Source organism: Tympanuchus pallidicinctus, unplaced genomic scaffold, assembly GCF_026119805.1.
Source record: "Tympanuchus pallidicinctus isolate F22 unplaced genomic scaffold, pur_lepc_1.0 scaffold1, whole genome shotgun sequence".
NCBI classification, from domain to species: Eukaryota; Metazoa; Chordata; class Aves; order Galliformes; family Phasianidae; genus Tympanuchus; species Tympanuchus pallidicinctus.
Window position 1 is genome coordinate 25,891,390 of NW_026294618.1, and position 72,089 is coordinate 25,963,478.

Genomic DNA, 72,089 nt, shown 5'->3' on the forward strand with positions numbered 1-72,089 from the left:
TGTATTTGAAGAGATGGAATCCATCTAACTAAGCAGGGCAAAGGCATCATCAGTAAGATAGCTGATTTAACAAGGAGAGTTTTATACTAGAAGCAAAAGAGGGGGAACAAAGTTACCAGATAGTCTGTGAGGGAGTTATGGACAGGGCCTGGAGTGATAAGAACACAAAATCATCGAGCAGAGCTTAAGCGGGATCACCTCTGGTGTTTTGTCTTGTAAGCAAGGAAGTGCCAACAAAGCAACCCTATGAAAAATAAAACAAACTCTAGTGTCATTATGGGAAATCAATATGCAGGGGTGCCTCTCTGAAGTGCCTGTACACTAATGCACACTGCACAATATGTAACACGAGGAATTTGAGAGCTTGAGAATCAAAATCATAGCTGCAGGGCTATGATTTTGCTGTTCTGACAGAAACTTGGTGGGACTGGAGCTATCAGGGCTGGAGTTCTTCTAAAGTGTTATACAGAAATATAAGGAAGAGAGAAGTTTGGGATATTTTCTATATAGAAAGCACAGAGAATTGTCAGGGGAGTTGATGCAGAGAACTAAGAGTTTTTAGTTAAGGACTGAAGAGCAGAACAGTATGGGTGACACTGTAATTGACTTACTGACCATGCTTCTTTAGATGCAGACCGGAATACTGTTGGCTTTCTGGGCTATGAAGGCACACTGCTTGCTCGTGTCCAACTTTCCATCCACCAATACCCCAAGTTCTAGATGGCAGGGCTGTGCTCAATCCTTTCATCCCCCTGTTTGTACTGACAGCAGGAGTTGTCACAATCCAGATGCAAGAACTTGCACCTGGGTTTGTTGAACCTCATAAGCTTCACCTGGGCTCACTTCATCCCATCCCTCAGACATGTCAAACACATCACACAGCTTGGTGTCATTTGAAAACTTGCTGAGGGTGCACTACATCCCACTGTCAATATCATTAATGAAAATGTTAAAGACCACCACACCTGGTATTGACTCTGGGATACCACTCATCTCCATCTGGACATTGAACCATTATTCACAAACAAGGATGGACTTGGTGAAAATGTGAAGGTAAAAATGCAGCTTTGGCTGCAGCATACCCATGCAATGATGGAGTTCAGAAGCCAAAGAGGAGAGACATCAAAAAAAGAATGGATTTCAGGAGCACAGATTTGGCCTATTCAACTATCTGTTTGGAAGAGTCCATTGAGATACAGCCCTGGAGGGAAGAGGGATCAGGGAAGACTGGTGAATATTAAAACATCCTCTCCTTCAAGCTCAAGAGTGGTCCGTTCTAATGACCAGGAAGTCAGGCAGAAATGCTAGATGTCCTGCATAGATTGACAATTTGCTCCTGACCAAGCTCAAGCACAGAAATGAAACATAAAAAAAAAATGGAAGCAGAGACAGATAACCTGGGAGAATTATGGAGATACTGCCCAAACATACAAGGACTCAATCAGGAAAACCCAAGTCCAGCTAGAATTGAATCTGTCCAAGGGTGTCAAACTCAATAAGGACTTCTATAAGTGCATCTGTAAGAAAATGAAGACCAGGCAAAGTATAGGCACACTGATTAATAAGTCCGAGACTTGGTGACACAAGATGCTTATGTACTGAAGGACTTTTACAAACAGTCCTAGGCTCTGGAGAGCAGGATATAAGGGGAATAGCTCAGGGAATGCTTAAACAAACTGGGCATAGACTAAGGGTCTGATGGGATGCACCCATGAGCTCTAGAAGCTGGCAAATATAATTGTGAAGGCATTCTTGGTAATCTTGATCACGTTGGAGATAGCCAAAAGTTGTCTGGATCTGGTCCTAAACAACTAGCTCTAGCTGTCTCTGCTTAAGCACGACCCATATGAACCAGATAACCTTGAGAGGTCCTTTCCATCGTTCTGCGATTCAGTGATTCATTTTAAAATTTTTCAGGTTGCATGTTTCACAAGTCAACTTGTCAGTTTCACTGAACATTCACAGTACAAAATTACAGAAGTCTGTCAAACTCTAGAAAAAAAAAAAAAATCACTGTATTCTCACACTGTTTTGCAAGATTACAGAAATAAAACTGTTATTAATCCCCTGTTCGCTTCTTTGTGCTCTGCTTTCACAACTCCACTTCCCTTGCAAGAAGATAAGCATAACTTCCCCGAACATACTACAATTTCTTATTTAATTACTGAACTGAACACTGAAGGTGTGAATACTTCTGTATATCAGTTGAAAATACCTTGAGTAAAACATCACAGGACTGTAGTTGGTTTGTTTTGTTTTGTTTTTTTTTTCTTCATAATGGTACTGTACTGCTTGCTCTGCATGGATTGGATTGCTTTGGGATTTGCCAAATACCTACATCTTTCTCTCCATCTAGTCATGAGCTTGCATTTCAACAGATTTTTTTTTAGTTTTACTCCTTAAGAGTATAATATTTAATGCTTCTCTTACTCCAGTTTTGAAGGTCACTCAAATCTTGTAAAACTTTTCTAATTCTCCTTTATATTGACAGAGCATTCTAACTGGAGTCCTTAGCAAATTTCATTACCGCATCTTTACTTCTGCACTCAAGTCATTAGTGGGTTGATATTAAGTTATTGCTGCTCCTGTCTCATGCATATTTGCAGAGCCCACATCCTCAAGAATAATTTCCAAATGTAGTTATGTTTTAGACAGTTGTGTGATGTATATTTGCAAACCACAGTTCTTTTGAACATCTATAGATGAATATGTTCTTTGATTGATATAGATATTTCCATCAGATATTTAAAATATTTAGCAAGGTGGCAATTGTTCATTTTCCTATGAGGAGCTGCAGTAATTACTGTGGATATAAAATGGTTCATCATAGTAACACTCATTTTTCTGAATAGGTAAGTGGACACATACTATGATTTCCATCATCATGTATATTTTAATTGTTACTAAGGATTTCCTTTCACTAAAACTCTTTTTGGTAAATCACTTTTGGTTGGTATGTGCTGCATACAATACAACAATTCATCAGTAATATGCTTACTATACAAGTCATTTACGTATACATAATTTCACTGCAAATTTATCCAGTAAATAAGCACAGGTGTATGGCACCTGAGCTGCAGTCTTGGCTCCTGCAGCATCTTGTTGAGAGACTTTTGAGCTTTAGCAATGAATGTTATTTCAATATTATTATTTCCTGCAGCGTTTGTCCTCTTCCTCAGATTACTATTATTTTTAGTATTACTTTAGTCACAATTTGCCAGCTTTTTGCATGCTTCCTATACTTAAGTTTACATCCCTTTGTGTATTTTTTTGCTTCAGCAAGTGTAATTTATAACTCTGAAAATGATGTGGCAGCACAGGTAGAACAACAAAACAAAACAAAACAAAAGAACATTGTATTCACTGTTTTGATCTTTGGAAAGAAGCAGAAATGCTTCTGCTGTTTTGTCTTGCTTCATATATTCTTCTTTTAATGAAGATTATTTAAGCATCATGCTTTGTAGCTGTAAGAGAAGCAGCATATATCTTTCCTTTAAAAATGTATTCTACAGAAGTGGCTACTTCATAAAAACATATTGATGACATTTCATTCATCTGAATGAACTAAAATTAATTAATGTTCAGAATTATTCTCTTTACCCCTCAACTCCACTTTAACATTGTTTTAATCATGTCCTTGTTCTCCATAACACTGTACAGAATATAGACCAGACTAGATTCGTTCAGTTGGAAGAGACCTACATAAATCATGAAGTTCAAATCCCTGACCAGTTCAGGGCTACGTAGAAGTTAAAGCACATAAATGAGAGTATTATCCAAATGCCTTTCAATCTATGAGAGGTATAGGTCATCAACCACTTTGCTTGGAAACTTGTTAAATTGCATGAACCCATGTATGGTAAATGCACCTAGAAGACAGCATAGAGATTGGGACATTTGGAATCGCAGAATCATAGACTCACCAAGGTTGGAAAAGACCTCCAAGATCATCTAGCCCACCCATTCACCTACCACCAATATTTCCCTACCAAGACCTGTCCCTCAGTATAACATCTAAACATTTCTTGAACACTTCCAGGAACAGTGACTCAGCCTCCTCTCTGGGCAGCCCATTCTGGTGCTTGACCACTCTTCTGGAGAGGAAACCTTTAAAACAGGCGAAGCTAAGGAAGATATGACTGAAGAGAGGCAGAACCATCTTCAGGTACATCAAGACAGTTGCAGACAGGAAAGACTTCTCCGTTTGCTAGGCTTAGATCATAGCATGAAACATAACTTTACAAAAAAAAGATTTAAATTACCTGTTTGAAAAACTGTTAATGAAATTGGTGATAGAAAATAAAGGCTTGGGAGATTATGAAGCTTCTGTCTTTGGAAATCTTTAAGAACACATGAAAAAAATATTGGAGTGGTTTAACCTTGCCTAATGGCCAAATGCTCATCTAGATGCTTGCTCAATCCCCCCTTCTCAACAGGAAAGAAGCAGAAATAGGAATAAGTAAACTCATGAATTGAGATAAAGACCAGCAGGTTGCTTGCCACTAGTATTATACACAAACTAGATTCAATATAGGGAAAATTAATTTAGTTTATTGGCAGCTAAAACTGAGTTTGGTAAGGAGAACCTAAGATAAACAATAAAACATCTCTCCTCTTCGTTTTTGCAGGCCCATCTTCACTTCATCCATTCACACTTCTCTAGTGCTTGTCCAAGCAATGAAGCACTGCATCATCTGCTAGTTTTAAAAACTTTTATAAATATTCATTTAATGTTTTCTACAATACTCTGATACTTGTCGCCTTTGTTTTGGCGACCCTGATTGAAGTCTCCTTGTGAAAGTGTTCCAACAGCCCAGGTCAGTTTCGCAGGCTTCTCATGACACCAATGTGGTGAGAGGCAAAATGGCGTTAATTGCAAAGAGCACACCCTTCTTAAAACTTTCCCCATGCCTTAGGGCTACTACAGTTATCTCTGACCAATGGACATGTGGTATGTCTTGTTTCCTCCTTATTTGGTCTAACCTGTTCTTCTCTCTTATCTTCAAGACATTTGTTACCATGGTTTCCCAGGGGCCAAGGGGCCCCTGAGGACCCTGGAGACTGCCACAGCCCATTCAGTTAACTACAGACACTGACCAGATTAGGAACAATATGGCAATAATAACACAAGATAATGATTTATGCCTGACATTGTCAGTCAATTATGTTTGTATTGTTTACACACTACTACTTATTTTAGCACTTCACAGATGCTGTTATTTTGAAAAGTCTAAATTTAATACATAAACACTATGTATAATTTCTTCAAGTAGATCTGTTTTTCAGAAGACTGTTTTGATAAGTGTTAATTACATGGTCGTCAATGGTATTAGAGTATTAAACATTTCTTGCTTTTAAAAACATATGGCAATATATTACATAGCATGGGCATTATCTACTTCTGCCTCTCAAATCACATTGACAAAACTATTTGCAATTGGTTGTTGAAAAGTAGAATTTAAGTATGTTGTTCAGCCAAAAGTACATCATCAACATCAAAAGAAAACCTCTTTCAGCACAGGTAATTTACCATCTAAGTTGAAAAAAAAACAAAACAAAACAAACCCAACCTACACTACCTGGATGCAAAAGAAGACACGCAGAAAAATGGCATGAGATTTTTAGGTGATTTAAAGCACAAAGCAGTAAACGTACCTGACTGTATTAGGCATATTAAATCTATTTTATCCCTTTTGAGAAAGTCATTTTTTTGCTCTCTAATGCACTTGATACAGAGTAATTTGCCAGTGAAATACAGAGATAGGAAATTAACTAATCAGATATATATAATGCTCAAAACCATAATGAAACTAAAATACTGAGATCATCAGCAGTTGTTATAAGTCACATGTCTGACTGAGACAGTGGATTTTTCAGGAACACAGGAGTAAAGAGGATTGCAAAAAGGAACCTCATTATAAAAATCTTGAGATATTACAGCACGACCAAGTGAACAATGAAGCGGTGAACAATGAAGTGTTCTAATGAGCTGATGGATATGTCAGCTTGTAGTCAGCTTTAATGTCAGTGAAACCTCTGAAAAACTGTCTAATTTTTTCCTGCCTGCCTGCTTCATTTCTATTTCTTTCCTTTCTCCTTCACTCCATTCTCTTGCTTCCTCATTCAATTTCTTTCCCTCCCTCCTTTCTTTGCCTCTTTTCCTTCATTTGATAACATCCAAGAAATATGCACTACATTTTATCTCACAGATGTCTGCCTATAAAACAAAATAACAGTCTTCCTACATCACATATGTATACATGCCAGCAGCTTTTATAACTTCTGTATTACATATCATTAGTGACTTAAATGTAGGTCACTAATAAGTGATTGTAACAAGTAAGGTCCATTCCTGAGTCATGAGTTTCAATTAAAACGATGCATTTTTTCTGTTGTTGTTTGCTTGTTTAGAGTTGGAGCTAATTATTAACCATAAAATTAGGTTCCTTCATCTTGTCTCTTGACGATAGCAGATGCTTGTCTAGTCCAGTCATGATTATGGCTTCCTGAAATATGAATTCGTTGCTGCATTGCAAGGGTTTATCATTTTTTATCATTTCATTGTTTCATGATTCATTAGTGCAGTTTAAGTATTAGGATCAGTAGGACAGTGACTGTATCATTACTAAAACGCTCTTTAGGACTTATTTCAATCTTTATCATTTATAAGTTAACTGTCAAATGTTTTTGGTATCAATAGTGCCTCACGTTACTTAAGTCATTAGTATTTTCAGCCCATTATTCAATCAAGTACAGATGAGAGCAGTTTGGCTGAAATATCCAGGTTCTTACATACTGCTTGCATCTTTATTCTCTCGTGGATTTTGTAAACTGTAGGTAAACTCCAACAGTGCCTCAGAGCATCTTCTATTATCCCTACTGTCACAATATTATGTGTTTATTGCTGAAATAAAAACTACTGTAGACACTAGTTTCTACAATATTGGGTTCGTTTTTCTATCTATTCAGAGCAATTATATCAAGAACTAGAGGAGAATACAAACAAGAGCTCTACTTTGAGCCCACACACCCCTGTTCTCCCTTGGTCTCCAAGCTTCTCTGAATAGAAATATGTGTTCTAAGATTGATATTTAGAGAAAACGTATGATTATATGCTAGGAATTACAATTAGATAAACATTTTTTGCATTTCCTACCATAGCTGTTTTAAATAGAAAGTTAACTGCAATTGCATTCAGATTCAAATGAACAGAGATTTGTAAAAAGAAAATTGCTATGAACAGCCCTGTTTGGTATCTGAAGAGAACAATGGGACTGAGAAAGTAAAAGAAAAAAATGCATTGCTATGCATTAGTAAGCATACTACCTTGGGTGGAAGTACAGAAATGCCGGAACACTGAAGCTATATTCCACCACTTTAAAAATCCTAAATTAAAATGAGATAAAAGTTTATCACATACTTTAAGTGATTTATAACTAAAAATTAAGTTTTAATTTTTCTCCAAAATTTTCACTTTTTCTGCTGAATTTGCCTTTACTTCATTCAAAGTAACACAGATCTCTCTACAGGAACTTCGAATAAACCACTATGGTTAAGATGAGAACAGGATGCCCATGTAGGCTATGGATGCCTCGTCCCTGAATGCATTCAAGGCAAGGCTGGAGATGTGTCTCTGGGCAGCCTGGTCTGGCTGGAGCCTTCATTGGCGACCCTCCCTGTGAGGGAGGCTGAAATTAAATGATCTTCGAGGTCCTTTTCAACCAAGGCCTTTCTATGAGATTATAAAAATTCACATTTATACAAATTCTCTAAAGGCTTAAGATCTGGCCCTACCAAACAACAGTTAACCAAAAATAGTTTATCTCATATACAATGTCCTGTATTTGTTCAATGATTATGTAACCAAAGCTGGGTTTTGAGTATTTGGTTTTTTTTTTTCCTTTATAATGCATTTATAAAATACTATATCTGTGAAGCCACAAACTTTATTTTTTATAGCACATGGAAAGTATAGTTTTGAAAGAGACTCTTTCTCTTTATATATTTGTCTTTACATGTTTCTTTTTGTCTAAAATAAAATTAATACCAACTTAATATACATTAACCTAAATTATATGATGAGTGAAATTAAGCTTGGTGTAAAATATGTTTAACTAAACAGCAATGAGAAAATATATATTTTTCCCCTAGTTTCCTTTATTTCACTATCCATATATAAAAATGCAACTTCCGAATTTATTTTGGATCTTTTACTATCAGCACATAGAGAAAACACATACGTTTCTTCACTGTAACTTATGGATGTTTAGATCTTAGTGGTTAGATATTTAGATCATAATGTTTAAGTCTTACAAGACTTTATTAAAATATTCAGCATAGTATAGAAAAGAAAAAAAAGTAATTCTACAATAATATTTGACATCTCAGTAAACTGCAGCATTTGGACTACTGCTATTTTTGTTGTTGTTTGGTTAGTTTTTAATTAGAGTTATTTCATAAGAAACCTCAGTTTTCAACTTTTTTCAAATGTATCAGTTTAGAACAAGCTAGTAATATAATCTGCTGACTGAAACTGATGGCAAAAATCACTTTAGGCCACACAGTAATGCATTCAATTACTCTTTTTTTTTTTTTTTTTTTAAATCTCAAAGTTATTATTTTTTTTTTGTCTTTTTTTCTTTTTGATAACAATCTTACTCTCCCAACTGTAACATCAGCCATAAAATTTTAAGGAAGTGTGAAATAGCTTATGGCCCTGATCCAGCAAATCACTTAGGAGAGAATGCAACTGGGTCTTGTCATACAATTGCATATGCACTTATATCACCTGTATAAAGCTCTGTTCTTTTCTTGAAGTATTCATATGGAACTTCCCATGTCCCAGTTTGTGCCTGTTGCCACTTGTTCTGTTGCTAGGCACTGCTGGGAACAGCCTGACTCAACCACTTGATTTCTACCCTTCAAATATTTATAAGTGCTGATGAGATTCCCTCTCAGTCTTCTCAGGTCTCTCAGCCTTTTCTCATAGGGGAGATGCTTCAGGCATCTTTGTAGTCCTCTGCTAGACCACTTCTAGAAATTCCTATTTTTCCTGAACTGAACAGCTCAGAACTGGACACACTACTTCAGATGTGGCCTCACCGAGACAAAGCAGAGGAAGAGGATTCACCTCCCCCCACCTGGCCGCCACATTCTTCTTAATACATCCCAAGATACCATTGGCTTACTTGGCCACTAGGGCACTCTACTGGCTCACAGACAATCTGGTGTCCACAAGACACCTAGGTCTTTCACTGCTCCTTTCCAGTAGGTCATCCCCTATCCTGTACTCATGCATGAGGTTATTTCACTCCAGCTGTTGGACTCCACAATTGCCCTTGTTGAACCTTATGATGTACCTCTTCATTCAGCTCTTTAGCCACTTCAGGACTTGCTGAATTGCAGCACACACTTCTATTGTGCCAGACAATCTCTTTCCCAGCTTCATATTATCAGGGTTATCAAGGGGTTTCAAATCACATAATAAACAATAATAAAAAAATAAATATTTTTAAACCAAATTTTAACCAAATTTTTAATGTGATACTGCCTGTACTATCACTAAACAGCGTGCTTTCACAAAGCTGAATAGGACTGATGAGGAAAAATACATTTTCTGAGTTCAGTCGTTCCTAATATTGTACTCTACATTTTCATGGGCCAAACTGTTCACCTCATCACAGCTGAAGTACACATCTCCAATGAATTTTATAATCAGTATACTTAAAATCTGTACACAATCCAAGTGTTAGCATACTGTCATCTATTTTAGGTTTTTTTTGGTGCTGACAGTGTCGCTTTCTTTTTTATAATAGATGAAGTTCTCTAACTATAGAAATACACATTTTTATTCATCTCATTTTCAGTAATCATTCCTTTTTTTAAATATATATATATGTATAGCTATAATTCACTTCTTTAAATGCTTGCTAGTTGACAGTTTGGATTAGAGTGTCAATGAAATGTACAATTTACTCTCCAAGGTCTTGACTTACATTTAAGCTTTGGAAAGATCAATAGAATTTGCCCTGACATAAATTTTAATAATAAGGAAACTTGAGTGCAAGTTGACTAATACCTATGAAGTGAGCAAAGATCACTGACCTCCTCAGTGTTTGAAGCTATTCTAGTAGCTAACAGTAAACTACAGGAAGAATATGTATTCAATGTTATCCTAGTATAATTATATTTGTCTATCATAAAGCACTATCAGATATTGAATATATACTCAAAACATGAATATAATTAATGATGCATTTCTATTAATAAAAGGAAAAGCATGGTAATGTGCAGAAGGGTTTATCAAAACTCATAAGAAATTTTGAAAATTAGATTATTAGAAGTGTTCAGCAGAATCATGCATGAAGAGAACATTTAAGAAAAATTCTGCTAAATCAGATAAATTAACTCATTGTTTGGAGTCACTAAATCAGATAAATTAACTCACTGTTTGGAGTCGCTCCAATAAGGCTTTGTTAAGTATTTTTATTATTAGGTAAGGCTGATTATCTGTACCACGTTTAGACACAAGTTTAGGCAATTCAATTTCATGTCTGAGTCACATGTGACTGACATATAACATCTCTGGCAAGCAATAGGAACGTCATCTGGAAAATAGTTGAGTCTCAACCATCAGATCAGAGAAGACAGGAACTGTTTTAGGAACATGTTGAATGTGTAGTGGAGCAAAATGTCTACTTTGTAGCTGTATTTAAAGCACAAACTGTATTTTAAATAGAATTATATTTTAATAATTATATTAAATATAGCAAAGAATGCTGAGAAAGTGTTAATCTCTAAACTTTGAAATTTCTAGTTTAAATTTTGCAAAAAAAAAAAAAAAAGGATTAAAGTTGTAAATGAAACTGTAAAAGGGGCAAAGAAAACAAATCAATTTGAGTTACTGTATAGAAAGCATTTTATTATAAGGAATAAGTGTTTATGAGACTTGAGATAGGTGAGAATTTCAAATTCTTAGTCTGGACGTGCTGTTACAGATCTCATGGTACTGCATGTATTTCATATACATGAAATTATGTGATTAAAAAAATCATAACTTCATGTAAAAAAAAAAAAACAAAAACAAAACAAACAAACAAAAAAAACCAACAACAATAAACCACAGCATTCATTTTCTTCCACAGCACTATTAAACCTATGGCCATTTTGGTGTCATCCATAAAAATGGCCAGAAGCCTTGGCTGTACTTTCTCCACTACAGTGACACCAAGTAGTTATAAGGTTTTTACTTAGGTTATAGGCTAGAAGGTTATAAAATATTTATATAAGTTCTAGTATATAAAAAATAATATTTTTTTGAGATTATTTTAGTATCAAGGATCATCATCCTCATAATCTAAGCCTGAAAAGACTCGATCTCCAATTGCCCACTTCCCTTCACTTTCCTGCATCCCTGTTGTTGTCATCTCTATTCACTGAAAACACTTTAAACCAAATTCTGTACAGCAAGTATCTCGTCAGGCTGGCTCCACCCCATCCCAGTGCCTTACAAACAAATCATTTGTGTTTGAGGTGCTGAAGTGCCGCAAGGCTCCATCTGAAAATATGAAAGTATGTAAAAGAAGCCTGAGATGGTCTCTTGACTAATGGGAGAGAATCTTCCACCATGGACATTATACTTCTCCCTACAAGTTCTCAGAATGCTGATGACTTACCAGAATGCTGGGAGTCTTACCCCCATGAGGAAGATTCATGTATTGATCTTGGGATGAAGTGGAACAGTAGAACCACAGAATGGCCAGGGTTGGAAGGGACCTCAAGGATCATGAATCTCCAACTCCCCTGCCACATACAGGGCCACAAACTCCACGTTTAATGCTAAACCAGGCTGCCCAGGGCCCCATCCAACCTGGCCTTGAACACCTCCAAGGATGGGGCATCCACAACCTCTCTGGGCAGCCTGTTCCAGTACCTCACCTCTCCGAGTAAAGAATTTCCCGAGAAAAAAAAAAGAAAGCTGTGCATAGTGAAAAACAGGTACTTGGAAGAATAGCTTCATGTTTTTTCTCTTGTATAATGTATATGGAATATTATTAATAAGGTTTTGGGTATTAATTTGGACAATATCTGCTGTTTGACAGGTGAGGAGGGAACTAGTCATAGACTGTAAAGAGGCTAACAGGGTCTCTGGGGAAGAGAGGAAATGAGGATTTATATTATAGAAATATGTGAAAAAACGCAACAATCTCATATTCAATAGAGAACTGTATTTTAATCACTTCTCATGATAAAGTCTCCCCTTTTCCCACCTAAAGAGTAAAAAGTTTCCTGGATTTAACAAAATATATTCAAGTGGAAAAATACTGCTCTCAATCCACCACTGTTCACAGTAAACATCCTAAGCGTTACCATTACAAATAGCTAAGATACTGGTATTTCCTTCAGCTTGTGAATTAGACACATTAATTTTCAGTGCATCTTCAGATAAGGATCACAAAATCTGTCAGAATGCTAGTATCCCATGAAAGCTGCTACTTTCCCATTTGCACGTTCAACCAGTGGCAAAGATGAACAGGTATACCAGTGATGGATGCACATGTACACAGAAGACATTAATTTGGCCAGCTACCAAGATGGTCCAAACAGAAGGCACTGATTTTAACAACATCCACACGAAAAACTACCAAAAGTGATATAAAACAAGCACAGAACAACAAAACACTGTCCTCCTTTCTGATCAATCTACGATTGAATCTCACTTTCAAGAACACGTACATTTACGTACTTCAATTTTCACTGACAAGAAATTTTGCATTTTCTTTCAGATCATGCCGTTACTGCCAGTAGTATTTTGCTTGTTAAGGTTTATAAGATCTTAAGCATCATTTTATGTTCATGTTTTCTGTGCATGAGTTCAATCACTAAAACAGATGAAAGGTTTTAATCTACTACTTAGAAGAGCATTCTCAATAAACAATTCGTAATTAAACAACACATCTTGACTGAGAAAACAATACAGTTACAGTGGAATAACAACAGAAAAATGTCTTTTTACATCTTTATAATTCTTCAGATAACCATTCTTGAAATTGCCCTAACACACGCTAGCACAGAAAGAAATGTAAACTTAAAACAAGCATATTTTGTCAGAAAATAATTGCAATACTATGTTTTATATTTGTGGATCAGTTCTGCTGTAAGGTATTCCAATGTATTGCATACTTCCAATAGTTAAAACTGAAGTAATTCATATTACAACAGGAAAAAATGAGGTAATTTCACAGAATAGAATCATCTAAGTTGGAAAAGATCTCCAAGATCATCAAATACAACCACCAAGCTGACCTACTGGAGTCCCATCACTAAAACATGACACTTAGTGCTACTTCCATGCATCTTTTACATGCTTATTTGGCTAGCGACTGCACTACTTCCCTGAGCATCCTGTTCTAATGTTTGACTACCATGTCCATGAAGAAATTCTTCCCTATATCCAGCCTAAACCTTCTCAGGCACAACTCATTTTCTTGTTCTGTTACTTGCTAGAGAATAAAGAGAATCACAACTTCCTCAATTCCTGAAGGCCTGCCTTCTCCTCCCATGGTACTTATTTTGCTTAGAAGGAAGAAAAAAATACTCAATTTCATTTAAACTTGATAGAGAACAGATAGATAGAGACAGATAATTCAAAAATCACAATTTCTTTTCTTCCCTTTCTTCTCAATTCTTACCAGAAACCTAGAAGACTGTAGTTGCATGCCACCCTCTCAAGAGTAGAGTGCTCTAAACTATTTTCATGTCACTGTGGGTTCAGGTTTCTATATTTAAGAATTTTCCTTGCCACCTCAACTCAACCTCAGTAGATGAAAACTGTAGAGATTCAAAGATTTCAAAAGAAATGCTTTGGGAGTGAAAAGGACAAAAGTGGGTATTTTATATAGATATAGATCATGCATGGGAAAAAACTTCACTGAAAGATTTTTCTTCTTTCAAAAAAAGGACTTTCAGTTTTCGCAGAATGAGTCTGACTGTGATGCCCTATATAGTGAAGGAAGGATGACACTAAGTTGGCAGGAAGCATTGATCTGCCTGGGGAAGGAAGGACTCACAAAGGAATGTGGGCAGGCTGGATAGATGGACTGAGGACAGTGGGCGTGAAGTTGATGAAATTCAACAAAATCAAGTGCCAGGTCCTGCACTTTGGTCACAGCAACCCCAGGCAATGCAACAGGCTTGCAGCAGAGTGACTGCAAGACTGTGCAGTGGAACCAGACCTTGGGGTATTGGTTGACGCTCTACTGAACATGAGACAGCAATGTGCCCAGGTGGCCAAGAAGGCCAGTGGCATCCTTACGTACCAGAAGCAATGATGCCAGCAGAAGCAGGGAAGTAATCATCCCCCTGTTCTTAGTACTGATGATGCCGCTTTTCAAGTACTGCGTTCAGTTTTGGTCCCCTCATACAAGAAAAACATTGAGGCCCTGGAGCATGTCCAGAGAAGGGAAATAAAGCTGGGAAAGGGTCTGGAGCACAAGTCTTATGAGGAGAATTATTTTTCTAGCACATCTATTAAAAGGATACTGAATTTATGAATATAGGTGTTGTGAATATCCTAAATCATCCAACAAGAACTGATTCTGAATTCTTGCAAAACTTTAGTTGACAACCAGTGAATTGATTCTGGAAGATTATGAGGATTATGAACCTTTTCTTGTCATATTGCCGAAAAGAGGAAAGTCCTCATGGATGCAAAGTAAGTAGCAGCATCTTCTGTTATTTAAACAGTTTCACTTTAGTACAAGGGTCCTTTAAAATAGTCACAGAGAAGTCTGATTTCTTTATGATACAAGACCTTTTAAAAACGTGAGGAAATGTAAAACTGTACAACAACAACCTAAATCGGCCATTTCAATAAAGAAAAGGTTTACACTATTATTATAGCCCAAGAAAAAAAAATGTTTTGTCTTACCTGTAAAGCCCTTGTCACATTCACAAAGAAAGGTGTTTGGAGTTACATTGCTGCAGTTACCATTGAAACATGTATGTGGTTGGCATTGTCCAACGATTTCTGTACAATTTTTACCTATTTAAAAGGAGTAATAAGAACATTGAATTTAATTAATTTTTTCCTCAGTATTTCAAATATATAAGTTAAATAATATATTAGATGGATAGATAGATATTAGTACTAATATTGATCACTATATTTCAAGAAAATTACTAGAGTTTTAAAGAACGGTACAAAACTGTTTAGTTACGTTAATATGAACTAATGTTATCTACTCCATCTACCACATGGTTAGAAATTCACGTGTAACATAAAATCCAGAAATGCAATTAATAGAGAATTATTTTTTGTTTTTGACACGAATATAGCCTACAGTTTCTTCCAGCATAAAAAGTAATATGAAAAATAAAGCTGCTTTCATGTGCAATCCAATTTTTGACTAAGTTTTTCTTATTATGCATCTTTCTGAGAATTACCATTTCAATTATCAATTGTTTATGCTATTACAGCATATGGGCATAAGAAAACACGAATATGCTTTCTACTTGTATTGTTTCTATAACATTATTTATGATTCGGCAATTATCCCACTTTCTAATACACTTTTTGTTATGGGAAATGCTTTTACGTCCCCACAATTTGATGGTTTAATTTCCTAGTTCTTGTTCTCGTACAAGTTTATTTATTGGACCAGTACTGTCAGTACAAAGTGATGGCATTAGCCAACACTGCCCCATATAGGCTAGCAGAATATTTTGAGCATTGCTTAATGACTGCATTAAACATGATTAGTTTTAATTACCTATGAATATTCCAACCAGTCTCAATAATAGAAGTAGCAGGGTTTTTAGGCATTATTATTTTCAGAGCATTTTATGCAGCCCCCAGAAATCTCAAAAGAAATGGGAAACATACTGCATCAGTGATTTCTGCCATTAGTTTTCTGCTGCTTTTTAAAGTTCTAAATTGTAAAAAAAAAATATTTTTCTCATAACACTGATATATTCACACTTGCATAATCTATTTGCAAATGCATTGGTAACTGAGCTATTACGCCATTTAAAAAGCAAGTAAAAATAAATTACATCAAACTTTATTTTAACATAATCTTTAAATTTTTTGTGTGAACCTACTCATTCCTGACTCATCAAATGTGATTCCTAACATAGCATCACAATTGAAAGACTCAACAGAATTGCAGCCACTGAGGGAACATTTGCTAGAATTCTGCTCCACAAGTACGGACAGAGTTGCAACAATCCTTCTTTTGATAGGAATGACTAATTCTGGTACTTTCTGGTTTCCTGAGCTGCATTATTCTGAATGCAGGAAAAATACATCCACTGTTTACATCATCCCCTTTTGTTTTTCCATGAAATCAAGACTATGACTGGGTAAGAATATATATAATCATTCTGTACTCTGATAGCAAACAAATATGTTCTCGCCTAGATGTACAACATAAATACTGTAGCTTTACATACATAAAATTGAGTGATTTATTATTATTATTATTATTATATGAAATATTTAATATGATGATAGCAACAATTAGTAAAACAAGCATGTTGAGAAAACTTCTTTGGAAAGGAACATGAAATGTAAAAATTATGGAAAACATGTAAATATTGGCTTTTTTTTTTTTTTTCCTCCTAATTAAACGAATTATTTTTATCGAAAACCTTGATTTTTAAATTTTCAGAATTTTGTTTAAGTAGCTGTTGTGGGCTGACTCCCAGGAATTTCTGTTATTTTGTGTAAGAAATTTTGTTGTTGTTGAGCAAACATATTAAAAAAAAAAAATCTGTTAATTCTGTGACATTCTTAAGTGGGAAAGAAGCATGAAGATGATATTTTAATTCTCCCTCTACAATGAACACAAGAATGTAAGCAAGTACAAATCTTTGAATGACTGCCTAGTTTCCTATGAGAGACTAACAGTAAAAGGCACTGTGCATATACAGTAGGGGCAATGGACAATCAAAATGTATGGAAACATTGTTAATGACATGCTCATTTTATATATATTCATACTCTTTAGAAGACAATAACACTTATTCATAGATGGAAAAAAATACCTGAAAACTCTGGAGGACAAGTGCACTCATATGAATGTCTGGTGCCTTCTGATTTCTCGGTACAAGAGGCATTGTTATGGCAAGGTTTAATGGAGCACACATTAAACTTCTGGCAGAATTTTCCAGAGTACTCTGAGAAACAATGGCAACTATACTGTTTTTCCCAAACATGGCTTAAACATCTTCCGTGCTTAGAGCACAATGGTGAATTTGGAGTCTCTTGACAAACCTGCTGCTTCACAGTTATGTTCAGACGAAGGCCCATGTTGCACAGATGTGGGCCTCTCTTATGTAGTTCTACAAAGTAATGAGTTCCAACACTAAGCCAGGTAGGGTCAACTTGGTGCAGTCCTCTTATCTGGCAAACAAAAATCTGCTGTTCTTGAAGAAAGCCACTTTTGGGGCAAATAATAAAGTCTTCCTTGGAGACATTTACCAAATTCATACCATAGGACTGAAATGATGGATCAGAAGAGATGAAGAGACTATCGCCCAATTGAAGCTGTACAGGGCATATCTGAGGGACACTGAGATATTTGTCTTCCCTAGTAGAGTTTTTATTCACATTCCAGCATTCTGAGTAAAAGTCTGTGCATATATTTTTCCTTAGTGTCCACTCCATTACAACGTGTGCTGGTTCCACTCGCCATTCAGCAATTATTTGCCTCTCACATATGGTCTGCCCCTTCACAATGCAGAGCTGAAGAAAGCACACTATGATGTGAACTGTTGATTTTGAAGTCATTGTTTCAACTAGCACGTGGGAGTCTTCATTCACATGTGCTTTATTACTGAAGATGGATTTAGATCACCTTTTCCTAAGCTGTTTCTGTATTCTCTTTGGTTGCCTAGGAATTCAAACAGAGAAAAGCACTGTTTTCATGCTAAATGTAGTAGACTGATAAAGGTTTGCTAAAAATTAAAAAAAAAAAAAAAAAAAAAAAAAAAAAAAAAAAAAAAGGGGAACACAGGGAAGACTCAGCAAAGTAGGGTTGACATGTAAGAAAACAATCAGAATTCTTTTTCTGACATTCCTCAGTTTTTCTTTCTTTTGGGCAAACCCATTGAAGGATGCAATATTATTTATGTACAAAGCTTAACAGTATATAGCACCTCCATCTGATGAAAGAAAGCAACATCCAGTCAGTCCTATATTCACAACTGTAGTGCATGCAGAAACAATCTATAGGCAGTCTGATGAAAGTGTGTATTAACTATGGTAAAAACACATGGCAAGCATTTACTGCACTGGAGTGACTTCTCTTCCCAACTAGTCAGCAACTTGATTTTGCCTTTGCCTTCTTGCTTGCCCTCTCCTTTTGCTTCAAAGTGATCTTCATTGTTTGAGCCAACCTCCAACAGAATTGGACCTCCTTAGGAAATCATGCATGAGAGTTTGGCCCAATGGCCTTTGTGAAGCAATGACCAGAGTTGTTAAAGTCTTAGATGAAATCATAAGGTTGTGATTTATTAACTAGCAACTAGTAACAGTGCAAGACCTGAGGCTTAGAATGCTAAACTCAAAAGGGGTACAAGCTGCATTTTGCTCACCTTCTCAAAACTGTTTTATTTTCGTTTAATTATCAAATTCCAATTCTGCCTTCAGATAAGACACACTCTAACCACCTACTTCACAGCCAGGCAGGTAAGATAATTCCTAATTCCTCACTATTTCCACACCTGGGAGCTAATTCCCTGTAGGGGAAAAAAGTGATTAGAAAAAAAGACAATTTTGCAGAATCGATATCCTTGAATAACAAGCATTACCTATATTGAGACTATTTCATCATCTTGAGTGTCACATGATGTTCAGCAATACCATTAAATAATGTTCTAGCAAATGTACAGTTTTGATCATTTAGCATTTTTTCTTCTCATCTAGCAAGTTGAACTATTATATCTGTTATAGCTGCTATTGCGTCCGTCACTATCATCAGATATAAAAGTCTATGCTTTATATTACTGAGTATTAAGAAATTCTGCATTCTGCAACCTGTCTTTACGCATCTTTTTTTGTAATGAGATATTCTCAGGGGTTACTAAAATTAATGTTTATAAAAGGTTATCTTTCTTTTTAGACATTTTGAAAAGAGAGCAATTGAATGACTAACATGGAAGAATTCTTGCCCACACAGTTCTCCTTTCATCTCTGTAATTCTGCATAGTTCTGATATCAAATACAGGCTTCTTTTTTACTGATAAAGAGTACCTCTTCAGAGTACTTGTATGGGAAAAAACTTCTGAACTTTTTCTAAGTAAATAATCAGTAGCATTAAAAAAGTTTATATTTGGTCTTTACAACATTCATTACCAGTCTTCATTCAACTGAAAGATATTGCTGTAAGAGTACTAGAATAACCAAGTTTAAATAAGCAATTTTAAATAAGCAATTTTAAATAAGCAAATACATACTGTAAAGCAATGGCAAGAATGCAAGAATATTTTGCAAGAATATAAAGCAATGGCAAGAATATTTTGCAAGATGCAAAATATGGAAAATGAAAACCAAGAGTGAATAAAGATTATTTGTTTGAGTTAGCAATAAAATCATGAGGAAAAAAAAATATATATAGTAAAGAGTATTAAAAGTTAAGACCTAAGCATGAAATAGCATCAATACTGATGTAGATTATGTAGAAAGTCAACAAAAAAATGCAATATCCACAAAATGCTGATACCATAAGTCATGAGATAAATTCGTTCCATGAGATAAAATTTGAAAGCAATTATAACTGTCAGATTTTATGTCTAGATCAGGCAAGAATAAATACTTCTTATAATTCCACATGCTTCCATGTAATTTATAAGGACAAAGAAAAACCCAAGACTTGCACATGTTGACACACAGTAAGATACTTCAAAACCTCGCAAAGGAAAAGTTACATAAGACTGGGTGAAAGAAAGCATAATCTTTTTATAGCAATGGAAAAGTGAAACAGCAAGGTTTGTGCAAGACCCCAGGGAAGTCATTTAAAAGCAAAAAAAGCAAAGTCTACGTCATTTGCATTCCAGTGCAGTATCTTAAATATTATGATTTTATTTTATTAATGAGTTATTAAATATTAATGACAAAAACAAAATGTATTTTAAGTAAGATTGCAGAAAAACCCATACAAGTTATATGACTAAAGAATCTAAAAAAAAAAAAAAAAAAAAAAAGAGCTAGCCAAAGAAGGAAATACATCAGAAAATTTTTATGAAAATCATGACCCTTTGCTTGGGCCAGGAATGCACTTCTTGCCCCCTCCTTGCATCTTGCATACATCCTTCCTGGTCTGCCTGTCACTCGTGGTTGGCTCTGGCAGCAAAGGGCTACGACCTTGGATTAAGATGGTATGAAGAGAGCTGGGAGAGCTGTAGGGGACCTTCCTGGAGGCCTCCTGCCTCACTCAGGATCTGCATTTAACCTCAGGCTCTCATCATTGATGCTGGAGCTGGAAAAGTAGTTGGCACTGTATACCATTTATCCAGGCCCTAACTCAAATATTCAATTTCCTGAGTTGATGCGGAGACTTCTCTCTCAGTGTGCTGCGTGTGGGAACCACAGAACTGTTGGCTCAGGGTTCCAGAGCTGTCAGATGTGTGATGGTACTTTGAGCTCACTGTCACACCCATTATCATCTTCTTACCCTTGAAAGACTTGCTGCTTCATGGGACAGTGATACCACGCTTGCTTTATTTCCAATGCATGTTTGAAAACATCTTTTTTAAGCATGAATTAAACTACAAATAATAGAAAAAATGCCTCAAGTTAAAGCACTTGCACAATACGGTTTCTATCCTGTGCATTTTACAAATATATGTGCTGTGTCTATTACATAGCAAGTTACCCTTTATGCCTTTATACTTACCACAAAATTAAAAATCCTTAGAAAATGATAGTGCCAATCTTCACTGTTTGTAAATGGTCATTTCCCTATTTGCACCATTTAAAACAAAGTGGTGGATGAATCATTTAACTTGTTAACATAATTTTCTAGAACACTGAACATCCTAGACTGCACCTCAAAATACAGAATCATTATTTCTAATTTCAGATAAACCACAGCTATCAACAGAAGTAGTCACAATGCAACCAACATCGGAGTTGTAAGGCTTCCTAATTCATAACCTTTGCTTAAGAATCCATGAAGCATAACTGCAGGCAAAACAGCCCTCAGTCAGGGACTTTTACTTGACTTGTGTTCACTGATTTATATTTTGATAATAACAACCACATAAACAAACACATGAATAGATGTTTTACTCTTACCCATCTCAGCTTTATCTGCAGATTGCACCGTTACTGTCCAAAATCCTCCAGAGCAAAGTAAGTAAGAAGCTACGGTGTTTTGCATCACTTTTTTTTTTTTCTGCTCCTTGTATTTAAAGGATTCTTGATGCTCAGTTCCCTATCCTGGTGTGGGTTGCCTATGGCTGCAGCTCCTTGGTGGTATATGTACCACAGTGGTATGGTGGGCCTCCATTCACATGTCTCCAGTTCCCATTGTCTATGGATCCAGATGTACATACACTTGAGCTGGGCTGTAAGCTCCTCTAGCTTAGTGGCAGTTTTTCCCTTCATTGTGTACATCAGATGCAGAACATCAGAAACCAGCCATGATGGGTACAGGCTCATTCATGACATGATTCCTCCACAGTCCTACAGCCTTCCCCATGCCTCTTACTCCTGTTTACTTCTCTTGCAGTTTTATGCACCTAACATGCTTGCATACCAATATAAAGACCAAGCACCTACCAAAAATAAAGTCCAATGAGACAAAGAGCCAAAATACATGCTAGAGAAAATACGTCATTTCCAAATAGCCTAGATAGAAAGCACCATTATTTTTTCCTGCGTTCTTTGCTTGTACTTCTCTACCTGGGATTGCAATACTTCCCCTGACTGTGATCCTCACTGTCACTTGCTGAGGTCACAAAGGCTGAAAGAAAGCTCAACAATAACAGGAGATTACAGTTACCTTGTAAATTGGGCAAACAGCTCAACACAGCATATTTCAAGATTAACAGTTAAATATCTACATAGAATCAGTGCCTGTTTCTTGGAACATTAGGTTAGAGAATCTACTAAATGCAAAGCAAGCCTTGCCATGATTTGTTACATTTTACTTCTTTATTCAGAATTTAAGAATGGCACTCTAACAGAGGCCTTTCTTTTCTTAGATTCAAAATGATTGTAGAAGCAACAAAATTAAAAACCTCCATAGTAGTTCCCAGATTCCAAAAAAGAAACTACTTTTACAGTTAAATTAGTAGAAAGAGCCTTAAAAGAAGTCAGCAGGATTAAATCCTCATAGAGAAAGCCAACATTATCTAAGGACACTGTATTAGAGGGAGGAAAAAAAAACCCTGCCACTAATGAGGACTTGAAAACAGACAAATAGATAAAAGGAGTTGATAAGGCTGAAGAGGAAAGGAAATCAAGGTGCACACCTCACAATCTTCAATTCCCTAAAAATAAACGAAACAAAAACATCACAGGCTCTGGTATATTGAGTGTGAAAGCATAGATTCATATAAAAAACACCAGAGAGATGAAAAATTCAATAAGCAAATAACAGTATTGAAATGAACAATAAATCACTAAGAACACTGTAGTAACAGAAAGCATAGCAGCCTCCATTTATATCGAGCAGACATTCTCTGTACAACAGGAGCGTTTGAAGAGATAAGTTAGAAAAACTAAATTACATTTTAGTTTTCTGCTCACTGTGAAAGAGTTTGGTTATCTGGTACACAGAATTTGTCAGCAGTTGGAGTGTTAATAGAAAAAGTAGATAAATGGACAGCAACAGTGAGTCTGATCCACAAAATACCCAGTGTTACAAGAACTCAAGAATTAAATAGAATAACTTATTTTTATACATATCCTCTTGCTGTGAGATATACTTCCACGTCAAATATTAGAGAAGCGTCAATATGACTCATGTAATGCAAAGTCAGGACTCAAAAGAATTATCAGAGTCCTCTGAGGATTCCTCATAAAAGGAACACTATAAAATCACTCTAGAAATTCAGGATTGGGACTTTGCCTTTTAAGATATCCTTCCTTCAGGCTAAGAAGAAATTGATGTATTTAACAGCATCATTTGTAGGAAGAGTCAAAGCATTACTCCTTCCTCTCAGTTGAGTGTCCTACTATGCTCACTCTTAATGAACAGGGAAACTTGAGTTATTTTTTGTTCAGTGGTATTGCAGTTTTCTGGAGTAGAGTTGAAAAGTGGCCTCCTGTGAATTCAGCTTATCTTCTCAGAGAAGATAGAAGGAGGTGATAGAAGGATGAAGGAAAGTTTTCATGTTCAGAGGAGAAAATTCAGGACTGATTGGCAAGGCAGGCACACTAGGTAGCTGGGTGCTTGCAATGCTTAAAGAGAAGTCACAGGCCTCCAGGGTGATGACAGTACTTTCTAAGGACTGAAGCACACAGAATTTGAGGGAAGCCAGAAGTTCACTGAGATGACTGAATTCAGGGACCTACATAGTGTAACACGAAAGAATTGTTCATAACCCCTATATATGTTCTATCCTGATTATCCTGCATTTTCTCTATTGCAAAACTTATAATTAAACAGTTGCTTCTTTTTTTTAGTAAAAAAAATATTTTTCTTTGCTTAAACCTTTGGAGGACCATGCTGGAATAGAAGGTCTATGCAGATCATGATTCTCTAGGAGGAACAAGTGTTCTCTGCCTTTAGGATTGACACAGCACCTTTTCTTATATCTTCTGAAGACATCACCGTGTCCCAGGATGTGTGTCCTTGTGTTGTTGCTGTGGTGGCATGAGTCACAATCACATTTACTGAAAACTGTGATCACAGTACAAACTAGAGAAGGAAAATACATATTCAAAAGATATCTCAGTCAAACTCAAAGAGAACTTCACAAGTCACTGAGAATGACATTCCCTCTAGAACCACTGACGCCACTCTGCTGAACAGAGTGAATACACTCTGCTGTAGTCACCAGTGATTTCTTGTAGTGAGGGGCCCAAAACAGAGAACAGTACTCAAGCTGCAGCCTCGTAAGAGCTGAGTACAGGAAGATGATCACCCTCTCTGCTCCTGCTGGCAGCACTGTTTCTGATGCAAGCCAGGATTCCACTGACCACCTGAACACACTGCTGATTCATGTACTGCTGAGCACTGACCAACAGCCCTAGGTCCTTTACCTCCACACAGCCTTCCAGCTACTCTGTCTCAAGCCTGCAGCATTGCTTGGGGCTGTCAAGGCCAAAGGACCTAGCACTTGGCCCTGGTGAACCCATTCTCTATTTAAAACTTCATATATGTTTCTTGTGAAGCCTGTTTTATACCGAAACCATTCCTGATGTGTGTTAAGCTTTTTTTATTATTATTATTTTAAATATTGCTCTTATTTTTTCTTCTGTTTATACATTATGTAGTCATTAAGACAATTCATACTAAATTAGGATCAACTGCACATTAGCTAAAATTGAGTTATATTCTATAGAAAGTTATTCTTGTGTATCTTTATCAATTTCAATATGTAACTGCCTTAAGAACATAAAGAATATAAACAGATCAAATCAATCTGTACCGTACCAGTAACTGAGATACACAAATCCATTTTAAACTGATTACCACCTTATTTTCATGTTTTCAATAGTCTGAGAATATTTCTTTTTTCTCTTTTTCTGTTTGTTTGTTTTTAGTTCCTATAGTATTCTTACTTCTGAATTCCACTCCAAACTATACCTTTTTAGTGCGCTTTGGGTCACATAATGCAGCGGTTTCAGAACAAGTGACCTTCAAATGAAATAAACCTGAAAGAAACATTGCAATAACTAACCTGTGTTCTGCAGCCAATAGCAGTCATCAGTCTGTATGTATAGGGAAAGCCGGCAATAACACATCAGAAAAGAAACTGTTATGGATGTCAGGTAGCTGTATCAAGTAGCTTCACTGCTTCACTTTCAATTTTTCTATTTTCTGCATTGCTTGGAAATGTAGACTTAACTGTGAATTAAAATAGAACTAATTTCTTAAACTATTCAAGGAGTTCCACCCTGCTGTATTCAATAGAATTGTTCCCCAATTAGAGCAAAATGAATTAAATCCATCACGTAGATTAATCTGCCTGAAATTAGCTGAAGGTTTAAAAAGAAAATTCGTTTTTGCTAAGCCCAGCTAATTTAGGTACTGTGAATTGATCTCTACAACTCGGTTAAAGGTATTAGCCTAAATTCTTCATTCTTAAGAAACTATATTAGTCAAGGATTGCTTGACTATTTCAGTTTATTGTAACTGTAGTTGAGAATAAAAAGGAGCAAGATTACTGAAGACTCCTGGATGTTCTACTTAAGTAAAAAATGAACAGCAAAGGAGATAGAAAGATGGAGTAAGGTTGGATGATAAAGGAAGGTTCAATTCTCTTTTGAATCATTTTGAAGCATTCAGGAAAAATCAATGGACTATGATTTTACTTTTTTTTTCCCCCCGCATTTATTTAAGTCATATACTGGAATGCATATTTTCCCTTATTCCAATAAAAGAAAAAAATGAGCGGAATCATTACCAATAAGAATGAAACAGTATTATTTTGTAACCATATATGTTTCAAAATTTAGTAGTATGGTATTACTGAGAATTCAGATACAATGCCTACATCCATACCACTAAACATTTTCAAAATTAAAGCAAATCTGAAGGCAAGATGCATAAAGAATAGTATTTAGACCACAAATATCTACTTCTCTGCCTAATTATATTAACAATAAAGAAAGAAATGAGTAAATTATTTATATATATATTACCAAGTCTAGTACTAAGAACAAGACATTGTTCTTCCACAATGTTCAGCTGTTAGGCTGTTTCTTGGAACTGTTGTGACTATTATCAACTCATTTTTACCAAACTGACTTGATCAGTGAGTTTAGAGGCACAGTTTATGAGATCTCTGGCCGTGGATCATTCCCAATAGGCAGTCAGAGAGCAGACAGACATTCTGAAGGCTGAGAAAGAGTGATAGTTTTGATAGGTCAGACCATCCCATCAAACCTCAGGACTAGAAAATAGCCTTTGTCAATGTTCAGTTCGTAAATTTCAGGCCTTCAGTGCTGAATTTGATTATTACATTTCAAGGAGCTAGAAAACACAAGACAAAGCACAGTATCTACATCCACTTCATGAAATTATTTAATTTGCCAAAATAAATGAACCAGAATAAATACCCAGAATATATTACTATTTTACTAGGATTTTAAAATACAGGTTTTATATAAAAGCAAAAAAATAAAAAATAAAATAAAATAAACCAGACACGTAAATAATGAAATGATGACAATAATTTCATTTCTATGATTCACAGCATTAAAGGGTTTCAATTATAATTATCAGTTTGTAATTATGTGTTTCACTTGATCCTAGACATTATTAATTCGCATTTGGGAAATGCATTTCCCTTGTAAACATCCCATATCTGCCAAATGTATACTAACAGCATGCACAATACCTAATTACAGATAAATATTTAAGTTCACATAGTGATGAAACCTCATTCTTATCACATTGCATAAGTGCATAAATGCAAGGAGTACACAAGGAGTATTAAAAACGTATGTTTCTCACAGTTTTTTTTTCTTTAATTTTCCTAATAGATGTGACAAATTTGATGTTAGCATTAAGACAATCTATTTAAAATGTTAATAATTAATATATTTAATACAAAAGGTACAACAGCATACCTAGGTACCAAGGAAAAGCAACTTATTTTTCAGAAGATTTTTGTGGATTATTAATTTACAATGAGGACAACGTGAACTAAACCACCATCCCATTGCATCTCCTGGTATATTCTCATCTACACTGGCTGGAACATAAATTAGTTTAAACTTCCCTTAATTTGTTAGACTCAATTTCGAAATAATAACTAAAAAAAAAAACACAAAAGATAGTACCATCTACAAAGTTATTGTACCACTTATTGAGGTTTCAGTTGCCCTCATCATAATTCTTGCACAAACTCACAGAATAAAGAATATGGAGCCTCCATACGAATGCAAAAAGAGAAAGCTCACAATTTTCATCTTATTTAATTTGAAGCAAACAAACAATTGGGTTGCTGATGAAATTATCTTAGGTCATCACTGTCAACATTTAGAATATCAAACAACCATTTACATACAAGTTACTATCAAAACTCTTCTAAGTTTTGTCTGGGATAAACTGCAGCAGGTGCACGGGGGAAATCTTTTTCCACACACAGCACAGGAAATTAAAGCATTTTTCAATGCCAGTCTTTCCACTAGCTGAGATGAATAGAATTTTAATCTAAATTTTGAACGAGAGAATAAGAGAATTTCAGCGTTGATGCCTGTAATGCTATAATGGGATGGAATATACCGCAATAATAGCAGTACGGCAAATTCTTTGAATACAGCAAATGAGAATGAGCCCAAATGCAGCAGCTGCAGAAATGAAGGAAAGAACTGCTTACCCTAGGCAGGCCACAGGTTGGCAGGGATCTCCAGCAAGAGACATCCTCACCTCCACTGCCAATACCTAAATGAGATCTGGAAAGGGCTGGATGCTGGCTCCACCCCTTCCAGTTATTCAGATGCACTGCTTGCAGCTGAGCTCCCCTGGATTGGCCCTGTCTTCCCACCAGGTGCTCAATCACTGGTTCAGGCCATGACTTAGCATTTTCATAACAATGTCAAAAAGATGTGAAGAGCTGGAAAGTATAGCATTAGAAATAAACGTGCAGTTTTCCTAAAAGCTGAGCTAAAATGAACACTCAAGTAATCAAGACTCTACCAACAATACTCAAAAACAGACTTTAACTTATTCAAATAAAAAACCTGTATATAGAAAAAGAAAAAAAAGTATTCTCCAGACTCTCCTCGGGAAAAAAATGATCACAATATTAGTTTTTGTTAACAAATGCCTTAGGATTAATTCCTGAATTCAAATGCTTTAATTGTGAGAAGGCAGATATCTTGTCACTTGTTTCAATTGCAGAATCACATTGCAGGACAGAAAGTGTCTTATGAACCTCTAAAGAGGCTATGATAACTTTAATAGCCTACAAATATCTGTTTTGGTCCTCAGGCTGCTTTTATTTAGTTGGTGATTTTATTCAATCACATACCTGTTTTAGAAATCAAAGCAGAAACACTTCTTGGCTCAGAGGAAAAAGGTCACTGATGCATCAAAATTAATTTGCGTTGGCATCTGAGTTTTGATTTTCTTTTATTAGAATACCACTGTTCTAATGTTAGATTTTAGATGGAAAAAAAGGTTTATATATTACTCAAATCCTCATCATGATCTCAGAAAAGTAATCTTTCACATAACTGTGCTGTTCTCCCAATCATTCATGGAAGAGTTTCATCTGCCAGAGTAGATTTCAGCTCTCAAGAAGCATGCAGACTGTAATTGGCAGAGCAAAACAGAAACTGGTTCAATGCTTCGTGCTGAGAGCACTTCATTTCTCCCAGTAGGCCTTGGCAAAACTCAGCAGAGATCAGAAACAAAACAAAACAAAACCCTTAGAACATCTGACAAAGAAAAAATTTACTGAAGTCTCTCTCAAACTTCTATACTTAGGAACTGATTGATGGCTACTGACCCCAAATCTGCTACAGCTTTAAAGTAAAATCACCTTTCTAAAAAGATACAATTATTTTAGATTTCTAGGATTATTAGAGGAAGATATTTATAAACCAGACATGATAAGGAGAAAAAGTATTGTTTATAAAATCTAATACCTGTTTTGTGTAGATACAACCTTTCCTGTGGTTCAGCAATTTTTGAAGATCTTTCAGATTAAAAAAAAAAAAACCCAAAACTGCTCTGTTCTCTGGAACCTGAGAAGAAAATTCCTGTCTCTCCTAGAGTTTCTGAAACATGCTTGTTGTTTTTTTTCTTCCAGAACTCCTGGCTCTATTCATGCTTGACTAACCATGCTTACTGGGATTCGTACTCAAAACCTGCGTTGCAACAGCTTCCTCAAAATCTTATATTCACCTACAGTCAGGTGAAGCTCACAATTCCATACAGACATCCTTTTTCATAAGGATATGATGGGGAACATATTTTGTTCTTCTCTGCTGCTCAGCCACACTTATTTTAACATGTTATGTAAAACACAGCAAAATGTAAGCAAACAAATGAAATCACTACCATCTGTCACAAGTATCAAGGAGATACTTCGTAGAGAGAAAGTTATAAAATGAGTTGCTCAAGCTGAGAACTATGTCAGAAGTTCTAAAATGATACCAGAGGATATATCATTCATCTCCTCATAAGAATGATAGAAATAAATTTGTTTAATCAGAGCCAAAAATGCAAAAAGTTCATCCATTAGTTACCATTAACTCAGAATACTATATTAACTATATTCTCTTATATAAATAAAATTGGAAAATGAATTCAACTCACTGTGCATAAAACAGTTTCTGAATATTTTCAGAAATTTGCATTAACATTCCAAAAGCTATAAAATATTTTTAATTCATAGCAGGAATATGAAGGAATATGCCTGTATTAGAAAATATATTCTATATATCTATGTATCTATATATCTATATCTCTCTGTCTATATATAGAATATGCCTATATTAGAAAAGCAGCTATTTCACTTTTGAAAATGCTTAGATGTTATTTTATTTGCTGTCTTAAAAAAAAAATGAAAAAAGAATTAATTTCAGATATATTCACTAACTCATCAGGGAATTCAACTCCCATAAATGAGATTTACAGTCCATTTATTTTTTCCTCATTTTTGGGTATTGTAAAAATTTTTATCACCCTCAGTTTTCCTTGTGTGAAAGCATTATTTTTAAAAACAGTATTTGTTTAAAATATTTTATCTCTTGACTTCTGTAACACATTGTAATATATGAGATATGCTTGGAGGTTACAATATCAATTTTTGACATTTGAAATTACTTTTATTTGATGTATGATTAAATTCACAATTTTACATCTTCTAACAGTATTACTATTAATTTTCCATCTGTGAAATTCAATTGTCATGTATTGCTGTGACTTCTTAGGGGTTTTAATCAGAATTAATCATCAGTGGCTTTTAAGTCCATACATCTGAACAATGTTTTCAATCTGTTCTCTTGAAAAAGCACTATTTTTACAAGTTACGTTCTGAGCATATCAATCAGTATGATTTTTCATTTTGTTTTGTCGTATTGAAACCATACTATAGATTTCACTAAAATCTTTAAAATAACACAGAGATATTTACTTCAGACAGCAAAATACATGATATAATTGTAATACAGCGAACAGTTCTATAATGATTTTTCATTCTTAGTTGTTTGCTTATTTTAATGAGTATTGGTTTCCTGTGTTACTGTGTTATTTATCATTATTCATTAATTGCAAGAAATATTATTCCTAAAGCTAATCACACAATAAGATTTTATTATATTATTTGTGTAAACAGTGAAGAAATAGTCCGATTCCCATATACCTTCAATCTGCAGATCAGAAAGTTTTCAGAAGAAAGTTTCATAGAAAGGTCAGAAAGATCCTTCTGTAGAAATTAATAAGAAGTGCATTTATCTGTATGACTTCATTCTCCCCTCCTCAGTCTTATTTTCTCATATTTTTCCATTTGACACATTTTACTTCCCAAAAATTTTTGTATTCTCACCATGTAGTGGTTGAAAAACCTTTCAGTTTCCTTGCTATTCCTTTCTCATTTCTTCTATATATAACTGTCAAAGTCTGATTCCCACCCTCCCCCTCCCCCACCCCCCTTTTTTTTTTTTTCCTGAGCTGTGTATTTGCTAGGTATTTTGAGCTGTAGCTATTCCTAGACACTGCCTTTTGAATCGAGGAATTCTAGAATTGCTTGGGTTGGAAAATATCATAAAGATCATCTAGTTCCAACCACTACCATGGAACAGGGTCACCAACCACTAGACCAGGCTATGTTCCCAACCTGGCCTTGAACATCTCCAGGGATGGGGCATCTACAGCCTCTCTGGACAGCCTGTGCCAGTGCCACACCACTCTCAGAGTGTAAAAAAAATAAAAAATAATAATAAAAAAATCTTACTATCTAACATAGCTCTTCTCTCTTTTAGTTTAAAACCATTCCCCCTTGTCCTATCACTTTCTGACTGCGTAAATAGTTGTTCTCCGTCCTTCTTATAATCTCGTCTCAAGAACTGGAGGGCCACAACAAGGTCTCCCCAGAGCCTCCTCCAAGCTTAACAAGTCCATGTCCCTCAAACTTTCTCCATAGGAGAGATGCTTCAGCCCTTTGATCATCCTTGATGCCCTCCTCTGGATCCGCTCCAAAAGCTCCACCTCCCTCTTGTACTGACATCACCAAGCCTGGATGCAGCACTCCAGATGAAACCTCACAATGTCAGAGTAGAGGGGGACAATCACCTCCCTCTCCTCGCTGGCCTCTCACAACTTCTGATAAGTAGTTGTATTTATATTTGCATGTGCTACATCTGAGAAGTCTTAAACTGTGGATAATAACTTTAGATTGAATGTTTCATACATAAATAACCGTGTAACTTTTTCATTTGAGCTGTAGGTTAGATGTAGTAACAAATCTGTCTAATAGCACTGTAACTTCATTTGTAAGATTAGAGACCTGTTTAATATTTCTGGCAATTCATATTTTGAGAATAAAAATGTGCATATTTTTTAGTTTTCCTATTATAAAAATGCTATGTTCTTTCTTTAAGTATATATAAACAAATTGATATGTTATAGATTTGTAAAATTATATTATTTATAATGTTAGAAATTCATTTTTCTCTTACAAATGCATGAATCAATTCTAATTTGTAATTCACATTCAGTGGAACATTTACAAGTGGAATAGAAAAAAAGGAAGTTAACTGCATAAAAATGTGCTGCTAGCAACCCATCATATTCAAAACTTTTAAAATGGTAATAATTTCTCATAAAGTAGTTAGGCTTAGCATCTGTTCAGTTAATTGACAGTAATCATTCTCACAGAACAGGCCATGATATCCTCTAATTCACAGATCACCTTTACAGTGAAATAGCCAAACAGCAATGTATGACCTATTTTAAAAGTCTTCTTTCCTCATAGGACAGAACAAACATTGAGTAAGCACAATAGCAGTAACCTACTTAGAGGCATTTTCTACTCTTTAGAATCTTCTGCATTTCAGCAGAAATACCAAGAGTTAGTAACTTGGGAAACATTTCTCCAGGAAAAGGTGTACATCATGTGCTAGGTTTTCTTATGTTTTTTCATTTTGTAAATTTGTTGCATTTGCTCTGTGACACCGTCAATGTAATCATGGAGATTTGCAGCACAGGTTTTGTGCTTTCCCCCCCCCCCCCATCTGGAGAGCAGAAGGCTGAGAAAATATATATTAAACATGTAGAATGTGAATAGGATGAAAAATGTCTTTGAACTTGAAAACAATCTTCCTTAGCCTTAAATTAAAGTCATTGCTTGAATAATTAAAACTTAATGTTTGTTAGCTAGGCCAACAAAGAAATAAATACATATATTCAAAATATATGTATGCACACAGAGTAAGATAAAAGTAAGTGATGAAAAGATAAAGCTATCCAGTCTGCTGACATTTTTTAGTGTGTGGTATTTCAGACTTTTTTAGGATTGCATTTATTGGCCAGGTGTACCATTTATATATCTGTCAGCAGTGTACAATGACAGTATCCAGAGCACATAACTGAAATAAAGTGGAATAAGATTTATGTTCTGTTTCAAAAGTGGCCACTATGGCTTTTAACAGAATGAACTACTCCTGTGGTAGAAAGCATTATCTTGAAGGTAGAAGTCACTTTCCCATCAGCATTTGAAGGAGCGCTAATGATGCAGGAGATCACTGTAAAAGATGAGTATACAGATGTAAGTTATAGGCTTTAGGAAAATGAGATTTGATCAGTCAAGCATTTCAGGTGAAGATCATGAGAGCAGTTAATGAACTTGAAAAAAGGTGTTATGTCTCCTGAGATAGTCTCTTAGTGACTGGGAGGTAATGGTACATATTTGCAGAAGCAATTTGGGTGAGACGAGCTAAAAGAAAAATCAAAAGCAAGTAATTATCAGAAATGTCGTACATATTGCTTTATTATAAATGCAAAAATCTATTACCTACGTAATAATAAAAAGGTTGTTTTCTAGACTAAAAATACTACATAAATCGCCTTTTTTCATCCAAGAAAACAATCGTCTCATAAGAGGTTAATTATTTCTGCTAATATAACACTGATTTCAAAGCAGAAATTTCAGGAGCAATACTGAGTTCTCAGCAATGCAACCTCATTATGAAAACTTCTGTAACAGTAAAAAAAAAGTTAAAGAGATTAAGATTTAAAACTGCTTATCAGAATCCTGCCTCTCAAATTCTTCTTTTTAAAAACAAATCAGAACCATAATTTACATTATGCCAGTTGCTCAACTGAACTATATCATGTGATACCCAACACTTTAGTCAATTTAAAGCATTATTTGTGTTGAGCAGGACATAGTATAACTGTGAGATCACTGGACAAAAAAATAAAATAAAATTTACTGGACAAGAAATCCTAGGGATTTAAGACAAGAAAAACAGAAAGTTTTCAAAAACATTACCACAGGTGATAGTTAGCTGATTCACCATTGTTTCAGTTTTGTATTAGTGTATAGAGCCTTTCATATCAATTATCCTTTATGTACAAATTTTGTATTACATACTCAGAAAGAATAAAGCTATTGCATTTACATAAAAAGAGTTTATAATTGTCCTGTTTCATATAAAATGTCAGCCAGCCACAAATATTGTGATCTGACAGAATTGGATGCAGTGTCCAAAACTTAAATCGAACTTGATTTACATATTATTACACTGCACCACTTCCATAGAACTTTTGGAAATAGGATTTTTTATCTGGAATCAGATTTGCTTTTTAATAACACATTTCAATGTCACTAGTTAGACAAGAACCATGCTTTGCAAGTAGGGAAGATCTTCATTAAGAAATCACCTGAGAGTACTTCAACATATTTTCACATTCCCTTGATAAATTAAGGTTATTTCAGATCTGAAATAAATCTGTTCATTTGTTGGCTGTGTTTATGGAGTTAAATTGAATAAAGTTCTTAAAAAAACATTATTGCTCTTCAGCTGTAAGCTTTCTTACTTCAATGACTGTGCAGCTGATGAAAGTATAGAGACTAATGGTGAAAACAGGAGCGCAAGATCTGAGAGTTGTAAAGACAAACTGCTCTTTAGCCTTTCTGAATATAAAAGGAAAAAAAAGAAGTCACATAGCATGCATATAATTTGTTGCATTTGATTCAGTCACCAGTCATAACTTCAACAAACTATATTTAACATGAGAAATTGTATGTCCAGTTCTGATGGATAATCTAAGAGCTACATAATCAGAATGTTATAAAATAATTTGTTGAACATCCAAAGAAGAAAAAAGGTTTGCAAGAAGAACCAAACCAGGTAAAAACCAACCTGCGGTAATTTTCATACAATGCTGTATCAAAAGTAAAAAAATAATCTTGATTTCAGCAGTGACAGTTCATATTTGAAGGGGAAAGATTTTCAGCAATTTCATTTACTTTGTCACCAATTACTTACAATAATCAAAGAATACGGAAAGGTTGACATGTTGCTAAACATAAGTAATAGATGGCAGCACTGCAGTCTTTTCAATCTATTGCTAAAATGTCAAGCTTCAAATCAGCATAACTGCTGTAAAACAAAACACAGCACTTCACAGAGAAAACTTCATGTCTTTGAAATAGTGGCTTAGCTCTGAAACAAAATTACATTAGACAAATGAAAGCTAAGCAGCTATCTACCATCACTACCTGCATGGCTACCTTGGAGAATTTAATTGGCAAACTGTTGCAAAAGCAAAGCTAAAACTTGAAGATGACTTCAAGAATTTACTTGCCAAAGCAATGATGAGTTAAGGATCAGGGCAGCTGTGTGCAAATGCTAAAGATATTCCTTAAGTCTTAAATAGAAAGGAAAATGGCTAAGGCCAAACAGCATAGCAACCATCAATCCTAAACAAGTCTTGCACAAAAGGAATCTGAGAGATTTGATATTTTTAATTACGCTATCAATAACTTGGGATGCTTGATTTCCTGCTCATTTAGTCAAACCCTCATTTCTTTTCCTGTCATGCTGATCAGGAGGCTCCAAGAGCACTGGATGTTTCGGCACAGTTATATCTTGTCTTGAAAATACTATTCTTCTATTACTAAATTTCTCACTTGTACAGGGTACTAGAATATCTGATAAAAGCATAGTTTGCTCTAAAATGAGAAGCTTCAGCATCTTCAAAACATTACACATTCTATTCATGTGTATCTTCATGAATACATATAACTAGGATTTCTTTTATTTGCACTCTCAACATGCAAAGCATCTTCTTTTGCATTTCTAAGATGACCTCTGGTACCTACAGTCCAGTGACAAAGAAGAAGAAATGAAAGGGAAAAAAATCACAAAAAAGTTAAGAAACAGAAGCCTACATCATCAAACAAATGGGTCTTTAAAGGGCCTGAAACACAATTAGGGCAGGGGCTGTACGTGCAAGCTGTGTTATGAAGTGCAGTACATAAAAAGCCCTGCAAGGGAAGGTACTGGGTGAATGTGAGAGGAGCTTACAAATAGGCAGTCAGGGGTGGAAATCCTAGAACTCAAGATTGAAATTCTTCATACATGGATGAAAAAGAACTATGCTTTGAAGAGAAAGTAAATAAACTAATAGTATCTGAAAAATGTTAGATGTGTTTTTTAAAAATGTGAGAAAAAATTATCTAGTTAAATAAACCCTGGGAAGACTTAAGGAAAATGTAAGCATCTTTTTTCCTGCATCATTTACCTACTCTGTTTACAATGAAATTGGAAAGTCAGTGTTATTATTCCTTTTAAAATATATATTATTTCCTATACTTTCCTATATTCTCCTAATTTCCTTGTTAGCTTGAAAACCACACCGTTTAAAATAAAATTTAATTTTTAATAAGCTATTGATACATTTTGATAATATTTGTTACAAATAATGAGGAACTTTTAGTGATTCTTGAACATAGATTTGATGCAGTTCTTGGAAACTGAGAAAATTTTCAGTCTGAAATTCTGAATGTCTTTAGAGAATGATGGTCAGAATAGATTGCATGATGATTTTTGAAATACAAATATCCTTCAATCACAATGAAATCTAGGTTATTCAATTCAAATTCATTATTACTTTCGGAGAAAGCATGTTTGAAGAATACTTAAAGAAACTATGTCATATAAACATTGCATTTCTATGTTATTCTATCCAACAAATTTGTCATTCCATATTTCTTGTGGAACTACTAACATACATTAAGTGATATTGATTACACTGAGCTTTGAACTGAAATATTGATTTTAATATTTAAAATTTACACATTTTCTTCATTGTTCATTCAGTTGTTGATTTATGCCGATAATAGAAATGCAAAGAGTTACACTTTTTTCAACCACAAACTTAACTAAAAAAACTCATGCATTTGAATCTTGGATTCATTTTTCTTGCTACTAACACAGCTGAGGATATTGTGTTCACTTTCTTTTTTTCTTTTTCCTATTTATTTATTTCAGAGAAAAAGTGATAATCTATCTTTTTTGCAGTTTGATATTTAGGGTGTTAATAGTACTCACTTTGACAAAGATTGCAATTGAAAAAGAACTTCATTAGATAATAATGACACAAGGGAGCAGAACTTCATGTAAACTCATTAGGTACTAACTGAGATTCCCTTTAGCACCTACTAAAGAAACCCAGCTGCTTCTGTACATTGAAATACACATTTTCTTTGCTCAGTCTGGCAAGTAGCGCAGCTGCTCACAGATGACAACTTCCCTAGGAAAAACGTGATTAAGAAAAGACATATGACACAATATAACAAAACCATCCACTGTTGCATGACCAAGCAAGTCCACAGAGGTGGTTATGAAATTATCTCCATTCAACTCTATTAAATGTTATCATTAAGGTAATAACGTAAAGCAAAATACTATTTCTTTTACCTCTATGGGTCTTTTTTTTTTTTTTTTTTTTCCAGTGATATATCTGTTTGTGCAAAGGATTTATATTCATGCAAGTGGAAAAATAAACTTCCAATTTTCTGGATTTGTGTAGAAAGCCTACACTACATCCTCTTGCTGGTGTTGTTTAAAACAAGATGCCATTTAGTGTGTTAGCACTATTAAACTTCCAACAAACAATGGCAATGCAAATTTAATAATGCAACTTTGAATAAGAGTTTGAATGTGCACACTTTCAACAGAAAAAAATTATTTTAAATATGGCTTAAATGCTATATTTATAGAATAGACATGAATTGTACTTAACTATATCTGCTTTGGAGCATACGGTGTAAATGAAAGTTAATTTATTCATTTGCTGCCATGAGACACAGCTATTGAATTGAACGTCTTCCCACAGAAACACTCCAGATATTTTATGGACTCTGAACCTGACTTTTCAGAATCGCAGATCATGTTAAGTGATGAAAGGGACCAACAAGTAAGTACTAGAAAGTTACATTTCAGTGTAATGTTTGTTGAGCACTATCCATTTCAGCTTTATAGTTTGGTGGGATTTTAGAGAACAATGTAATGGCAGCTAGATATTTTTACTCTATATTTGCTAGAGATGGTGGTTGAGCAAGTCCACTGAATTTGAAGTTCATCCTCTTTTTCCATAATACACTTTAATGGGTTGATAAACTGGTTTACAGCCCTAATTCTAAGGCTTCTAATATCAGTCTTTGTTTTGACGAAACAAATTAGTCATAGCTGATAACTGAGCTATGACTCTTACTTTTCACATTAACATGCTCTAAGCTGGTTCCTGATGAAGTTATCATGGGAATGAGAGCTGTGGCTTATGTTACCTTAAATTCCTCTTGACAGCAAAGTGCTCTGGCTTTTGTGTGGGAAGTGAACTGGATATGATATTGAATATCCGAATACTAAAAATGCCAATCTGCTTATTTAAATCATGGCATAAGCAAAGATTATACCAATCTCAAAACAAAACAATGGTGGACACTACACTGACTACACAATTACTCATGTATACACTCAATAATATAAAGGTGAGCTACACTGCATTATAACAAAAGTGTGATTAGTTCTTATTTTGTATCTTGCAGCAACCAACTGTAAATGCTCAGGAAAAAGACTACAAACAGGCAGATCTGCAGCCCAACTCCTAAAGACATACAGCTGGGGAACAGCCTAAGCCAAAGTAATAAACTTCATATTTTACAGCTTTCAGTAAATTTCTTGATTCATAGAAGTTTACCATTTTTACAAGTTCTTCCTTAAAAAGTTGGATATACACTTATTTTCTTTAGTACTCCCCCCCTTTTTTTTTTTAAAATATAACCATTTCTATTCTAAACATCTCAGTAAAATATCAGAAAGCAGTGTATTAGTACATAAATAATACATAAAGATTTTCCTCAGTTCACAATCATTTCACACCATTTTAAACAGCTGTGAAGATAAAGCAATGATAGTAAAGACTGAAAGGAATAAACACATTCAGAATCCCCACACCTGTTAGGTCACCAGTTCCAGTTATAACACCCCTACGCCTGCACTTAAGTAGATCTCAAGATAAAAAATGACTTTTTTTTTTTCCTTCTTTAGTATCTATAGGTTTCCTACATTGCATTTCAAACACTTCATTCTAAACAATGAAGGTTGTAAGTTTCTGTTTTGAATAAGAAATTAATTGTCAATCTAAGCCTAAAAGTTAATGCACAACAGATAAAATGGGAGAGTGAGTATTAGCTTATTAATACAAAATACCAGTAAAAGATCTGCATCTGAAACTACCATCTATTCAAGCATCAGCTGATGTGCTCTTACTCAGATGATGGCTGATAAACAAAACATCACCAGTTTATATTTCAACAGAAGTTGCATATTCTAATATTCTGTTATTCACATTAGCCAGCAATAAGCACTTGAGAAAAGAATGGAGGAAACAGAGCAAGCGTGAGTAAATTGCATTTAGTGATACTATTCAGTACCAATTAGAGTAGCAGTTTCTGATTGACCTATCATTAGGTAAACTACTTTTTCTCCATCCAGACATATGCTATGGCAATGTATCCCACAATTTAAGCTATAATGCATTATGTTAAAAATAATACATTTTTTTCTTTTTCTTAAGTCTGGCATTGTTAACTGTAAAATGTTGCAGCCTAACAGTTTTCTATTCTTCAATGATTTAAAAATCTTTTTGTTCCTTTATTGAAATTATATGTAAGGATCACATCATGCCTTAACTAAAGGCAACATTTTGCTCAGAAAGCTACATATTTTAAGTACTTAATCAGGAAGATTAAGGCACACCTTTAGTTTCCACCTCAGCGATGCAGGATACAAATCTTGTCCCTTCAATTTCAAGGGAGAATAACTTGGTAATTAAGCTGCAGAGTAGTTAAGTATATGTATAGTTAAATCAGTTTGGTTCAAAATCAAATATGTAATATCCTCGACTGACTTCACTTCAAGATTATCTGGGAACAGTTGGCTTAACTATTTGATCAATGCTACATGCAATTACTGGGGATAATTTTCTGCTTAAGAAATCGTGACAGAAAGTATGAAAGAAGTCCATATATTTTCCTGCCTCTGGTCTTCTATACGAAATCCTCCCATAGAGTACCTATGAGAGTGCCTTTGTCTTGATCACTGGAGTGTGCTTAGTTTCACAAAGCCTTATGATGGACTGGGGAAGGGAAAAATTATTTTCAGACTTGTTTAATCAATCTCACCAATAGATCTTAGTATTTCTGCTTAAAGAATCATTTTCCTCCCATTTATTATTCTTAGAAGCTCATAGTTGTATTCTTAAAGGATGAAAAAGACTCAGTGACAAGTAGTAGCCAATTCTAGTTAGCAATTTATTTCAGCTGGATATTACTAGCACCTAAGATCCAAAAGATAGCCTAGCCTTTGAGGTAGGTCCTGCACTAAAATGAAGATGAAACTTATGACTACACACGATTAGTTACGTAGTATAATTACTTTCCAAAAATCTTGTATTTACTCAGGGAATTACTGTGGGACAGCTCCCATTCATGACAGGTCTTAATCTATTCATTGAAGAGGTGAAAGTAATGATACCAGTTTATACACAAAGACAGAACAAGATATCCAACAAACTAAATCACAATTCAAGCCAAGAATGAAATATAATCATACTACTCAGAAAGAGTGGTTTCGGTTTCTGAAAGTAAACTTAGATTTATGCGCAGCAGAGAAATACCAAAGATGTGCAAGGAAAAAATGGCACCCAATGCTGCTAACCCAAAAAACATCTGTTAGGAGATTTTTGATGTTCCTATTCTACACATTTACATCACAGTAAGTTTTAACTTTTAAACTCAAAAACACAGTGAAAGTAGTCTGCTCAGCACTGCAGATGTACAAACAAGCAAGGTCAAAATAGCTACAGAGCAATTATACAAATCATCATCCAGGATATTCTGACAGAGAACATTAGAACATCCAAGATTTACAGTGAATAAAACATAAACAAGCTTTATCAGATTATAAAAGATTGAACTTCAATTATTTACAAAACTTTCTGTTTCTTGTTATATTACATTGGTAGATGTAGTACCAAAATAATATCAGTTCTATTCTTATGAATTACATGTACCTTACACTTTCTGATAGTAAAACAATAGAATGTGGGCTTGGTATAGAAGTTTTGAGAAAAAATAAAACCAATATTTATAATTATTATAAATATAACTTAAAATAACAGTTATACCTTTGAATATTAAAGAAGAAAGAAAATACAAAAAGTATTTATATATATATGGTTTTTGTTTTGTCAAATATATATATATATTCAGCACAGTTTGCTATTAAAGGAGTCAGAAGTAAGAGGAAGAGACAGAAAAGTCTAAATTTTCACTGCATTTTCCCTTTTTTATCTTTCAAAGATATAAAGCTGCTTCCAGAAGAACTGTCAAACATGTTTTGTCCCAGTTAACAGACTGTCACACTGAACATTATACACAGCTCAGTAAAATTGGCACTGCTGCATAATTGAGGCTTTAAAAAAAAATAAAAATAAATAACTTTTCAATTATACAATAACATGAGAGTCAATAATAAAAAAGCAGCAGCTTTTTCTTATACGTGAAAACTTTGATCATGTACTAAATGAAATAAGCAATAAGCTTTTGCATTTTAAAATCCTCAGAAGGCAAGAAACTGGATTAACTGTTCTCACTGTTAGATTAGTGTTGTTCAGGTCATAAAAGAATGGCCTTTCATATAGTATTTGTGTTCATATTTTCATGGGTATTCTCAAACTCCATTTGAGTACCTAGCATACTTCCTATATAATTGGAAGATAATCTGAATACTGCAACCTGAGGAGTTGTCTCTGCAACCATCTTTCAACGTGATTTGTTTAATCAAGAACTGCTAATTTTGTTTCTGCAAAATTGAGCTTAAGGAATAAGTTGCTATTTAGGACATGATATTTCAAATAATGTTTAATCAGTAAAAGCCCATTTTAGTTAATAAACATCTGTATACATACCAAAAGTCACACATGAAACCAATTCACACAGAATTACTACTGTATTTTTGAAAATGAAGTGCTCACACTTATTTCAGAAAGAAGTACTCATTTCATTTACGTTGCTTTTCTGAAAAATGTTATGATGTGTTGCTTTCCCTCAAACTGTAGATATGTGATGCAAGATAAAGATGTTAACCAAAACAGAAAAGGATTAAATAAGCATGAAGTTTGTGATTACACAGCAATGACAGCAGGGTAGCAAAGTCCAAGCTGCAACAAGTAAGAACGTGCTCAAACACAATGTCTAGGGGCATAGAAACAATAGGGGGGGGAACTACTTATTTTTAGAACCACTCAGGTAGATTGAGATCTCCAGCAACATAGCCTTACCTCCACTGCAAACACTTAAATGAGGGAGGGGTGGATCCTGGTTCCACTCCTTCTGGTCACTCAGCTGCATTGCATGCACCTGAGCTCCTCTGAGTTGGCCTTGCCTTTTGACCAGGTGCTCAATCACTGGTTCAAGCTGCGACTTAGCATTTGTGCTTCATGTATGCATGGGCATGGTTATGTTGACTTACAAAGGACAAAGATAGACAAAATTCTGTATTTGTCAATTAATCATGGAATGTTCATCAATTACTAGTGTAAAAGAAACATGAAAACCATTGTTTATGCCTGATAAGGCCCTGCACCTGAAATTAGCATGGAATTGTGCCAATTTGTAAAATATTGGATTAGATTTCTGCTGGAGTATAGGGAAAATTACTATGGTATAACTTCGAATTTCTGACTGAAACACCTTTATCACTGAAAAAATTTCCCTATGCAGTCAATAGAAACAAATAACCTCCAGATAATATTATCAATATTCTTAATTATTATTCAGAACAGCCTATTTAAAAATTTTATCTTTTAAGGTATCTATATTAAATTCCTCAAACAAGTGATGTGGTCAATTCCTCATTGTATAGTACTTGGTTAATTATTTTATATATATATATATATATATATATGTATATTTGCAGATGCAGAAAGTTACCAAGAATTACTTTAATTCAGACAAAATTGCTGACCCATATTGTATTACTTGTTCTAGTGAAATGAAAGCTCTATGAGGTTATAATTGCTTATAAATACAGCACATTCCAAATGTCTGCGAAGGAAAAGCACAAACCTGACTCAAAAATAAATTAATTTAAATGCACCAAAAATGCATCTAGGAGGAAAAAAGGGGTTCTAAACCTCATACTGCTGAAGTTGTGGAACAGTATTTTGGTAAGTAAAAGCAGTGCAAAAACTATCTTGCTAATTGTATTAGAAAACTGAATCAATTTATTATATAGTTGCTTATGTTACTGAGAGACAGAGTGAAGTGACAGCGACAAGTCCTCCAGAATAAGGCAGAGTTCTCTGTAAGACTCAGAAGGGTTTTAACTTTGTTTCATTGAGAACTGAAGGGAAGTCTCTTTGGCATGCAGGTTTATGCTTTTATTCGTTAGTATTACACATCTGATTTCCTATTCAGAATTTGAAGATGTGTTACATCACTCAAAGCTGATTTTTTTTTTTTTTTTTTTTTGTTAGCCATACATTTAAACTCCAGTAAGACTTCCTTGTGACTCCAATGAAGCACTTATTTTCAGATAAACATAGTGTTAGGAATTTGGATCACGTGATCCTCATATTTCAAACAGTAATAGAGAGAATCATGTCAAAACATAGCTACTAAATATTAATGGATATCCATAGATACCCAATTTACCTTTACAGATATTATGTGCCAAACACTACTAATAGTTCAACAGAAATAATCTCATTCTTTTGATCAAAACACATACATGAAAAAGGGTCAAAAAATATTGCATCCGTGTTCTTATGATATCATACTAGAACAGCAGAGATATTTTAGAAATTATTTTAAGGTGCTCTGATAATCATTTTGTTGTTTACAAACTCAAACATATCCCTGCAGTAAAATCTAAAATTCTTGCTTTGGTTTGTCAAAAGATAGCACTTCTGGTATATTTTTAAGGAAGAAGATTTTTTTGTTCATTGACTACTTTGAGAAATGTGAACTTAGGTGAATCTGGAGGAAGTTGAAGTGAAACAGTAGGTTCACAAGGTACAGATCTTATATTATAATGCTATAATTACATACAATTTCAAACTTATAAAACATACAAAATACAAAATACAAAATGTAAAATAGTATTATCACTGGATTTCTCCATATTATTAAACTTCATTAAATTATTTTATGTCTTACTGTTAATTATGTGTTAATAGAAATGCTAGCATTCTGCATAGAATCATCGCAGAATCATAGAATGGCTTGGGTTGGATGGGTTGCAAAGGACCATCAAGCTCCAACCGTCCTGCCATAGGTAGGGACACCAACCTCCACATCAGATACTAGATCAGGTTGCCCGGGGCCCCATCCAAGGTGCTCTTGAACACCTGCAAGGATGGGGCTCCACAGCCTTTCTGGGCAGCCTGTTTCAGCACCTCACCACTCTCTCCGTGAAGAACTTCCCCCTAACACCTAATCTAAATCCTCCCTCTTTGAGCTTAAAACCATTTCCCTTGACCTATCACTATATACCCAAGTAAAAAGTTGATTACCCTCCTTTTTATAATCCCCTTTTAAATACTGCAGTCAGGATAGTCACTGGATATAGTCAATGGATATATAGAATATATATCCATATATATTTGTAAGAAAGGAGAATATCTAATCTCCAGGTAGGCATAAATCTTAACAGAAATGGAAACTACACATTTTGAAGAAAGAAAAAAAAGAGTGAAAATGTTTTTCAGATATGGATACAGAAGCCAGAGTGGGTATAAAGTTCAGTCCCATTGCAAGGAAGCTGTGTCAGCCTCAGCAGCCCTGGGTAATTTGCTCTTTTTCCATGAATAACTACAAACAGTCTAAGAGCCCCCTGCAAAGTCAGGTTTCACTGCTGATTGCACATTATCCCTGCAAGAGTTGTGCTTGAACTCCTTGAAAACTAGGTGAAGCTCAGTGAAATATTATTTGATTATTAAATTTATATCTATTTTGTATATATCGTTCTATTTTGTATTTTGTGTGTTCATGCGTATATTGGGGGAGCTGACCTCGAGGTCTAACTGTTCTTCTATACAAGAACCTCTGCTGAACTAGAAAATAAAGGAGAAGTTTAACTGACCCCGTTTCATCTGATACAGTAAACCTGCAACTGCTTATATGAAGACCACTAGGTTTTATCCTCTTTGCAATAATAAAGGATATACAAAGCACTCTTGGAATTGAAAGTGATTTAAAGTCTTGGATCAAAAAAGAAACAAAAACCCACAACAACAACAAAAAACAACCATAGATGTCCAACTTTCTGTGTAAGCAGACATTTATAACTGAACAGCAGTTATATTCAGAACAGTTCAGAACAGAGCAGACCAATAGTATTCTGAATCTAGTCACAGATTTCCTTTGCTTTTACTGTGCAAGATAAAATTTCTTAGCAGTCTGAGTAGAACACATCTTTTAATACTGGATAGGTTTTGAAGATTTTCATAACAAACACTGTTTCTTCACAATCTGGTTTGGTTCCAAAGGATCTCAGTCTATGTTAATGTGCATACTGTCAAGTCATTTTGGTTACACTTGAACTTGGCATGATGACTTCAGTAAGAAGTAATTTATGAAACTCCATATGGACAAGAAGATTACTATTTAGTTTCATTCCTTATGATAAATGTCCAGAGAATCATGTCTCTATTATTATTATTATTATTATTATTATTATTTTGCAAAACACTCTGCTTTTAACAAGGGCTATGTTAACAAATCTGTTATAGATTGTGAAGTAACTGCATGACATGTTAGGGGTCAGTCAAAGATATCAAATATGATAGAACACACTCTCTACTTCATAAATAAATGAAACAACTGTAGTCCACTCCTCATTTAATGCTTCATATGTATGTTTCATTTTTTCATAACTTTCAGCACCCTTACATGTTCTTTGTCAGATATATACTTTGACATAATGTTTCTGTTTATGTTCCATCTTTTTTTTTCTTTTCTTTTTTTCCCTGTCTGGAAAAGGTGAAATGTGGTTTTTCTCTTCAGTGACCACTGAAATTAGTTGTCAGACTCTTGATGGTTCCTGAGGACATAAATAAAGGCAAAATTCAGAAATAGGTGATAGTAAGATAAATGATTTCTTACAAATTAATGTCAAGTAAATTCAGAAAGATAAATAAGAATAATGCAGTCACATTCAAAAGCACTTGAACTGTTATTCAGCCAGCAGATGGCAAGTGATGATCAGTGCAGAAAGATAAGGCTGAAGATCTTAGTTGTACTATGCAAATATGCTATGAAATGAAGATCCAGACAGACTTTTTTCAATGAGTCATCCAATTATATAGTACGCTGTTCTTTTCTTATTGGGAGAAGGAAAAAGAAAATATCTTATGCACCCTAGCAACATGAAGGCTGATATATTGTAAGATGCAAAATAATTCCTTTGTTATGAACCTGAAGGAGCATCATTTAACTTCCTTACTGGATGTTCTAATCTGGAATACATTAATTTGCTTTCATTTCGGAGTATTAATCTCTGTTATTTGCCAGAACATGCAAAGGGACATGTAGTGGGAAAAGGGAACAGTATCAACAATTACAGAAAATAAATGCTGAAGATTGCCAATAAAGCATAACTGTTTCTATAAGGAATTATCAAAGACAGAAAGTATAGCTGTATCCTGAAGTAAACACTAAAAATAACAAGTATCTAGAACACTGGTAAAAAAAAAAAATCATGTAAATAAAAAAGAACAAAATTTTTTTTCCTTTTCTCATACCATGAATTATATCAAATTTAATGTTAGTATTGACAAGAATATTAGGGAACAGCTTTTAACTCTAACAATACAAATTACTCTAAAAATAGAAAATTATTTTAATGATGCAGTTCTGAATCTCAGTGCATTTGTTATATTATCTAAAATCACTTTGCCTGAAGAAAAATGTCTTACAAGGCAAATGTCAAAGTTTCCTCAAAAGGTGTGATCAGCTTCTATTGTGTACATAACCAAGCACATGCTGATTTATGTACACATCATCTGAAGAATCTAAGAGACAGATTTTTATATAAATGCTTTCCAAATAGTGCTAGTCAAACACCTGAAGGGAATGTTAAGATAAAAGCACACATTATTTTCTCTAGTTTGTGTGAACACTAAAGTTTTCAGCTGGCTTTCACTTATACTCGTTAACAATTCTAATTATTCTCTAGCGGTAAATGATTTTGTCTTGGCTTTCTCTGTATAATACTGGATAGCATCACTCTTTCTTAAAATGTGCATTTAAACTTGGCTTTCTAAACATGCTCACTAACATTAAAAGAGCAAAAATAATTCACACTAAAATTATGATTAATTAGCTTAATGGAACTAAGGCAGGAAGAACACCACAAAAAAAAGAAAATATGCAAATTGGATCCTTCATCCTTAAAATAGTTTGCTTTTTTTTTTTTTTCCCTTTGGTAACAGTAAAACATAAATCGTGACATGGATATAACAGAGTATGGAGTAAAGTCAGAAGACTTCAATTTTTTAAAGCCTTGATGTTAATTGGCTTAATGATCCTGCCAAAGCAATTAAAGCAGCAGTGGGTGGTTTGAGGATGATGCAGATCATTGATGCCCCATCAAACATAATACAGTTACAGCCATATTTTGTCTGAGTGGATTCTAAACGAACCACCCACACAGGTCATGGATTTAAGAAAGCCTCTGTTTGAAACATTTTAGTGATAAATATATCACAAAAGTTTTAAGTGTTGCACACTTCTTAGAGCATAGTGTCAGACCTGACAATCTGATTTCTAAGAAAAAAGAAAAATAAAAAAAGAAATTGAATAAGAAACAGCAAGTGCTGCTTTTATATGACCAAGAGAAGAAAGCACATTATTATTTTTAGATTTTGCACAGGATCAAGCATAGACCTGCCAAAAAGGACTTGGGGGTAGTGATGGATGGGAAGCTGGACTTGAGCTAGCAATGTGCCCTCACAGCCCAGAAAGCCAAGTGTATCATGGACTGCATCCGTAGTGTGGCCATCAGGCTTAGAGCGGAGATCCTTCCCCTCTACTCTGCACTGATGAGGTGTTACCTGGAGTACTGCATCTAGATGTGGACTTCTCAGTACAGGAGAGACATGGACCTGTTGGCCTGCATCAAGAGAAGGGCCACAAAAATGATCCAAGGGATGGAACACCTCTCCTACAAGAACAGTCTGAGAGAACTGAGAACGTTAAGCCTAGAGAAGAGAAGCTCTGAGTTGACCAGATAGCAACTTTTCAGTATCTAAAGGGAAGTTAAAGGAAAGAAGGGGACAGACTCTTTAGTAAGGTCTGCTGTGATAGGACAAGGGGGAATGGTTTCAAACTTAAAGAGCTGAGATTTAGGTTAGATATAAGGAAAAAGTCTTTTACAGTGAGGATGGTGAGGCACTGGAACAGGTTTCCCAGAGATGTGATGGATGCCCTGTCCTTAAAGACTTTCAATGCGAGAATGGATCAAGCCCTGGGCAACCTGATCTAACTCTGGATTTCCCTATTTATTGCAGGGGAGTTGGTTTACATGATCTTAAAATGTCCCTTCTAATTCTAAGTAGTCTATGATTCAATGATTCTATTATTTTAAATATTACTGCTTCTAGATAATTAATAAAACAAGGACAAATTTTATCATTTCATTCCTAGGTACAGTTTAACTTTCAGTCATATAACTGTTACCTTTGAAGACAAACAGCTTGAGTTCAAAATTCAAAACTTCTAAATGTATTCAAAATGTGCAAAGATATAAAAGCAGATTTATTAATGCGTCCAAGTCAAGCCACTCTATTATCTCAGATAATTACAAAACTTGCCAACCACTGAACTTGCTTTAGTAACTTTATTCTCAAGCTGCATGTTCAAATAATCTATGTGAAAATATCTTTGCAATGACTTCTAAAAAAACAATACAAATATTCTGTTAGAAATTCAGAAAATTAAAGACTAGCTTCTAGCTTCTTTCACTGTATTTTTGTCCTTTGTCATCCAATTGTATAATCTGAGTTTATAGACCTTAACATCATAAGGAGAAAAATCCCGCTAGACTTTTGGAGTCATTTTTCTCTCTATCTGTTCAATTAGTCTGTGCATCAGAAGGCCAGATTTGATCTACAGTAAATTAGAAGATATTTAAATTAGCTGTTTTAGTAAGACAAAGATTTCAAGAAATTTAGTAGCTGCAAGTTTTCTGCTTTTTTTTCTTTATGCTTCCACAATATGGTGTATTATAGCATTGCAAAAACTGATATGAACTGAGACTGGACTTACTTTTTAAAATACAAGACATCGTGAGAAAGAAAACATTCAGTATTTCGTTTCAGAAAAAAATATTTGAAGAATGTATATTCCTGAGCAGCTTATGTCCGAGAAAGTCCTATGAAATGCATCTGTTCTCTTTTTGTTAGACTTGGTGTAAATCTTTCTACATAAACTTGTATGCCTATCTGAAAATTCTAATTAATTTCACTGAAATATAAAACTTATAAAGGCATCGCTGACCCAGTCTTTTTTTAAGAAGAGCTGCAAAGTTCATTTATTTCTACCATTAGCCAAGCTTTTAATGTATCCATATCCACTGATTTTGCAACATCTCTCTTTCATAAGGCCTAGAATCCTGGTGTAATCTAACCTGCAAAAATAAATACAATTTTCTAAAAGCTGACACAATTTCCTGTCCTAGCACTTTAAAATTTCCTAAGCACTTCAAAAATGCGACTTTCAGGTACTACCATGTGCATTTTACACACTGTCATGTGTATTTTATTGCTAAATTATATAATTCTTCTTGAATATTTTCTGCTTTGACTCTGAAAGAACAGCATTTGTACTGAAAATATTTGACTTTAAAATATAAACAAAAACTAACCAAATTTTCATGTAAATCTAGAAGTCTGTACATGTTTTCTCAAAGCCCTCTATGACTTACAGTTTGCTCATAGGAAAAATACATACGTGTAAATTACAGAAATCCTAACTATACACAGATCAGAAGTAAACTCCACAAAGCTGGAAAAAATGACTAAGAATGCATGTATTAGGGGGAAGTAGGCCTTTTTTAGTGAAGGTGGTGTGTCCTGACTTGCCACTTTGAATTGATCTCTGAATAAAAACAACAATAAAAACAAGGGTGGTTTTTCTTGTTTTTGTTTTGTGTTTGTTTTTGGTTTTGTTTGATTGTTTGTTTGTTTTACTGCTATTTTTCTCCTTATAGGCATTTATAGAGATGTTCCCTATAGAGGAATAATAAAAGGAAAAGAAAAATGTGAATGTTGAGAGGAAACTTTGTCCAAAACATTGCGGGTTGCTGAAGCAAAAAATTACACGCATAAGATTAACTATCTCCTTTGCATACCTGCATACATATACCAGCACAAAACTTAATGTGAAGGTATATTATATTTACAAATAGGCAGTAGGAAACGTTGTAAAGGAACAAAAACAAATGGAGACATATTTATTCTGTTGGCACTATGCAAGTTCTTTGACTTTGCTTAGAACAGCAAGCACTGTTTTATGCTATTGAAAATTATTTTTCTTTATTTTACTAAAAGCAGTTTTTGTAGAGTGCCTTCAGGAAATAAGTTTCTTCAGAGTTTACAATAGTATAAATATTTCTTATTTTTGCTGGCCAACTTAAAATATACTACTTTAGCAGTAGACACCTTTGTGCTGTGAACTAATTGCTAACTTTGGGCACTTCATCAGCATATTAAAAAAGTTTACTCTTATTACATGATCAACGTAACTACTACTGTATATTTCAGTCTAACACAATAAATTTATCATTTTAGAAAGGATGGTCCAGTCAAGTAACTATTAGCTAGGCAGAAACATTACCATCTTATAGCATCCTGTAATATAGAAGTATAAAGATGTATAAATAATGAAGACAGATTTTTTTTGTTGTAATAAATTATCTTTTGTCTTTTCTTTATCTATTCAATATATGGAAAAGCTTCAATTTTCTTCTTTCAGCAACCTTACAGCAGACTTATGATATCTGCATCTCCAACCTGTGCATCAAATTTGAACTCCTTATAATTTTTTATTGTAAAATGGACTTTTTGGCTGAGATAAGCATGAACAAACAGAAATATATATTTTTACGCTAAGTTTTTTTGAGGAAATCAACTACTGCAAATGACTAAAAAGTTACATAAAATTTAGGGTAAAAACATTATAAGAAATTAATCAGTTAAAATATTGTTTTAAAATAGTTAAAAGTATGCATATTTTTAATATCTCAGAATTGTGGGTTGTTTTCAAGATATATTTGTTTGTTTTTGAGATGAAACAAAAAGACTGTTAGTGCATATTTTCTCGTTACTGTCATGAGCTCTGAAAAGCTCTTTCTAGATGTGATTGACTATCTACTAAGTATTATAAATTCTATATTTTTAGAGTAGTTGTGTTAGTTAAGGCTGAAGAAGGAAGCAATATTTTCATGTATTTACTCCCAAGCTGTGCTACTTAGTCTAATTTTTCATTTGTTCCTTAAGACTAGAAATCAATATTTCATGACATCTAACTAAATAGATAGGGTAGTTACATTTCAACAGTGTTGGTATTTGTTGTGGTTGAGAGGCAATACAAAAACTTGTTCTGCTGCATTTCAAAAGATTATGGACTTTTTTCACATACAGTAAAAATTATTTTAGTGAAATAAATTTCTTTCAAGAACTTTTTTTTTCACTTTGTATTTTTTATTTCAGGTACTCAAATTTATCACAGAGTTTTTCAGTGTGTCTTGCTTTACCCATCATATGCCTTTCTGAAACATGATTCTTCCTCTGGATGGAGAATGTTGGAGGGCCCAATCTTAGAGTATGTAAAATCTGGTGTACTCATATTATCTACTAAAACCTCCAGCTTTCTTCATTGAAGGAAACTGTACGCAATTGTCTGAATACCATGTTCAAAGATCTTCAATAATTCTTGCATTTCCAAGTATTTCATGACAGAAAAAGTCTTTGGAGCTTCTGTCACACTCCAGTAGGTTTTTTGCTGTTTGTTTTTTTTTGTTTGTTTTGTTTTTTCTTTTAATTCATTTTCTGACATTGCAAGGAATTTTCTAGCTAGCTTTTAAAGCCTTCTTTTAGTCCAGGTGATGTTAATCACTTGCCTTAGGTGTCTAAATTAGATCCTCCTTCAAACCATTTCTAACAGTTTTATCAGGATTTGCCAGATTTTGTAATCCAATAAAGACATAAGCCATTCACTTTGGAATTGTGTAGCGACAATATCTTAAAGCTCTATGGCAGTTCAGCAACTTTCCAAAGGAGAGTCTAACTCTCACAGATTTTCTACACAACAGAGGGCTCAACAGTAGAAAGGTGACAGGAAAGAAATGACAGTCTAATTTTCACGCACATTACTTGTTCATAAAATCCACCTTATTGTATTTTCACAGAAGGTGCACACACTGGAATCTCTTGATTTGTGTCCATAATATAACTGAATTTGGTGAATAATTTCACCCCCAATTGTGCAGAAAATCACTGTTATATTTCCTCTAGAAATTTTTCACATTGTCCCCTTTAGATGAGTGCTGTTTCCACAAAATTTCCACAAAAATTATTCCTACATCAAAAAGAAACATACAGCCATCTTACTGGCCTTGCTTTTACTTTTATTATCTTAGGCTGTCTTTTATTCATTTTTATTTTTTTTTTTCAATTTAAATCATATATAATAACAGTCTTCACTGAATGTTTTTTTTAATATATATTTCAATTCTTCTTACTATGGTAGAGGGTAAAGTTATTATTTTATTGTTATGTTTTAAAAATTACTATATTATTTCAGTATAAGCATTTTATGCAGGTAATTATGAGAGCAGTTAAATTTCAGAATATAGCCTCAGGTGTCTTAACATTTATTTCTAATTGGTTCATTCCATTGGAGACATGCAAATTAGAACAAACCAAAGTTGCATCAAAGGAGATGTTTTGTGATGTGCTTTGCCATGGTAGAATGTTTCAGATCAATAGATCACTGTCAGCACTCCCAAATTTTACAGTTCCTCGCTAGCCTCTCAACACCAATTAGTTTCTACATTCTAGATTTTACATGGCTTTATGGGGAAGGCAGAAATAACAGGGTTGGTTATTGCTGACTGCAGTTTGGGAAGAGATTAAGCATCTCCTGTAAATATTTTATTTTGAGGCTAACGTCAACAAGTACTTTGGCAATTGAGATGAACATTGAGATGAACTTCCTAGATGGCATCTATTTACACAGTGCTTTATAGTTCTGGAAGGAGAATCATTCTGGGGGTCAGCTTTATCTGTGAAGAAGTTTAACATGATAGTAACATAATATCAGTCTCTATCAGTATTTAAACATTAAAAATTTAATTTTTGCTATTTGATAACACTGGATTTCAGCAAGATCATCTGTTTGTTTGTTTATTTTTCTTAGACATAAAATGACTTCTTTTAATCACATTTTTATAATATTATAATATGACTGTAACCTTACAAAGACTCATTTCCCCAGCCCTTAGCTTTACGGCTTTTATCTTATCTTGTCTTATCTTAGGCTATTTTAAAACCTCTTGAGTTTTTCTAGTACTTAGAGTGAAAGTCAAATGCAGAATATCTGCTACTTTACTGCAAAGGGAATTATTTATGAACTATCAAAACCTATTTCCTAGGAAATGTGCATTCTGCATTTCAATATACAATGCAAAAAATAAGTAAGTAGTAGTGGGATTGCTGTTCTGTAGAGAAAAAAAAATGAAAATAGACGAGCAAAATCTTGGAAAATTGGGACACTATCAAATTTCTGTTTCTGTATTTAGCTTGAGCACTGGCATGTCTAGCTGCTGGCCACCAAATCTTATTAGCCATTTCTTTATGACTTTTGGGAGATGATACTGTGTGACTATTTTCTCATCTTTTTCTTTAACTCAGATTATCAGATTGATAAGTAAAGACAAACCAGGTTTTTGGGTGACTGTGGGAAGCCATAGCTTCAAAACAAGAGATCTGTTGTGACAAAGACATCATTATATCCTCACAGGCTTCCAGCTACTGGTATGGTTCCAGCTTCTATTAAACATTTCTATTAAATGTTCTCTGACTGGGAAAAAAAAGAAAAAGAAAAAGAAAAACTGAGATAGAAGAACAAAAGCCATCAAGAAGAATTGGGCAGAGTTTGAAAATATTAAGCCTTTCTCCTCTTTTGTATATAGTGAACGTTGAACAAAGGCTGCCACTTTTAATTGTAAAGAATTAATATGCTATAAATAAGCTATAGGAGGACTAAGTAAAAAGACAGACCAAATTTCCATAAAACAGAAGCAACTCTTATACTCTCCTTTCACTCTTTCTTTTACTGCTTCTGTTAGAACGTATCTCCATCATCCACTCTGTAGAACATTACCTGCATAGATATATTGGTTAGATATAAACTTAGAATATATTAGGAACACTGTATTACACACAGGCAGTTGGCCATAAATATCCACTGCCAGATTGAGAGATCATATACTTTAGAACATTGAATGCTGTTTTTAACGGTCACTCACCAATTGCTTCCCTACTGCCTTTGCTGACTGGGGTAGCTGAACATGTGGCTGCAGCTTCCTTGCATTTAAGGTCAACAGCTAACTCAGTTTTGAAAAGGTACCAAGATATCATTATATTTCCTGTATTAAAAACAAACCAAACAACCAAACCCAAACCAAACCAAAACAAAGAAACCAGTTATCACCCCAAACAAACAAACAAAAAAATACCAAAGTGAATGAGACAGGAGAAGATATGCAAAAATAGTATAAGACAATGGGAGCCTTTAACAAAGTACACATGGTTGGATAGATAGGGAGATTACTTTAAAGCCTTTTAGTGCTCCTATTTTTTCAAATCTTGCACTAGCCTCTGAGGTGATTTCAGAGGAGATTTATTACTTCAGTCCAGGTAACACTGAACTTCACAAGTTATGGAGCAACACTAGCATTTGATGTCACTAAAATCTCAAATTACTTCTCTAAACATAGTGTACTAAATATGAAATCTGCAGACAACAGTAACAGTGACTGTTCTTGAAACCATAATCTAGAACTTAGAATCATAGAATGGCTTAGGTTGAAAGGGACATTAAAGATCATCTTCACACTTTCAAGTTTGGTTTCTACAGTAAACAGATTAACTTTGATTTCTGTGAGTGGCTATTTCAGTTCTGACATTTTTACCGAAACTAGGAGATGGGTTGGAATGAAAGCATTCCTGGAATTCCCCTTTCCATTATCTTTTTCCTTCAAACATTTTCCGTAGTGCAACTGACAATATGATCATAATTTTTGAGCTTGTTTGGAGGTTCTAGCAGGGGAGCACAGCTACTGTATACCCTTGACCAATGAATGGTACCATCTCTATTGGGGAAAGTCATCCTTTTCGACTGAGCACGCAGCTTCGGGAGGGACATACATGGAGCAGTGAGGGAGGAAGGGGACACCCTCCTAGCCAGCCAGATCAGCCGAATCAACCCTGACGATCAATGGGGTGACAGATGTTGCAGCCAGATCGCCCTCACAATCTGTGATTCTGTGATCATGACTTTTCTGGCAAGCTTTCCAATAACAATTCAACATTTTGCCACTATGGGACCACAGTATCTATACTGTATCTATACAGTATCAATTACTTATCTAGAGGTAACTAGATAACATAGAAGTGTTTGGAAAGCTTGGAATGATTAAAGGAACATAAAAATTCAACCAATTGGTTGAATTGATATTACGTGAGATCTTTTTGCTGCCTAGTATAATCTGTAATATTGTCCTCCATGGATGTATCTCTCCCTTTTCCTCAGATGCACACCCATCCCTCAGCAACAGCAAAATCAGCAGCGTACTATAAACACTTTCTCAACTAAAACCAGGGCAGTATGTTTAAAGCTAACTGACCATCTTAAACACAGAAGAAATTTGTGTTGACAATAGAAGATTTGAGAATGAAATTAATAAGACTAAATTTGAAGGATTGTTTCATGTTTTTGAGTTCCTTTTCTAAAGACTAAATGTATTAACATCCACAGCTGCCAAACCAGAAATTCTAAGATGGACACTGTGTAACAACCTCTTCTAACCTTGAATGACATCAAATCTATCAGGTAATCACAATACAAACATTAAGCAATTAACATCTTGTGCATATCTATACATATTTCTACATACATTGTCATATTTTTAGAAAGAAAATTAGGGTAATTGCCACAATCATAACTGACAAAAATTCCACTTGTTTTTAGAATCTAATAATCTAAATATTCAATGATGCTGAGATAGAAAAATTTCCCCTTGTCTGCAACTAATGCTTGGTAAACACTGTAGGGTCTTTCATTTACTGGAAACATAAATCCAGACTGTTAGATACAAGGGACTAGTAACAGCCTTTCACAAGTTTTAAACAAAGATCTTTGCTGTATCTTTGGGTGATTCTGAATTTAATGCTTTTATTATTAAAAAGGACTGTACACAAATTGATTTCCTGACATATTTAATCTATTATTTATTTCATTCTTCAGTCATTTTCATTTTTGACCTTTATTTCATTAAGTTGAACAAGCTCACTTGTGTTTTACACCCATAGTTGAATCTTCTGTTTCCCTGGCAATACCTGTGAATTCTGTTTTAACATTTCCAGTCTTATTTATCCACTACTGAAGACATTTGCCAGCTTTAATACTTAAAAATTTCTTCTGGGGATGCTACTCTCAATATGTAAAATGATCACTATCATTGTTATTATTATTATTATTATTGTTATTATTATTATTATTGTTGTTGTTGGAATAACATTGGCTCAAAAACGTCATATGGAACACATTCACCAATATTTTCCCCTCCTGTTATTTCATTTTGGAAAGAAAACTGGTCTCAGTGAGAAGTTCTTAGTTAAGGTCTAATTCACTGAACTTCCCATCCAAGGCAGAAAGAAATGACAGAAAGTGTGATTCAAGAATCTGTAAGAAATCCTTTTATCTCCTGTTAACTCTAGAGTCTACCTTAACCATCTGTCTTCTCACAAGCAACTGAAGTGCTGGAAAGACCTGCAGTCTTCTTCTACAGTGTACTTGACAATTAGTATGTGTACAATTAAGAATGTAGCATCTGCTATATTTGTAGGAACAACATATTTCTTGCATAAATAGTTGCAAAAATGATAAAATAAAACATGATATTCCTAACTATGCATAATCATATCAAGTGAAAATTTGAAACAAATTAAACACAGGTGTGTTACATATCAGATTGGTTTTAATCAATCTTATAGGCTCAGATAATTCCTTAGTTATTTGGCTTAATTACATTTCCATTTATTTCCCATTACAAAATTGTTATTCCAATGCTTAAGACGTATGTCATAGTATAGCTTTAGAATTTACAATTAGAAAACAATAGTTAAAGAAAATACCAATAAACTCACATAAACACAACAAGCCTCAGTCAGGCAGTCTCACACAAGAATAGCAACATCAGCCTCTGCTCATATCAGTGACCTATACGTGTCTCCTTAAACATTTGAAAAAATAGATAGGATTTGTACAAAGCAAAATCAATATCCTATTAGTTCCTTATCCTGACCTACTGTCACACCATCAGGACTGATATACTATAGCCATGAAGAGAAGATCCTAGGCTCTGGACTCTATTTCCAAAACAAAATAGCTTTTTTTCCCAACTTTTCTGAAACTATTACAGTTAGATACAACTATCATTTAAACAAGCACACCTATCAGTGCCACAGTATACATTATTTTTCTCCCAAGCTAAAAATATATTTCCACTAGCACAATGTGTTATTTACTTATCAAAAGGGAGAATGTGATACCTGCTTCTCTCTACCTGCTCACCTTTCTTGATGAGTTGTTGCCATGACACCCAGTTTTACCTTCCAGATGAGATTATATGTAGGGTTTACACAACATTGTGGGAAGATTCCATTTCTGTTGATATGTGCATGTTACAGCATAAAGCAACATTTTAGTCTCTATGGAATTAATATAGTATGCTCTCCATATAATCCATTAACTAAAAAAATTGTATTCATAAAATTACTTTCAAAGGTAACATTTCATAAACTGACTTCAAATGAAATTATGCTACTATAAATTAAATGATAACATGAATGGTGTGGAAGATGAAGCTTCTGCTAAACTAGATAACAGCACGTAGCAATTAAGAAATCAATTTTTATTATCTTACTAGTAGTAGCATTTTAATGCACTTTATGAAAGTTGATTCCATTTTATACTGCTCACAACAATAAAATTCTGGTGACGGAGATTGGTTTTTGTTTGTTTGTTTTTATTTTTCCCATATCTTTTTTCCTTTTCTCATCTTTGTTTAATCCCAAATGGATTTAAGTTACATGTGGAGTGAGTGGTATGCTTCCTTATAAGATGAAGGCTGTATCTTCACTTAATGCATTCATAAACTGTTAGGACTCTGGGGAAGATTTAAGAAAGTACTATTAGCACTATTAACACTAATTCTTGAGAGTACAAACCTTAGTAAAATTCAATTTTTCCTTACAGTTAGTAATTTTTCCTTTCAGAATGCAAGTGTTTCAAAGAATGACTGGATGTCTAAGAAAAGGAATGGAATATTTTCTCAGCTACTCAGCACAAAATTATCAGAATCACAAGTGTACAACAGTTAGACTTCACTGTCATTGGTATATAAGAAAATACTGAACTGCAGTTAATTAGGTAAAAGTTAAATATAAGGTCCTTCACTGTGTTCCAAATAAGTTATCTCAAAATCTGGTCTCCAAGAGGATCTGGTCCTGCTGGATTTCCATCACTAATGGAAAGAAAAAATACAAGCCCCAAGAAGATGCATGCCTTCTTTCTTGGACATTTAGTTTGCTCTCTGAAGATTCCTCCCAGCTAGACAACTTTTCCACAACCTTATTGACAGAAAGCAAATGAGAAGAAAAACCTTATTATACAAAGTGGTCACAGAATGATAATGAGCTATCAGTGTGAATTAGCAGAGGAAAGATTAGGAACCAAATACTTCAGCTAAGACCTTCCCCGAGAAAAAGCAAAAAACAAAAAAACAGGGAATCACCTTTCATTATATTCTTAAGTACTGAATACCATTATTTTTCCACACGTACAAGATCAATAGCATCAAACTACAAAAAGATGGTGTAAAGAGCAATAACAACGATAAAGTGAGCAGGGAGCTGAGCATAGGAGAAGAAACAGAAAACAGTTTAGTATTCATTCTAGCATAGTACTTCTAGTGTACTACAAAATGGAATTGCTGTATTGGAAGTAGCTTACTACAGATTTAAAATGTCATCTTCTTGTCAAAAATATTTACATTAGGCAAAGAACTATTTTTTTTTTTTTTTTTACTAGAATCTAGAAAATTAAATTCTCTGTATGAGATACAATATAGCAAAAGAAAGATAGAGGAACAGTATGATGCCTCTTTACAGGACACAACCAGAATATAAATATCAACAAAGAAAAAATGTTTTGTTTTATCTGCAAGTCAATATTGGCACAATAGTAGATGGATATATACCAGCTATATTGAACTAGAAATTAGAAAAATTGTCCTGAATAGTATTCCAATATAAATATGGTTATCAGCTACAAGGAAGAAAAAGATTAATCGATATAAAGGAAAATCCAAATATTTTAAAATGGATTTTAATAGGTTTTTAGATAGATGATAGAGCTATGATTACTGCAATAATGAAAAATTTGTTTGTCAAACACCCAGGAGCTCCCAGCCAGAGCTATGTTTCTATGCACTGACTGCAAGCCATATCTCACTGTGTAAGGCCTAAAATGATTTGGAAACATATATATATACATACATATATACACACACACATATATATACATGTGTATTTATATATATATAAATTTAAAAATACTATTGTTATACTTTAGTTACATGATGCAAATAGTTTCTGAATAATCCTAGTAGCAATTTTTACAATTAAACCAAACATAGAGACAAAAAATAGGAATAGAGAGTGTTGGAAAAAAAATAAAACCTCAGAAATGTTAATTCATTATAACATTAAATTAATGTTCACATGTATATATGAATCTAAAAATTTATGTCATATTTAGGATTGATATATATATTACGTGAGCACTAAAAACAGAATACTTAGCAGCCACACAAATGGCACCTCATTTCTAAAAAGGAAGTGTCTACAGAGAAGATAGCCCATCACAGCTACTGCTGGAAAACTTGCAGCAAATGATTTCAGAAACAAAAGACTGTGCTTGCAGTTGCTAAAAGGCTTTTGTGACAGAACTAGTTGAAAATGTCCTTCTAAGTTTGTCTGAGTAATTAGAAGAATTTTTTACCCTTTTGTTCAGTACAGTTTCAAGTGCAGGTGGTCAAGCTCCCAGAGGAAGATAAAGCATAGGTTTAATTTCCTGGTTTTGTTAAGTTTCCCCTCCAAAATTAAGACAAACCATATTACCAATTACTGACCACCAGGAACAAATGAGAATCTTGGCTAAGCTGTTCTGTAATTCTCCTGTGAAACAAGCCACTGGCACTTCCCTTTTGGGCTTTGTTTGGTGGTAGTATTTTGGGTGAGTGGATCTTCTTTTTTCCTGGTTGTTTTTTTGTTTGTTTCGTCTTGTATTGTTTTAAATCTAACCACAAATGGAAGAGGAACAAACCTGATTGTAGAGCAGAACTGGATACCTTTAATTCCCATCAACATGAAGGGCTTTAGATAAGATTAGATAGAAGACGTTCAAAAAAATTTCACCTTAAAGATTTCATTACCAGATCTATCTACTCTCATATAAATACACTGACATGAATATAGTTACCATGCAGACTATGTGATTGTGAAAGAAGTTTTTGTAGCATTATTTTATCACAGATTATTTATCGATGTGAATGCGGCATATCATAAAGAAGTGATATAATAAATAATTATTTTAATTATAAATATTATTTCTGCTTCTCTTTCAGACTGCCATTGCTTAACATTTATTTTGATTAGTAATTCACAAATGCCATATGACTACAAATTGTTTGTATTCTGCATTAGTTTATATGGACACAAGTAGCACTACATCAAAAATAAGATTTGTAACTAAAAGTTTTGGTCTCTAGTCTCAGTAAGGACTCTAATGCCTCAGACAATTGAAGTTTTGCCTATTTGACTCAGTATTGTACTCTTAGATTACAGAGCTTCCTGAACTACCTTGGGAATGGTTACAAGTTTCTTGAAGTGAGGTAGCCTTTTTAATTATGAAAGCTAAGCAAGTTAAATCCCTTGCTACAATTTACAAACTATCTTTAAAACATTACTGACAAAAACACTCATTGCACAGAAAGAAGTTGCTTTAAGTTAAAAACTTCATTTTTATGAACGAAACCCCTGAGATTCACATATAAAGTGTGTATCTGTCTTAACACCACCACCAATAGTGTAGTTTACACAGGAGCAGTTAAGATAGGAATTGCTTTCTTTCAGCTTTTTTTTTTTTAAATCATCATCTCAATTTAATTTTATCAGTTAAAGAAAAAAAAAAAACAACAGAAAGCTATTCAGTGTTCTTGAATTTACTTATTACCATAAAAACGAGCAGTGTTGCAAAAAAAAAAAAAAAAAAAAAAGGCATTTTTCAATCAAATATCTCTTAGTGGTGATTGTTCAGATACTACAGTATTGAAACACATTTAATATAGAGAATTACACAGTATCTTTAAGTTCTTAATCACAGAACCACAGAAATGCAGGGCTTGGAAGAGACCTCAAGAGATCATTGAGTCCAAACCCCTGCTAAAACAGGTACCACAGATAGGCATCCAGACAGGTACTGAATGTCTCCATAGGAGACCTCCTCTTCCGCTTGGGAAACCTGTTCAAGTGCTCTGTCACCCTTACCATAAGGGAGTTATTCTGTATGTTTTTATGGAACTTCTTATGTTCAAGTTTAATCACAGTAGTACAAAAAATAAGTTGATACATATAAATAAATAAACAAATATTACCTGATATCACCTTTGTCTCACTTATGAGTACAGATAGGTCTCTATTTAAGCCACAGTCTGCATTAGATAATTATAATTAGATACTGCACTATTTTGTTTTGGTTTTCCTGGCCTAAACCTTATACTGTAAGAATAGAAAATAAATTATATTTTTAAAAATATATATATATCTAACAGTAACAATGTTTACCTGCTCCTCTAAAGATATTAGGGCATTATCTGACTTGCTTATGCTCATCCTTAACTTTACAATAGCAATTTAGTAATGCATTGATCTTTGGTCATTTAACACAGCCAAGTGCTAAAATGAACATAGATAGTAAAAATTATAGAGAACTTCAAAAGCAGCATTGTATATGTTGGCATAAAACTTTACAAATTTAAAACTTTGGATGCTTTTCTTCTGAGTGCTTCAGATAAACGCAAGTGTAATTGACAATAAACAGCAGATTTACTTATCAATGCAGAAGTAGTAGAAAATGTCATTACATGTACTAAACCTTTCTAACAGTTCCCTAGATTATTCATAACAAGCAGTTGGTTATTTCTCTGTCACTTCTAATAAACTGAAAGCACTACATTTCGTTTGTCTATTTTCTGCTTTAATCTCATTTTATCTCATTTTAAGACCTTGAATTATACTATTTCAGTTACAACAAATGAACAGATTTCAAGTGTCATCATTTTCAGAAGGGAAATAATGGTAGCTACCTTCTTTATAAAAGCTCTTTGAATTCTTAAGATCAGTTCATTGTATCAATAATGCGAGTATATTGTATTTTTAAGGTAAAATATTTTAAAGAATAACTCCAAATTATCTATTTTGTCTCTTAATATAACTCCAATTCTGTTATATATATATTGTTTTTTTTAAAAAAACAGAATAATTGTATTTCTTCTGTAATTAATAAAATTCTTTCTCAAAGCTTGCTTCCTGAGGTATTTTTTGTGAAAAGACTCTGATTGATTTGTCGAGTAGGCAAGTGGTGAGTGCTACCATGTGACAACCAACATCACTTTGGGGACATTTGAAAGCACCTTCCTCCAGAGCTGCTTGACTCCGGAAGAGAGTGCTCAGGGGTGTTTACTGGCAGAAGACCTGGCCTGTGATTAAATAGCTCCAGTTTGGTATGGGAAAATTGGGGAATGATACCATTGTGTCCTATGAAAAACAGGATGCAGATGGGCATCCCTGCTCCCTCTTATCTGCTGGCAAGGCCCAGAAGATGGGAATAAAGGAGTTTCTGCTGAGATCCCAGAGCCAGAAGCTGCCACTCCAAAGAGAGCTGACTCAACCACGTTGGACTTACAACAACGGTGTGACAATGGCCTCAAGTTGTGCAAAGGTAGATTCAGGTTGGACATGTGGAAATACTTCTTGGAAAGAGTGGTCACGCTCTGGAATGCGTTGCCCATGGAGGTGGTGAAGTTGCTGTCCCTACAGGCGTTCAAGAAACATTTAGATGTACTGAGGGACATGGTTTAGTGGGAAATATTGGTGGTAGGTGAATGCTTGGACTGGATGATTTCAGAGGTCTCTTCCAACCTCAGTGTTTCTAAGATTCTATATATGTTACACTGATTAGCAATATGTGCAAGACACAGCTGCTTCAATCTATAGGTGTGAATTTAACATCCAACAAAAATCAGTGAATGGTCTAGTGAACTAGTATTGATTTACACAACATGGCTATATTTCTAGAAACCAGGGAAATAAATTTAAATTTAGTAATATGATTCTTTTTATCCTTACTGACAACTACGACAGCTAAGGCTGATTTCAAAACAAGTGATCACATCTAATTTTATTTTGAGATAATGATTCTTCACAGTGAAACCACACAGTGCTGCATGGAACATCAGTCACTATTACCCATTTGGATGTTCAAGCTATGTGAAAATGAAAGTCAACATCATGAAAGAAAACCAATTAATCACTTTAACAATTAAAATCTCTGGAAATATAAATAACAGAAAAGATAGAGAGGAACCAAATTTACTCTGTGTTTATTAACATTTAGCAACATGCCTGAAAGTCTCTGTGCTATGAACATGCTTATTACTTTATATTAAGAATTCAAAAGCTTGAAAAATAAAGTCCATAGATGACTACAGACCACAGTACTCCAATGTGAAACAGAAATAAATATAGTACAAAGCTATTTTTTTTCCCCCTAAATGAGTAGTCATTAGAATTCTTTTCCATTTCTATTTTTACGCAAATTGAGAGCTTTTTAATTAACAGACATTATGAACATAGTATATTTAGCAGACATAGCTTCTAGAGAATCAATTTGTCTCATACTTAAAGTAAATTCTACTTTCTGAGATAAAAATAGACTTATTCAGTTACATACAGCAGTTTATCTTGAGAGCTTCTGTATTTTTCACAAGAATATCTTAAATGTAATAGAAGCAACCAATAAAATTCCTGCTCAAATCAAGCTCATTCCAGGTAGGTTAAAACAGAGTGTGGCAGCCATTTCTTGGATAAGAGGGTACAAAACATTTCTGCTCTTATTAGAGTCTATGGATATGGCACCCAACAATAATTGTTGGTTTTCTTCCCATTATTCTGAATTCTTAAGAAACTGCATTCACACAGTAAACTTTTCATTTTACACTGACAGTAAGCCTTCCATTTTACATTGACCAAGGCATTCTAATGATCCTTCCTTATGTAGGTAGGAAAGTTAATGCTTGTTATTTTTATCCCAACAGTGACTTGAAACTTCCAATTATTAACAAAAGTCCCAGCATACTAGACAAAAATGCAGACAAAAGATAGGCCTGGCTACAAAGAACTCATGAGTGGGTGATCATTTGAACAAAAACCTATCTTGACCAGCCCTAATTTTGAGTTAATGATTACTCACTTAAAAGGAAAGCACGAACAATTTGATAGCTGCTTTTTGGCTTTGTGTCAACTAATGGCAGTAAGGAAAGAGGCAGTAGATAGACTAAGACACTTACTCTACAGCTGATGCAGACAATGAAGACTTGGGAAGTTACCTCTCCAGCCTTCCTACAAGGCAGATGCTTTATGAAAAACTACCTATATTGAAAACTTCAAAATTTCAAGAATCATAATTTGTATTTCACTGCAAACTGATACAAATAAATCACAACCATATAATCTTTAATCTGATGTGGTTGCTTTTAGTCTTTCAGTCTTTAACACGTGCAAGATTAAGGATTTTCTTGTGATTTTTAAGTATATCTTCTTCCCCTGGTATTTAAAAAAAAAAAACAGGAAAAAAGAAACAAGCTTTCATTTCATAGCTGTTTTGATTCTACTTCTGTACTGTCTCACTTCCCAAGATATTCTTTTCATTTTTATTTATTTTTTTAAACAATAAATTTTCTTTTCTTTCTTTTAGACATGTGAAAGACAGAGAAGGCGGTCTGAGACAACCAGCATAGCTTCACCAAGTCCTGCTTGACCTGCCAGGTAATCTATGTTGGTATACCAGTATCACAGCATCAGCACACAAAGGAAGATAAACTGAAATCATCCATCCAAACTTCAGTAAGGCCTATGACAAGCTCTGTCATAACATCCTTTGCTCCAAATTGGAAAGATACGGATTTGATGGGTGGACTATTTGATGGACAGGAAACTAGTTGCAAGATTGCACCCAGAGCGGTCAGTGGATCAGTGTCTGGATGAAGATCAGTGATGATAGGTAACCCTCAGGATACTGGGACCAATGCTCCTTAGTATCTTTATCAATGTTACCCATAGGGGGATGCATCCACCCTCAGCAAGTTCACAGAGGGCACCAAGCTGCATGGTGAGGCTGACACTACTGAGGGACAGAATGCTGTCCAGAGAGATGAGACACACTTGAGCAATGAGCCCAGGAGAGCCACATGAGGTTCAACAAATTCAAGTGCAAAGTCTTGCACCTGGGTCTTGGCAACCCTCTGCTACCAATACAAGCTGGGGGACAAAAGGATTGAGCACAGCCCTGCAAAAAAAAACTTGGGGGTGCTGGTGGATGGCAATCTGGACATGAGCCAGGAATGTGCTCTAGCAGCTCAGAAAGCCAACAGCATATGGGTTACATCTAAAAGAAACGTAGTCATCACATTGAGGGAAGCAATCCCACACCTTCACTCCACACTGGTGAGACTTTTTATGGAATTACATCCAGATGTGATGTCCTTATACATGTACCTGTTGAAGCATGTCCAGAGGAGGGAAATGAAAGTTAACTAAGGGATGGAACACTCTCCCTGCAAGGACAGGCTGAGAGAGATGAGGCTGCTCAGCCTCTAGAATATAATGCTCCAAGATGACCTGATATTAGCATCTCAGTAAATAAAGAGGGGCTATAAGAAGGAAGAAGACAAACTCTTTAGCAGAATCTATCTGTTGTGACAGGACAAGGGGAAATGGTTTCAAACTGCAGGAGGGCAGATCTACACTGAATATAAGAAAATGATGAGGGTAGTGAAGCACTGGAACAGATTGCCCAGAGAAGACAGGATGACTCATCCCTGGAGATACTCAAGGTCAGGCTGGATAGGGCTTAGAGCAACCTAATCTAGCAATAGATGTTCCTGTTCATTGCAAGGGAATTGGACTAGACAACCCTTCCAAGTAAAAAAATAAGTATATGTTTTTAACCCTTAAAATTTATTTTAAAAAAATGTGATTTATGGAAAAACTCTTTTACTACAAAATGCTTCATATTGATCAATCTGTAATTTGGTACACTAATTATACTTAGAATTCTTAGATGTTTCTACTTGTGCAAATAATAATCGCATATTCATACTTCCATATTTCTTTTTGCCAATAACCATATTATTTAATTACTGTAATCAATCTCTGTAATCACAAAAACTACTGTAATTCAAAGTACCTCATATGTATACCTCATTTTGTATTTGCAGAAATTAGCTTTCCTTTGTAGCCACGGTACCTTTGAGTTCAGACTCTGACTAAGATCCAGGAAAAAGTTCTCAGTTCATGTGAGACAGAATCTTTTTCTACACGGTAAGAAGAACATCTGATCAGGTAGCAGAGAGGAAATTTCTGTGTCACATCTCTCCAGCTGAGCTTGCCTCAAAAATTCCAGACTTTCTCGAAAATTCCATAACAGGGAAGATTCTCATGCTTTTACAAATATTATACAAATGTTTAATGTCATACCTTAGTATTTTTTTAAGTCTGAAGTCAAGGCACAAGAACTGGACAAAAAAAGGTAACAACTGCGTGTAAGCTTGAACGAAGCAAACATTGACAAAATGACATCTACAGTAATTGTATATTAAAATCTGTGGCAGCTATTTTGATATTATTTACAAGGGCTGCTCCAAAAGTAATGCCTTATTTATTATGATAGCTCATGACATCAGAGGCTGATGGGGTGGTGTGACAGTGAAGGTTGAACTTTCCTGCCAAAATCCCATTAAATTTTGTTGCTGTGTGACAGATGGCAGCAGAGGGGCAGTCTGACAAAATGGCATCTGACATGCATATGAAGCAAAAGTGTGGAATTGAATTCCTCTATCTGAAAAAACCCCTCACCCTTTGATCTTCATCAATGCTTGTGAATATTTTTGGGGACCATTTGCAAAGTGAGGAGGTGGGTGGTGTATTTTAGCAAGAAAGCTGTCTTAGCAGCTGTGAAATAGTGGGTTATCTCCACCAGTGTAGATTTCTATGAGCACGGTATGCTCATCGCTGGTGAAAAAGCACTGCTGATGGTAGTGACTATGTGGAAAAACAGAGAAAATTTGCACTGTCAAGTACTATTATTGTGCTCTTTGTATATGTTGTCGTTTCCATGGAAATAAATCAAAGGCACTATCATTCAGAGCAGCATATGGATACAGTCGTGACAAAAGAATTTAGCAAATCACTGTCACCCTCTTGGTTTACTAGATTTTTTTTTTTTTTGCCTACTTTTTAAATATAGTGAGATATCAACACGTGATTATAATAGATGATGTGTGGAAACAAATATACTCACCCCTAAAGAAGGGTAAGACAATGGAATATTACCTAAGATGTCTGATCTTATTATCTCCATCTGCTTCACTTGTTAACTCATTAAGCCTCATTAACATCCAGGTGAAATCCCTGTTCTTGTTGAATATCTAATATGCAAATACATTTACTGTACATAGACTCTGATTCAAGCAAAACTCTTCTAAAGCAAGCTTTAGACTACATTTTCTATACAATCAAAAAGTAGATGTACAAACAAAAAAAACAATATAAAAACTCAACTTCACTGAATTTTACAAAAAAAAAATCGTAAAACCTTATGAAACTGCAGAAAATGAGCATGTGTCATGAAGTACACAGGAAGCCTTCTGCCTCTTGTATAGTTTAGCAGTGAAAGCTACCAAAAATAAGTTTTATTTCTAAACCACCCTTTCAAATATATACACAGTGACTATAACACATGTGGCTTCTTTAACTTCCTGTCTGATAACATTCTTACCCTTGGAAGCTTTTTGCCTTTTTCCCCAGCATTTTAATGTGACATATCAGATGTCATAATGTTGCTGAGTTTTTCCACTGAAGTAACTAGTCATAACAAACTGAAAGTTATAAGATGATCTGAATCACAGTCGTACAATCAATAAGCGTACAGAAGTTAGGCTAAGTAAGATTACCACAACGGAAAACTAATAAATGGAAAAAATGCTCACCGATGTTGTAGACTCACAATAAACTCCACTAGGAGCAATCTCCAGAAAGATATCCTTTCTTAGTCGCAGTCAGCTCTTAAATAGGATCTAGGAAAGGTGGAGCCAGGCTCCACCCTTTCCAGCAGCACAGGTGAATTGCCTTCACCTGTGCACCCATGGCCAACTCATTGTTTGCCTCAGGTGATCAATCAGGCCATGATCAACAGTTCCCATACAACAGTCTAAATGAAGTGAGATATAGCATAATAATAAATCAAGATGTTTATTAATATGTATACAGATGTTCACTTCTAATTTGAACAGAAAATTCCCATGCAATGTTTTCTATGGCAGAAGCACGCTAGTTTAAACTCAGAGTGTGCACTGTGTATTTAAGAAGAAAAATTCCCTCGATGTTACTGATAATGATAATCCTACAAAGATTTACTATTACATTTAAATGGAGAAAGAATACGAATTACTTTTACTTGAGACATTGTTCAGTTAATGACATATGGACGTTCGGTAACTTCAGTTGATTTCATTAGCTAGCTTGCAAAATACCTTCTATATAGTATTTTAAAATATTCAATAAAGTAGTCTCAGCCAAGAGGAAATTAAGAAAATGTAGAAGTGATTCAGTATTTATAAATGAATCTTTGGGAGAATAATTTCTTATTTAAAATACCATTTTAAAATATTTTAATGAAAAGGATAAAAAAGTTAACACAATAGTTCAAGTAGAATCATCTTGAGCACTATATGTGAAAATTCATTGAGTGATTAAAATAGTGTCAGTTTAAGCTGTGATAGTAACTTCAAAATGTTTAATGTAGTCAAAATAACCCTAACACTATGTATGAAGTGATGGGAAATAAATTATCTGTTCTCACATGGGGGAAAAAAAGACTGTTGAATCATCTTATTTAGTTCTTTAAAAATTAAGGTCTAAAGGGTCAAAACAATAGAAAATATCAGAAAAGCACATCAGAAAAGTAGAAATCTTTGTCACAGTTCAAATTCCTAATGTACTTCAGTTACGATGTATGTGCCAATTCTCTTCTACACTTTGTCAAGTATAAGGGGAAATGGTCTCAAGCTCAAAGATAGATTTAGGTTAGATAGGAAAAAAATATTTGATAGTTGAGTGGTGAGGCACTGGAACAGGTTGTCCGAAATGTGGTGGATGCCCTGTCCCTAGGGACTTTCAAGATGAGGCTAGATCAGGCCATGGGCAACCTGATCTAGCTGTGGTTCCCTGTTCACTGTAGGAGAGTTGGACTAGATGACCTTCAGAGTTCCCTTCCAAATCTAAGGATTCTAGGACTCTGTGATTCTAAGTTGAATCATAAGGACTAGCAAATAAAGCATAAGACATTAGAAATGTTCAAAAATGTAAAAAGGCTCCCACAGTACGGACTGACAAAAGTGAGCAGGACTTATAGATTCAGGACTGGCTATACACCATTATAGATGATGACTGCTAATTCACTAAAATTAAAAAAAATAAAGCCAAATACAATGGCAGTAAATAATTTACTTTTTTTTTTTCCAGAAAAATAAAGCAAATTCACAAGCTGGATTTAAAGAAGTAAATCTACCGTTCAAATTTTAATCACTTAATGAATGTTTGATACAGATGAAAACTTTTAATATGGGTACCATAAAATAGGTTATGCAGCGTATAACATAATTAAAGGTCATTATTTACCTGGAGAAAGCTAATGCATGCTGACAGTTGTGAAAATCTGATGTGGCACAGATAGTTCCACTTGCAAGCGAGAAAACAGAACCATCTTATTAAAAGCTGTCTAGAAGCGAAGATGTTTGACATGATGTCAGTCTCACTGTTTGGGAGCTAAAATGTTTACAGTGTCTTCATCATTACAAAGATCAAAATATTAAAAAGAGGAAGATGCATGGTACAATAATTTAGACTCTTCAACAATACACTCCCAGGTGCAAGAGCCTACTGAGCTACAAGGAATGCAATAGAGTCTTTCCTAAGTCCAGGTAACATCGCAAGCCACGAAGAATCAGATAATTAGAATCCTAGGATCCCTTGGATACAAAAACAGTGAGGTTTACAGAGCAAGCTGTCAGCTTTACAATATAGATTAAAATAAAACCTTCCAGCTCCCAAAAATTTTTGATCAGTCTTTTCCTTGGTAACAATGGCAATGTGGGAGGTACTACAAGTGAAAACTGAAGAGCACTTTTCAGTACAGCTACCATAACAAACAGGCAAACTTATGAGCCTCCCTGTTATCATTCATACCATTCACTCAACTCAAACCCAAATACTTTCCCATTTCTGTTTGATGGCCGCATTGGCAGCCAGGAAATGTCCCACTGCCCTGCCACATACAGAAGTATGATTAATAGAAAAGGAGACAGACATTGTCACTATCATTACCAAACCTTCTAAACCCATTCTTTGGTATCCAACTGAAGACTATTTTGTGTCATTTACATGCTACTTTTAGATTTTTAGACTAAGAAATAAAGCTTCTTGAGCCATTACAAAAAATAACGTAGGCCTAGAAATTTTACTTTTGTGTTTTCCTAATATGTTTGCATGTTCTTTGAAAGTTAGTAATACTTGAAGTGTTTCATTTAGAAAGATTTTTTTGTCCGAATCCATATAGTATGTTGGCCTTTTTCTGCACTCAGTGCACTTGTATGGGAATTTCTGACACCTTCTGAAGTGGACACAAATCATAACAAGACACGAAGACTGTCTTGTCTTACAAAGAGACCTTACTAATATATATACACCTAAAAGTACTGTCTTGATATCTCTATCTAAAATGAGTAATTGGACATTATTTTCTTTTATCTCCCACATGACTGCAGTCTTACAAAATTGGCAGAGTAAGCAGAAAATTATTCTGTTCAGTAACTGATTATATAATAATAGTATGAATGGGGGATAAATATGAGTTGGGTTAAGAATACTAGATTTCATCAGCAAGAGTTTTATATACAATTAAAAGTCATCAAAATTTGAGAATAAGCACTTGACTGTGACCTTTACACAGCAGGTGTCGTAATGTAACCTTTATCTAGTGAGGTTTAGAAGGCTTTTTCATTGTGATGATGACTGGCCCTGAATTCTCACACCATAATTTTCTTAACTGCAGTATTTCACAGAATTTGAGTGCTTGTTCTACTCAACAAATAAAACTTACTGTTTCTTCATAAATAATTTTGCAACATTTACTTTAAATGGTGGTAGCAGCAGTCCAGATCCAAGAAACCAAATATATAAAAATATATATCTAAAAGCAGCACTCAGCTTTTAGATACCTGTACACTGGAGCACGATCAGCTGTCTAGTAGACAATGTACAGGCATTTACAAGTAAAAGCAACACAGACCTAAAAACATAACCCCTAAACATTGAACAGGAGTCCACTAGAAGTTAATACTATCAGCAATTGTCTATAGCCATCTCTATAGGCAGGAAACGTGAAACACAGAGAACAGCAGTAACCTCACAGGACCAACTCAGTGGATGGGAATTATTATCTCATCCAGTCAGGATTTGTCTTCATTTTGGAGGATTCACACAAGAAGCAAAAGGTTCAATGTCTTTAAGGGCATTCAAATACATACACACCTAGAGATTACTCTGCATAAGTACATGCTAACTAATGTGAGGCTAGGAAACTCACTTTTAGGAAACTGAATAGACCCGATGAAGGAGTTGAATTTCTTCTTATTC

The 72,089-nt window shown here is 34.5% G+C and overlaps 1 protein-coding gene and 1 long non-coding RNA gene across 3 annotated transcripts; one reads left to right on the forward strand and one right to left on the reverse strand.

Annotated features, from left to right (window-relative positions):
- Positions 1-12,262: 12,262 nt before the first annotated feature.
- Positions 12,263-27,644, reverse strand: LOC128089450 (protein eyes shut homolog). 2 transcript variants are annotated; one of them, XM_052700918.1, is made up of 5 exons: positions 27,502-27,644; positions 24,856-24,930; positions 17,047-17,894; positions 14,930-15,043; positions 12,263-12,881 (listed from the first exon to the last, which is right to left on the reverse strand). In XM_052700918.1, the coding sequence occupies exons 3-5, from the start codon at positions 17,789-17,791 to the stop codon at positions 12,826-12,828; spliced, it is 915 nt and encodes a 304-aa protein (XP_052556878.1). In that variant the 5' UTR covers positions 17,792-17,894; positions 24,856-24,930; positions 27,502-27,644; the 3' UTR covers positions 12,263-12,825. The 2 variants fall into 2 exon arrangements, with proteins under 2 accessions (XP_052556878.1, XP_052556876.1); XM_052700916.1 differs by lacking the exon at positions 24,856-24,930.
- Positions 18,552-36,021, forward strand: LOC128089475 (uncharacterized). Its single transcript, XR_008210524.1, has 3 exons — positions 18,552-18,691; positions 21,308-21,355; positions 31,276-36,021. It is a non-coding gene; the product is annotated as an uncharacterized LOC128089475 (long non-coding RNA).
- The last annotated feature ends 36,068 nt before the right edge of the window (positions 36,022-72,089 follow it).

Bases quoted from the DNA above. Each gene is read 5' to 3' on its own strand.
- LOC128089450 (XM_052700916.1), bottom strand. From the start codon at position 17,791: ATGACTTCAAAATCAACAGTTCACATCATAGTGTGCTTTCTTCAGCTC. The intron at 15,044-17,046 runs GTATTTTTTTCC...CCTTTTAAATAG, and splicing joins TTGTCCTCCAGAGTTTTCAG to GTAAAAATTGTACAGAAATC. The intron at 12,882-14,929 runs GTAAGACAAAAC...CATCTGTTTTAG, and splicing joins ATGTGACAAGGGCTTTACAG to TGATTGAACTCATGCACAGA.